We start from the raw sequence: 72,089 nt of genomic DNA, 5'->3' as shown, positions 1-72,089 counted from the left end.
GCTGACACCACAGCCCCCAGAGACAGCAGGCAGCCACAGGTGTCCGTTGTGGCAGCAGGGCTTCTCCCGGAGTAGTTGTCTGCAGCCACTCCCTGTCGGCCACCCCTGATGGGCGTGAAGTGAACCCCTCCTGGATGCTACCCTCCTCCCGGCTGACCTTAGGCCCGGGCCTCCCTCAGTCCCTCCCCCAGACCCCAATGATGATGAAGGGCTGATGACGTGCTGCTCATCTACTGGCCCTCTTCAGCCGCAGCCCAGAGAGCCCTGCCTCCCGTAGGGCTGATGCAGCTAGAGAGCTGCCCCACACACCGTCCCGGTCCTCTCAGACTAGTGGCCACTCCAAGGGCCACCCTTTCCTGTGCAGCTCCCCAGACGGTCTGCCTCCCACACCTGGCCGCCACCTGGAGCTCCCAACGTAGGCCCCTTCACCCGTGGGCCATGTTCTCCCCTCCGAATGAACTGTGAGTAGCAGGTCTCATGACTTTCCACTCCCCCAGTGTGGTGGTCCCGACCCCTAGTGAACCAACCAGTGTGACGTTGTCCCTCCCCCCTGGAGTGTCTCCCCAGTGCCTCTCCCCCCCCCATGAATCCCTCTATCCTCCCCTTGGTGTCCCCCCCTGGTGAACTGAGTACCTGTGACTTACAAGCAGAGTATCTCACCCCATTCATGGGCTGGTTTCCCCTGCACAGTGCAAAACCCCACCTGTGTCACTCGCAGAAAACAACAACACCCCAGTGCATCCTTGTTCAGTGTTGTTCCCCCCTCTTCTCTCCCCCTGGCCCCCGTCCCCATGAAAAACAGTCCCTCCCTATCCTCACTAATACCTCCCCCCTCTCCCCCCTAGGTGTGACATACCGTATACTCTCGTCCTGTGTGATGCGGTATAGTCTAAGTCTAGCTAGGGTTTCTGTCTATGTCATGCGGATATATTATATTAACTAGGACCTCGTCTATGTCCCGCGAACCCTTAGGCTTAAGGACCTGACTATATGAGCTGTCTCTGTGGATATACTGGATAGTGTTGTCTGTGAATATGCCGATGGTGATATGCTTGATATATTTGTGAGATATTACCTGTGACACTGTGTGTATGCCAGTTATACTCCAGGAAAGTGTAAACCCATATACGAAACATGTGTGCTGAACTAGGTGGACAGTGATTGTCATAAATATCGATGAAAGTTGTTGTGTAATCTCAAGCTTTGGCTATAGCACTGTATGTAATCGCTCTCTGATATTGTAACAGTGATTGTCATAAACATCGGTGCAAGTTATTGTGTATTCTCAGCTTTGGCTATAACATTGTGTGTGTAGCTGTTCTCTGATAATATAGTAGTGTATCTTTTGACCCGTGGTGTTTGTGTTTTTCCCTCCTTGTTGATACTGACCCGGTCAGGACCAAAGAACCCAGGGTTGCATCGTGTCTGGACCCGAGAAGTCGGGACACAGAATACGCTGCATAACACTTGCAATATGCATTTCAGGGTTTTTCTTACTTTGCTTTATTAACTTTTTAGCATTATGGCATAAGTTATGGTAAATATCTTTAGCCTCCTCATTATTAGTGGCTTTGTATTTCTGATAAGCAGGCTTTTCTGCTGAAAGACTTCTCTTAATACTGCTGTTCCACCATTTTGGCTTATTACTTTTCGCCGGTTGTCTGTCACACATTGGTACACAGTCTTAACTGCCTTATTTAGGATTTCTATGAACTCTGCCCATACTGTGTGTATACTTGTACTTTCAGTAATCGGTTTCCATTCATTGCTACATAAAGTTAGCTTTAATTCGTGAAAATTGGCATTCTTGTTGTCTGGGATTTTCTCTTAACTACAGTTTAAGTTGGTGTTTCAGAAACTGAGGTTGAATGTGACTAGGTGTTGATCACTAGTACTGAATTCTTCTACTTGAACATTGTGAACAAAGTTTTCTGACGTCGACAGTGTAAGATCTAGGATATTTTCTCCATGTGTGAGTTGTTCTGCAAAATGACATAATGAGCTTTCAAGTAAGTTAGTATACAAGTCTAACCCTGTGTGCGAAGATATGAATACAGTCCATCTTGTTACCAGTAAGTTGAAATCTCCAAAACTGCAGTATTCTGGGTGCAACAGACTTCCACCGTTTGTTCATACGGTATATCTTATTGTCAGTTTCGAAAGACTTGGCCGGTGGATGATAAATTAATACAAATGTCATCTTTCTGTGTGATTCATTTCTGAGCTGGACATAAGTTACATCTATATTGTCAAAGGATGGTTTAGGGATTACAATTGGATGAAGGTTACTTTAATATATAGCAGTACGCTGCCTCCCATTCTCCCATTCCTCTCGTTACTGAAAATACTGTAACCAGGAAGGTTTTATTCTGTTACAAAATCTATTTCTTGAGTATCTATCCATGATTCAGTAATGGCAACAATGTCGTAGTCATCAACAAATACTTGTGCCTCTAAATCTGAAAACATATTTCTCAAACTGCACACATTTACGAGATAAACTTTAACATTGTTTACTCCGATATAGTCTGGGACATTGGCCATTCTTTGATTATGGTTTATGTCAGCACTTCTGTTCGTCCTGAGTGCTGTCTTTTTTTTTTTTCTTTTTTTTTTTTTTCTTTTAAGTAGGACTGCATGTCTTCATCCAGGACACGGCCTAAGTGTGCAGAACCAAATGCATTCAAGTGCAGAACATCTCTTGGAAACAAACCCGGCTGTTGGTAGAAATCATTCCATGTGCTGAAAAGTCAATACCTTGCTGCTGACAAAGAGACTTTTTAAACGATTATTGAGACTGAATGCACTGCTAGCCGCAATCCAAGGTAGTACCCCTGAAATCAAAATGTTTTTAGTCTTAGCCTTGTATCACTGGATCGCATGTATGACAACAAGTGGGTTATAGGAGCAACTGCTAGTTACAGTACTACAGCTAGGGCCTCACTGACATCATTAATACCTGCACCTGGAATACAGAAACGATTCCTGTTAGTAGGTGCCCCGTTGCAAAACTCCATCGACTGTCCTCGGATTATTGAGTCCCATTGTAACCAAACTTCCTGGGGCTCCTCTTCTACCTCTGCAAGGATCTGAAATTTGTTATAGGTAGTTATTGGATGACGCTCCGCTTCTTCATTGTTCTCACTCCGTTTCGCACTGGTACAAAGTCCTGTGCAGAAAAGTCGTTAGTCATTAGAAGTGGAACATAGGGATGCTTGGTAGGATCCTTTAGGGTAATGGAATGGGAACCGGATCCCTTCGTTGACCCTCTCTGGGTGCTTCTGTGCTCGGAAAGATCCTGCAGGGTAACGCAACGGGAACTGGATCTCTTCGTTGACCCTCACTGGCTCCTTCTACACTGCGACCAATGTTTGCAGCAAACTCCTCCAGCATATCGATCCTGTAAAGGGAAGATAACTGAGAGAGAGAGAGAGAGAGAGAGAGAGAGAGAGAGAGAGAGAGAGAGATAGTGAGAGAGAGAGGAGAATAATGAAAAAAAAAAAAACATGAAAGCAAAAAGAACCAAGTTTCAGATTATTTTGGAGAGAGAGAGAGAGAGAGAGAGAGAGAGAGAGAGAGAGAGAGAGAGAGAGAATAATACACTAACTGTCAAATAATATAAATTAATAAATATTTTAACCCACCGCATGCCGGCTATTTTTATCCCTCTGGGTCACCCCAGTGCCGGCCATTTTTCGACCTTTTTCGGGGGCTAAAATTATAGATTTTGATGTGGAAACAACAAATTTCACCATTAAAATGCTCACCGATGCTCAAAAGGGAGTTTTATTGAGTGCTGCATACTCGCTCACCACGTTCGTGAGGGAAAACTGTTTTCTATGTAAGGTATACTCAGGTGTTTATGCTGGGAAGGTCTAGCAATGTTCAGTACACTTTTCTGATCACTTATTACTTCAGCATCTATCACAATTTGCGTGTCTTTCTCACTGCGAATGCATTATCTTACACTTACTTGAAGATAGGTACAACCTGACTTCATTACGTACAGTCCTGGCACTTACAAGAAGGTATTTATAACTTGACTTCACTATAAACTCCTTACACTTACAAGAAAACATTTACAACTTACACATACATGAAAATATTTACAAAATGCCTTCACTATGTACAGCACTGGGTGAGGCACACAGGCAGAGTGAGGCAGAGCGAGCGTGAGGTGGGGGGGGAGCAAGTGAGTGTATGGCCCTGACAGCCTGGGGGATGGTAGAGGAACAGTTACCTTACATGCCTGCCAATTCTTACCTGCGAATCTTGAAAAATGCGGTCACAGTGAAGTTTTTTTTATCTTAGACCATTTTAAAACGGCACTGGCACATGGCAGGTTAATGACAAAGATAAACAGGTCACCTCAAAATAAAGCAAAACCAAACAATAGTATCTGCCATAAAGGGAGAACATAATAAGGTAGAAAAAATAAAATATCCCTGAATATTGTTTAGGAAAAAATCATATTATTGGATAAATCCATGCATAGCTTCCAGGAAAACATGTTTAAAGTAATCGCTTCGAAATATGATTTTCTCAAATATATACTGTATTCATGATTAAAGTATCAGGCCATGGGGAGTGGCGGGTGATTTGTTTTTTTTTCTTCTTTTTTTTCGGAAATTTGGTCTTGGGGTGCATTATTTCATTATGCAGAATGTATTGGTCACGTTAATGGATAATGAATTTGAGGTTGAATCCAGGCTCATCTGTATTTATGTCTTTATTTTTTGTCTTGTTAATTGTTGTATGTCCTTGTGTGTATCGTTTCTTTATTGCTAAATGATTTTTCCCTATCGTTTTGAAGGAGTATTTGAGATACTGATTTGGACATCGTGCCAGCATATATACTGTATATATATATATATATATATATATATATATATATATATATATATATATATATATATATATATATAGACAGATAGATAGATAGATAGATATAGATAGATAGATAGATATATAGTTTTAGATTTAGATTTAGACATTGGCGGACCTAGACGGCTATTCTGAGGGGGGGCCAAGCAAGAAAGGGGCGCCCGCTAGTAGCCAACTTATTTAAATTTTCACTACTTATTATGTATATGTCTAATTTTTTCTGAGTAACTTTTGGAAGGTTACGGTAGACATACAGTGAACGTTCCACACACACACTATATGTCCGGGTGAGGGTGAGGTGCCCGACGCTTCTTGCCTATGGCCGTGGGAGTTGAAAGCAACAAGAGACGCAGCAACCAACTGAAATTACAGAGGGGCGCCAACATACCTCCTGGGGGGGGCATGGCCTCAATGTCCCCCCCCCCCAAATCCGCCAGTGGATTTAGATAGAGTCAGTATACACATTCTTCTAAAAAAAAAAAAAAAAAAAAAAAAAGGCAAACGTTGCTCTGATACAAAAATGTACTTATGTTTATGTGTGACATTTAAAAAAACTACCAATGATGCTGTAACCCAAGGGATAAAACTGACATTTAAATAAGCTTGTAATCGAAATTCAGGCTATCATGACCACAGAGAAGGGCAACGCGAAAGAGGTCAGTTACAGCTCTCAACACCTACTCTGTAAAACTGGGTCATATCACAGCCTTGGAGGAAAGGATGTAAATCAAATACTTTCAATGATAAGAGATATGTTAGTGTGTCAGGTTTGATAAGGTGCAATGAGGTTATTATTACATTCAGCATAAAAGAGAGCAGTTAAGAAAGACCTCAATAAACTACTTGAAATACCTTTGACCTTTCCTAAACTGAAGAGAAATATCTGCTTGCACCAAGGATGAACAAATAGGCCACCAGATATGAGATAAAAATCTTGATTGTACTTTATTTAGTATGCATGACTATAACAAGCATGAATATATATAGTCAAAATTTGGTGTCAGAAATATGCACAGTTCAATTGTGAAGGAGACCGAGTTTGCCAGAATCATGCTGCTGGACAACTAGGAAAGTGATATCTTACTAAAATAAAATTGTCTCTACCCTCATATACATGCTGTTTATTCCAAGTCGCTTTCAGACAAAATAATACTCATCATCATCATCATCATCCGGACCTCCTTTCCCACCCAAGGGCAGGGTGAGGAGTAGCAATGTCCAGACAGCACAAACTTGCCCAAATCAAATATGCCATCATGAGGCTTCGCTTCGCTTCAACTTTTATGTCTGTTAGTTATTCCGACATTTAAACCATTTATTCATTTTTCATCCTTCAATGCAACCATCACTTAATATTCCGAAACACAATTAGTAAAATTTTATCCTTGATTTCTTCATCACATTCACTCCTTTCCCTCAGTGCAGCTTACCTATTACACACACACACACACACACACACACACACAGAAAATTCTCTCTCTCTCTCTCTCTCTCTCTCTCTCTCTCTCTCTCTCTCTCTCTCTCTCTTACCATTTCCCTCATTTTCCTTCGGTTTAATTCCAGTAAGTACGATCAGACTCTCGTTTTTATCTCCTCTTATCCATTTCTTGTAATTTATCGCGCTCGCTCCCTAATTTTTCGTTCTCTGCCCGTCATATTTCTTCGTTTACTCTGGGCTAAAGATTTATATATTTCTTCCAGCCTTTCGTTCGCTCGCTCTGGGTTTCGTGGAGCTTGTGATGGTGTGGGTCACTGTGTTTCGTTTATGTGGTTTTCAGCTCGTTTCGTGTAATATTGTTTGCCTTCCTTAAGTTTTCAAGTCCCGACATCTCTTTTACTCCCCCATTTTCACGTTTCTAGCTATATATTTTTTTCTTTTTTTCTTTTCTTTTTTTTTTTTTGCTATGCTTCAACACCATTAATACAAGGTAGCCTTTCTTTCGTTAAATATAATAAGCTGACTGACAAGAATGAAATATAAAGATGCCATTTTATACACGAGTATTATTGCTATTGCATCTAACCCTCTCTCTCTCTCCCTCTCTCTCTCACACATACACAATCGTATGAACTGAGTAAAAGCGTCTGAAGGAAGCAGGAACAAAATAAACAGGCGCCATCGTTGAACTGAATATTGTTGTCCAACACGTTACCTTAAAGTCAATGTTTTTTTTTTTTTTTTAATCATCAATATTTTTTTTATTTCTCACCTGAACTCGTCACAGATATATACGTTCACTAATTAGCGATATATATATATATATATATATATATATATATATATATATATATATATATATATATATATATATATATATATATATATATATATATATATATATTTCTCACTCACCTGAACTCGTCACAGATATATACGTTCACTAATTAGCGATATATATATATATATATATATATATATATATATATATATATATATATATATATATATATATATATATATATATATATACATATATATATATATATATATATATATATATATATATATATATATATATATATATATATATATATATATATTGTTACATAGCCTATGATTTCATCATCCTTTGTATAATTCTAACATACAGTGTGCTGCATGTTTCATCACGATTCGCCTCGTGGCTTCCATAGTGACCGGACTTGCGTGTTCTGCCTCACTCCCCCTTCTCCCCCTTGTAGTAGAGTAAGTCGTTCTTTCTGTTGTTCAGAGCAGGAGTGTCAACTTTTTGTCCTCTGTGCCTTCATTTGCGCGTCCTTCTTGCAAGTTGTATCAAGCTCTGCCGGCCCTCTATATAATGAGCTCAGTCTCTGCATTAATTGCCACTTAGATCTACTCCTCATTTTGTTCACATCTCTGTCCTCCCCTGTACAGTTGTTATTATTTTTGTGAGTGCTCAGGAAGTCTCCAACCATCTAGCTGCTGTGTAATTTGAGTATAAGTGTTATTACATTCTTTTCTTGTACTGTATAGCATAAGGTGTTAATTCGTAGGCCTAGTGAGGTTTTTGTGAGTGATGTGGAGTTTTTGATGTCAGCCATTGTTAATGATATTTTGTATCTGTAATAATATATCTTGCATTAACTGAGCATTATCCGGTTTTCTCATTTTATCAGGGCTGACTTAGATAAATTTACTCTTGCTAATTTCGTGTTAATAGAGGCTATTGCAGTTAACCATATATTTAACATGTTTTTTGCTATTACATTATCTTTATGAGTCCTGAATGTTTAGTTGTTAGTTTGAGCATTAAACTTTAACTTGTAATTTTACCTAACTTTTGTTTTGAACCTGGAACGTTGCGGGACAGTAGTGATTTAGTATTCTCACTTGAAGTGTTCATTATCTCTCTTCCGTAACAATATATATATATATATATATATATATATATATATATATATATATATATATATATATATATATATATATATATATATATATATATATATATATCTGCTTCCCAAGATTTATATTTTGATATAAAACCTTCGTCTCATGTCAGGACGGGTTAAAGAATGTCAGGCCTAATGTTGAACACTGATATTATTTCCCCGCCACTACTGAAAGATTTTGTTCACATCCAATGCTTCAGTTTTATGGGCGGCATTTTTACCCAGCGTGATTGGAAGGATTAATTGAATGCCAAGTCTAATAATGCCTGAGGTATTCGACCGGTTGTATTTAATACTCTGCTTTTATTGTGGATATTCGTGGGCCTTGAACATTTTTTTTTTTTTTTTAATGGTTAGAATATTATTAGACTATTTTTAGTGATGAAACAGTACTAAATGCTGGAACTCTACAAGAAATTTTTCTTACTAAAGAAAATTGCGTAAATGAGAGCTAAATACAAAATCCGTTCCTTTCGAGGTGCCTGGATATCGTAAAATATGATTTTGATCATTATCTATCGCTTCTCTTGGAGATAAGGTTTAGTATGAAAGTTCTTTGCGGAAGTACTGCAATATGGATACGACCATCGAATACTGAAGAGTTTTTAGATTTACTAGTAGGAAGGAATATTTTCCTAAATGTCTGGTTTACAGACATTCGTCAGTAGGAAGACAGGCTAGCTACGAGGGAACAGCAACATGTAGAGGAAAAATAATATTATCTTACCCCAAAACAGTATCTTTTTCCTGTACTTTTTTTCTCACTGTGCTTATAATGCTTTTCTTTGTAAGGCTACGATTTTTGAGAGGAAACCCGTCGTGAATGTAAGAAAAAAGTCAATGATATAGCTACACACTTGGGCCCCTGTTCTCCTCGGTTAAAGAAACTCCCCTGTACCTTTTCTTAAGCGATTTATTTAGTTTATTACACCTTATTGTCCTCTTCTGTGTCACGTAAACCCTTCAGACATTGTCATACTGTGCATAAATAACGCACAAAAGAATATTAACCAGCTACATATCCCAAAATAAGTCACTAAGGAAGAGGTGATATTGATCTTGCTTAACCTGTGAGAGTACGCGGCCTGGGTATTGTCCGTACTGCATGTGGCCCATAAATCCGAAGCAGGACACATTGCACAAGGAGTACTTTGGGTACCAATGCAATGTACAGTCATAAGAATAAGTATCGTTACCCCCAGGACTGCTCGATGCTAAACGAACGTTAGCTGGTCTATGTCGGCGGGACCTTGCTGTTCGCTCCTCCCCTATTTAGTGTTGCCATATCACAATCCCATTACAAGAGTTGGAATAATGAGCAAGAATGAGCCACCTGGCGGGGAAATATATAGGACGTGTTTGCGTTACCCTGAGCGCCCTGCCGGGGAATGAAACTCGGCAGGTTTATTATTTCCCTACCGTTCAACACTTATTAGCTATAGAATACAACAAATAAATTACTTTGAATGGTATTAAATCTATAGGCATCGACTGTGTGTATGTGTGTGTGTGTGTGTGTGTGTGTGTGTGTGTTTAGTAATTGTCTAGCAGGGGTGCGCGAGTTCATTTGTTTGCTTTAGATGGGTGGTTAAATGCTTCAGATGGATGCTTCAGATGTCTAGAGGCTGTTTTCGAAGCAGGGGGTGGGTATACAAAATAATAAAGCAATGAGACTGAACATGTTTTATTATTTTCCTTCTACTCAACATTTATTATATGTAGAATGCAATACATATCATTATAATGCTGAAATTTTACTAAGTTGGCTTGTATTGGCTGAAGTACTATCATACGTCTGGCATGGGTGCACATGCTCATTGCCCGTCTCCATGTGTGTTGCCGACTTCAGACCATTCGGTTATATTTTTATTTAATGACTTCGGTGCCAGATAATAAAACGTATTGTCTCTATGCACAGAGGCCAAACGATCTAAGTAGCTTTTATTACCTCTAGCACAAATTCTAATATCTGTGTCTCACATATCCGACTTGGACGGGTTTGAGGTACAAACTTTCCTGTCCCGTCATTCCACAACACTTCGTCGTTGTGTCATAGTCCATAGCTCTTAAGGGTAACGATAGTTTTTCTTATGACTGTACATCACAAGCACAAATATCCATAACACCGCCAGAATTACGTGGTGAAAAAATAATTGCAGGGACCCGAACGTGGGATTAGGGTTAGATGGAATATATGTTGGGATAACGAATGGAGCGATAGAGAGAGAGAGAGAGAGAGAGAGAGAGAGAGAGAGAGAGTCACGGGGTTTTTAAAATAAATGCAAAATTAAACGATAATTCTCAATGATACTGAAGAGCAGGGACAATGAACTGCCTTGCTAAATCAAGCAATGATTATGCCGGTCTGCTTCGCCGACTCTCTCAGAACGAGAATTTATAAACTTTCTCAACAGTACACAGCAGAGACTAATTACTCACAATTGCTGTTTATCAGTACTGTTAGCCTCTGGAGAAAGTTACTTCACCCCTGACAATAAGTAACTAATACTATTAATAATATCAGGTTCTTGCGGATGCGTAACTCCTAGAAGGCACAACGGATTTTAAGCCTAATACAACAAGACTGGCCTAAGTACCAGTTATGAATAGCAAAACGTTTATGCAAGCTAGGAGCTATAAGGGAAATAAGCTTAATTGTGGAGAAATAAAACACGAGTTTACATTACATTAAGCTCAAGAAAAAGAACTGTTAAATTTATTGATTACAAAGAAATAAATTTAATGTTACATTTCAAATGAATTCAAAATATAAAGATCGCACTCACTCACTCACTCAAAAGCTAAATTCTTAAACCTAGGAAAAGCACCTTAACTAAACTCTTAAGTCTAGGAAAACGAAAAGAAAATACTGGTCAATGTAGCGTATCACCAAAGAAGGGTGGGAGCCTGGAGAACTGTAGTCTAGTGGAGTCTGGGTGCTAGATGACCTCTCACTACTGGAGCACAGAACCTCACTCCGTCACGACAGACAAAAGACTGAATTCAAATACGATGCATGTGGTAGGAATAAGCACAGGCCACCGGAAGAAGGCGTGGCCAACGGTCGAGGCAAGCAGGGGCGAACAATAAAGAAACAATAATATCGCTCAGTAGAGCACTTAATGACGTGCATTAGATCGGTCACTTTTGAAACTGTGACGAATGTTTTGAAAAGTATACCACCGAAATGGAGAGAGAAACGGTTAACTAAACGATACACAGTGAGTTTTCCACTAATAGTTCATGGTTTCTCACAAAAGGAAAATGTCGTGAATTTGATTCGTGACATTAGGCCCCTGCAAAATGAAATTTTTTCCTTATGGGAAAAAATTTGTGGATATATTTATATATGTACACATCCTAACTCAGTCACACAAGATTCACACTGTGGTGTGTGTGCCATCCTGCTACAGGAGAAAATCACTATCGCCAATGAGAGTAAAAACCTCGTATTTACGTTAACAGAGGCAAGCTTGAGGGAAAAAACTCCGTGACGACGGTGAAAATCCTGTACTCAGGTCAACCTGAGCGAAAGTTCGCTACATTTACACTGATAACTAACTGTTGTGTAGCGTGGTGTATGTGATACACGGTGTAGGTGTGACAGTTGTATTGCAACTGTACCTACGTGTAATATGACACAGTTAATATTAATAATATGGGGACGACGAAGGCAGAGGAGAAGAGGCGGCAGCGTGCGGCAGACGATCAGCTGGCCTGCACAGCAAAACTGCTACACCCATCACTGTACCTGCAAAATCAATTAAAGTGCAGCATCAAAAGTGTCAATGAGACAAAAATTCTTATTACATTACAATTACTCTCTCTGCCTAGCAATCAGTACATGCTACGAAAGGTATGCTTTAGCTGAAAAATACAAGTGACAGCCTAAGCTTCATACATTCGAGGTCGCCATTAATTTATTAGGTAGATTATTAACCAGGAAACGTAGTCCCTGGACGCCGTTGTCTCGAGGACTCGTGTAGTTTACCGGTTAAATTTAACTTTGCACTTACGATTAGTGTCGGCAAGTTGAGAATCCTTATGCAAACTCGGGCTTGTGTGTCCGAAGACACAGCCTCGAACTGCACACAGGTCCTCAACCTCTGCCTTAAGCTAGTGCCTATATTAATATCGGGGAGCTGAGAATCCTTGTGCAAACTCGGGCTCGTGTGTCTGCAGACACAGCCTCAAGTCGCCTCTGCGGGGTTCTCTCTCGAACTTCCCCCTTAACCTACAGTACTTATATTAATATCGGGGAGCTGAGAATCCTTGTGCAAACTCAGGCTCGTGTGTCCACAGACACAGCCTCGAGTCGCCTCTGCAGGGTTCTCTCTCGAACTTCCCCCTTAACCTACAGTACTTATATTAATATTGCGGAGCTGAGAATCCTTGTGCAAACTCGGGCTCGCGTGTCCGCAGACACAGCCTCAAGTCGCCTCTGCGGAGTTCTCAAACTTCCCTCCTTAAACTACGGAACACGTGTATGTACAGGCCCTGGACATACTGTGTCCTGTGGGGCCAACAAGTGAGACGTCAGGTCTACACTTTTAACTGGGAACCAGGCTGGTCCTTGGATTACTCATATCTCTGAGGATGCCTATCTTACGGAACCCAGCATGCAACAGTTGCCCGTGTTAGTCAGCAGTTAGCAGGCGAGACATCAGGTCTGCACCTACGTTATCACTTCCCTTGATGTATCTCACAACAAGGTTAAACTGCTGTAAATACAGTGTCCAGCATGTCAATCTTGCATTAGCCATCTTGGTTGTGCTAAGACTAGTGAGTGGCATATGATCAGTTTCCAGAGTGAATGGTGTCCCAAACAAATAGTAAAAATATTTTTTAACACCATCAACCACAGCCAAGAGTTCCTTCTCAACAGTACTGTAATTCCTCTAGGCGGGTTTTAACCTACGGCTGTGGTATGCCACTGGGAAGATTCCACCTTCTGATTCCTGCATCAATACGGCACCTACTCCATCTTGTGAAGCATCAGTGCGCAATATGAAAGGTTTATTGGAATCAGGCAACTGCAAGATAGGCTCCTTGCATAGCCTATTCTTGAGGGCGGCAAAAGATCTCTCTTGCACTTCTCCCCATCCGATGGTGTTTGGAGCATGTTTCCGTAGCGTCTCGTACAACAGCTGAGCAATGAGGGCAAAGTTGGGGACAAAACTTCTATAATACCCCACTAGGCCGAGGAATGCCCTAACCTGTTTCTTGGTCACGGGCCTTGGGGCATCCTTAACCTTTCTAATCTTATCACCCTGACACCTGCAGTGATTGTTGCCAACGATATGTTCGAGGACCTCCACCTCACTGTGTGCAATTTTACACTTGGTAGGCTTCACAGTCATGTTGAAACTCTGGAGTCTACTGAAAACGACTTCCAAGAGTCTGAGGTGCTCCTCCAACGTGGCAGAATGAATGAGAACATCGTCAACGAACATTTCTACTCCTGTGATACCATGGAGCACTTGTCTCATGGCACGATTAAATACTGCTGGGGAATTGGTAAGTCCAAACGGTAGGACTTTGTACTGGTACAACCCCCTAGGAGTAGCAAAGGCAGTGAACTGATGACTCTCAGGATGAAGGGGAATCTGGAAGAATCCCTTTGCTAGATCGAGCTTTGTGAAATATCGTGACCCTGCCAGCTTAGAGAAGATGACAATATGGTCACCCATTGGCTCAGCATCCACTTTGTTGATTCCATTTAGTCTCCTATAATCGCCACAAATCCTGACTCCACCATCTTTCTTGCGAACTGGACTACAGTAAGGAGATGAGGACTTTTCGATAATGCCTGCAGTCTCCATGTCGGCAATTTCCTTGTCTACTGCGTCCTGTAGTCGCATGGGAATCGGATATGGCTTAACCTTTATGGGAGCATTGCTGGTCAACTCAGTTTTATGACACACAACCTTTGCAAGTCTAGGTTGGTCTGAGAAGACATCAGCATACTGACAGAGCAGTGACCTTAAGGCATTTTGGTCTCCTACTGCTAAGTCAGGGTTAAGTAGGACATCTCCGACAGTCTCCTCTTGGTGAGACTGAACGGTTAAGGGCTCGTCATCATGGTCATCAACTGGGATCATCGCAGCTGCCCCAGTTCCTTCCAGTGGCTGGTCACTGTCATCAGCCACTCGTAGGCCAGCCTCCTTGGGGTTTGACTCATGATAAGCCTTCAACATGTTAATGTGGAACCTTTTGCAAGATTCCCCATCTGAATTATGTAGTTGAGGTCTGACGTGCGCTCTACTACATCAAATGGACCCTTCCACTGCACCAACAACTTGTTCTGGGCAGTGGGGAGTAACACCAGGCACTTATCGCCTGGACTAAACTTCCAAAGTTTTGCCTTCTTATCATAATAGGCTTTTTGAACTTCACGCGCCTTGATCAGTTCTTCCTTAGATAACTCGCATGTCGACTGGAGGCGGTCAGCTAGATCAAGGACGTAGGTGTAAGTGGTCTTGACTTCAGGGTCAGGTTCTTCATCGTCCCACAACTCGCGAAGGACTTCAAGTGGTCCACGGACCGACCTTCCATACACCAGTTCAAAGGGTGAGAATTTCAATGAATGCTGTGGGGCTTCTCGATAAGCAAATAGAAGAGGAGCAATGAACCGCGGCCATTCCTTTGGCTGTTCGGCGGTCATGTGCCTCAACATCTTCTTGAGAGTCCCATTGAACCTCTCACACAACCTGTTACACATGGGATGATACGGCGTAGTCCGTAAGCCTCGGATGGACAGCAACCTGAACGCTTCGTTCATCATTGCTGAAGTGAACTGCGAACCCCAGTCGCTTAAGACCTCCTTAGGGATACCTACACGACAGAACACTTCAATTAATGCCTCAGCAACAGTGACGGCCTCTATATTCTTCAGGGCCATGGCTTCAGGCCACCGTGTGCTGAAATCAACAATAGTGAGGATATACTTTGATCCATCACTAGCCCTAGGGGAGATTGGCCCAACAATGTCAACTGCCACTCTCTCGAACGGTTCAGAGATTACAGGCATTGGTTTCAATGGCACAGGACGGACACGTCCCCGGTCAGTGGTACGCTGACACACATCACAGAAACGTACGAGCCTCGTTATTTCCCGTCCCATTCCTGGCCAGACAAAGTCAGCATGGATGCGGTCAGAGGTCTTCTTTTGACCCATGTGACCTCCCATCGCTGAACAATGACCTAATTCAAACACTGCTCGGCGATACTTTGCAGGAACGACAAACTACAGTCGAACCTCACCCTGGGGTGTCTGTGACTCATGGTACAGCCGTCCTTGCTTATGAAGGAACCTGGCTTGTCCTCCCCGTGAATACTTAATCACTTTACCCTCCAGCTTCTTATGCACTGAGGCAAGTGTTGAGTAAGTCTGTTGCTCTTGGACAACATCTTGACTACGAATTAGATCTTGCGGCGTTGCGACGGTCAATGGAGTGACGCGATTTGGAGCCTTGGCCATGGCTCGTGTTACCGCAGCAGCCAAAGTCTGAGTAGCAATATCTACGGCGCAACTATTTTTGACGCCAGGTATGTTGCCTATAATGAGGTCAAATAAAGGTTCTGGCATGACAACTGCAGCTGTCAGGCCAGTGAAAAATGGAGACGCCACCTGGATACATGCCTCAGGGAACAATCTCACTGATCCATCAATAAGTCTAACTTGGATCTGTCGACCTGTATACTCATCAGGCCGAACTAAACTCTGCTTAACAGAGCAACCTGAGGAACCATTATCCCTCAGAACATTTACAGAAACACCTCCCACAAACCCTGGCTGAACAAGAAAGGCAGTGTTGCTGGTGGAAGGGTCTGAGGAGGTAGCAGCCAGTCATTCATGAGACTGCGGAACAACCGATGCAGCAAACGTAGCGCCCTGAGAACTAGGTGTCTGAGGAGTCATACTCACCATCTGAGGAGGTGGAGCATTGACCACCTGTGGAGGAGAGTTCATGGTCGGAGGGGGACTCGTGAACTGTTGGGAAGTACCTGTACCGGTAGAGATGGCACCACCGTGTGCTTGTCGAGGAATGAAGGCTGCGTTTGCCTCCTGCCTCTGATACACTGATTGACCTGACTGAGGGTTACGTGGCTTGTCCTTGTATTGCTGCTGCTGCTTGGGGAACTGCTGCTGGTTGGGGTGCTTGTTGTACCGCTTCCAAGCAGGCTGCTGTGTATTTTGCCCCTGGTCCTTCTGTTGTTTGCTTGGACCTTGGCCATTACTCTGAGAACGGCCTTGGTGCTGGGATTCAGTCTGAGACAGCTTCCCAGACTTGACAGTATCTTTTCTGCTGTTCCAGGTGTTTTGCTTACAAGTTTGATACCCGTATGCAGTGAAATATGCATCAGCCTTTTCCACCATTTGGCTGGCATCTTTCACCTGGCAGATCTTAAGCTGTGCTATGAGCTCAGCAGGCCACGACCTCTCTAGCTGTGTACGCAGCATAAGGTCAATTATCCCCTCACGCGTGGAAGGAGTTTCAACTTTCTCCATCCACTCACCTAAGTAAACAGTGAGACGGTCGAGGAATTGAACAGCTGTCTCCTTGTCTTGGAGACGAGCTCGCATGAACTGAACTTTGGCGTCGTCTACTGTGAGACCATACGCCTTAATGAGTGCAGCTTTCATCATCTCATACGTGAGTTTGTCTCCACGAATTCTGTGGAGAATATCGAGGGCAGGGCCCTCAAATAAACTAAGAAATTGGAGCCGAGCTGCCTCATCCAGTTGATACATGTCTGCCATGTCCTCAAAACAAGCTATGTACAGCTCGATTCGCTAGCCTTCCTTGTATGAAGGAAGCTTGATGCGTGGGGTCGCCAGGACATGTGCAGGGAGAACGCTCGTGGAGCTTGGACCAACTGCACCAGATGTGTCTGAAGCCAAGGAATCTCGCTTGAGCTTCAGCATTTCATATTCGTGTTTTTCGCGTGCTTCTCGCTCGGCACGTTGGTGTTCTCGTTCTCTCTTTCGTTCCTCACGCTGTTCTCGCTCGTGTTCTAAGTCGAGTTCGAGCTGTTTTCGTTCGTGTTCGCGCTGTTCTCGCTCGTATTCGCGCTGAATCTTACGCTCTTCACGGGCATCGTTCACGCGCTGCTGCTCCTGATTATGCCGTGAGAGTATGTACTCTTTAATTTCAGTTAGGTCTGTAAGACCCATATCTTTGGCTTCCTGTAAAAATATGGTGGTAGCCATGTCGCTAATTTACTAAGCAAGCCGAAACTGAGTACTGACTGCTGCTTCGCAAATGAATACTAATAAACACAAGTAAAGAATACAGACACAAGCTAGTGGTGACCAATCTTATCTACTTAACTGGGAAAGAATAAAGCAAAAATGGAAATGACTGGGAAGACTCAATAATTAACGCAATGTGTACGGCGACTTCCCAGGAGCGAACAAAATGGTCTGGCATTACCAAGAATAACGTACTAAATAGTTAAGTACTCTGTGGATTAATAAAACAAAAATTCACTTGCTAAACTAACGGTAAACACCAGTAAGCTTGTGCCTATAAACTTTAATGATAAATACCTAAATATGAACGAGTGAGTATTATCTCGTGAATAGCTTTAGAGCTAGGAGTTAATATTCTGGAATGAGGTCGCCAATTGTCACGGGGTTTTTAAAATAAATGCAAAAATTAAATGATAATTCTCAATGATACTGAAGAGCAGGGACAATGAATTGTCTTGCTAAATCAAGCAATGATTACTTCATGCCGGTCTGCTTCGCCGACTCTCTCAGAACGAGAATTTATACTCTCTCAACAGTACACAGCAGAGACTAATTACTCACAATTGCTGTTTATTAGTACTGTTAGCCTCTGGAGAAAGTTACTTCACCCCTGACAATAAATAACTAATACTATTAATAATATCAGGTTCTTGCGGATGCGTAACTCCTAGAAGGCACAACGGATTTTAAGCTTAATACAACAAGACTGGCCTAAGTACCAGTTATGAATAGCAAAACGTTTATGCAAGCTAGGAGCTATAAGGGAAGTTAGCTTAATTGTGGAGAAATAAAACACGAGTTTACATTACATTAAGCTCAAGAAAAAGGACTGTTAAATTTATTGATTACAAAGAAATAAATTTAATGTTACATTCCAAATGAATTCAAAATAAAAAGATCGCACTCACTCACTCAAAAGCTAAATTCTTAAACCTAGGAAAAGCACCTTAAACGAAAAGAAAATACTGGTCAATGTAGCGTATCACCAAAGAAGGGTGGGAGCCTGGAGAACTGTAGTCTAGTGGAGTCTGGGTGCTAGATGACCTCTCACTACTGGAGCACAGAACCTCACTCTGTCGCGACAGACAAAAGACTGAATTCAAATACGATGCGTGTGGTAGGAATATGCACAGGCCTCTGGAAGAAGGCGTGGCCAACGGTTGAGGCAAGCAGGGGCGAACAATAAAGAAACAATAATATCGCTCAATAGAGCACTTAATGACGTGCATTAGATCGGTCACTTGAAACAGTGACGAATATTTTGAAAAGTATACCACCGAAATGGAGAGAGAAACGGTTAACTGAACGATACACAGTGAGTTTTCCACTAATAGTTCATGGTTTCTCACAAAAGGAAAATGTCGCGAATTTGATTCGTGACAGAGAGAGAGCAAGGAGTAACAGCTGGGAAGAGATGAGAGGGAGGAGATAGAAGAAGGTGTGAAAGTGAAAGGGGAGGGTGCATGGACGCAAGAGAGAAAAGGGAATGTAATGAGTGGGAAGGAGGGAAGCGGAGAGGAGGAAAATTGGATCTTGGGAATGGAGAGCAGGAAGGTATAGAGCAGTGGTTCTTAACCTTTTTTGAGTCACGGACCCCTTCGAGAATCTGGTGAAAGCTATGAACCCCTTCTCTACAAAAATGCACATAATCATTTAAACACAGTATGTTGCATGCAATGAATATACTTTATTTTATTGAAAACTGCTTCGTGCAGTGTATGACATACACTAAGTATAAAACAGTTTTTACAAAGAATTTTGTTTCTCCCTCTTTTTCATGCAAAAACTAATGGCCACTCGATGAAAAAATGAAATGCATCCAACTTATGGAAATTAAACAAAACAAACCTTTAATTCTGCTCAAAAGTTAATTTCAATGAGAGGGTTGTTGTTTTGCTTGAATAACCTGATGAAATTGTGGAGTGGTCTTTGACAAGGCAACACGCATGTCATCATTGACAACAAATTAATTTCGATTTTTCGTTTTGATAGAAACAAGCTCTGAAAACCCTGACTCACAAAGGTATGTAGTAGCAAACGGAATCAGAGCACCCATAGCTCGCATTGCCAGACGAGAGTAGGCTTGTGTCAACGAACACCAGAATTCTTCAAGACTAATTTTTTTTTTTTTTTTTTTGCATCTAATGATGTCAAAAGGCATAACGCAATATAGCTAAATTGTTCTCAATTATTCTGACCTTCACGGACCCCCTGAAGCCCATCAATGGACCCCAGGTTAAGAACCCCTGGTATAGAGCTTAGTGGAAGGAAGAGTGGAATTCGTAAGGAGGCAAAGCTTCGGGAAGAGTGAGAAAAAGATGGATGTGAAAGATGAAGGAGAGGGGGAGGAAAAAGGGTTAGAGAAAGGGGGAAGAATAGTGTCAGAAAGAAAATATCAAGAAAGAAACATAAAATAGCTTGCCTCTGCCCACTCTCTCTCTCTCTCTCTCTCTCTCTCTCTCTCTCTCTCTCTCTCTCTCTCTCTCTCTCTCTATGTATATATTAGGGTTATAATTTTTTTTTCAAATAAAAGGTAGCCTGTATCATAAATTAATGAACTTTTGTTTAAAAACAAAGAAAAAAGCCCTCATACCTCTCAGTTAAAAATAAGTCACCTTCAAATCAAAAAATGGATTACCATATATTTAACATTACCACACGCAAGTTTTATCACTTTCTTAAACTTTATATACGGTAGATTTTTAAAACTTTATAGACTTACGCAGAAAATTTTAGAACTGTTTAGAACTTTGTAGAGCAGTTTGTAACGTTCTAGTGTGATTTAACATTGTTTAGAAAATTCTAGAATAATCTAAATATTATAAAATGGGACGCGGTTTTCAGCATCTAAAAGTTACCTTCGCAGCTTGCAGGTGAACGGTCAGCAGAATAATTGCTTAGTGTGTTACTGTTATACATTATTATTTTTTTCAGATAAGCATGATGTCGCACAAAAGAAATGATACTGTCCTACAGAAGAACAAGGATGTCTGGACCAAAAATTTGGTGCAGTTCCGGCAGCCACATAGAAGAAGGTGGAACTGGGCCTTTAGAAGAATCTTCATCAGAAGAAAAATGCAGAATGCCAAACCAAATGCAAGTTGTTGGGTGTTACCAGTTTCTTGGAGCAAAAATCAAATAAAGAAAAGAACAGATAGTCGAAATTTCCAAAGAAGTTACAAATTATGGGAGAAGAAACTGAACTTTCCACATGTGTCAGATCAAGCAATACAAGCAAAGCTTGACAAGGTGCAAATACCTTACGATGAATGTGTCAAGAGGGGAAAAATATGATGCCCTAAATAAACTTTTTCATACAACAAAAGTAAATGGTCAATGGTTATCCACTGAAGATAACTGTACCACCTACAAGTGCAAAGCAAAGGAGAAGTGGGGTACTCAACAGGTCAAGTTGCAAGTAAGGAAACCATTCACCCTTCAAAAAGACGAATACTGTCTAATGAACCCATATTACCATCAACATCTTACAATCTTTCATCTAGTGGTAGTTGCACTGAATCTGATGACAGCGAATATAAGGATGGAGAGTAGACTAATCATCCAACAACCAGAAAACACAACAGAAGTAAAGCTGCAACTAACTTGGTGACATCCGCTGGAGTACCGACAAATAAAACTGCTAAAATATGGAAACAATTGTCACATGATGGTATTGACATTCCACCTCCGATTCAAGCAGCAATTTACAAGTCAAGAGACAAAGACGCTGCTACACTGAAGGAGGAAATGCTTGAAAAGTTACAGTTGGAAACATGATCTTTACATTTCGATGGAAAACGAACTGATGAAAATGAGTACCAGGTAGTACTACTTAAAAATGAAAGAACCGAAATAAAATTGGATGCATTGCATTTGCAAAATGGCAAGGTTGAAACTAGTGCTGAAGGAATTGCAAAAGCTGTTGATGAATACAACTTATGGCAAGTAATAAAAAGGATCATTGCTGATATAACTAGCGTTCAAACTGGGAAAATGAGTGTTGGTGTCAGATTACAACAAATTTTCTCAGATAAGAGTTTCAACAAACCACAGTTTATTGGTTGTCAGCATCATATTCTGGACAGGATTCTCCATTTGCTGATGGACGAAGAACTTGGCGCTAACATCAGTTCTCCAGACATCGAATATCCATTTGTGTCCCAACTAATAAAGAATTATGGAAAATTAAAATCACAGTTTGTTAATGGAGCCGAAGAGATCCCCGATAAGTCAGGATGGAGAAATTACAAAGAAGTTTTTGTACCATTTAACACGAGCGTTTACATTCTTTGAAGAAAAAGGGCATTTTTCATTGATTAACTTTCACAGAATTTCAAACATCAGTAATCTATCTATCTATCTATCTATCTATCTATCTATAGCCCGACGCCCTAATCCCGCAAAGGGTGGCCACAGACAAAACTCCTCCAAGTCGCTCTGTCACCCACCAGTTGACTACCCTCCCCCCAGCTCACCCCCCCCTCCCTCATATACCTCTCAACTCCATCCCTCCACCTCATCCTCGGTCTACCCCTCCCTCTCCATCCCTCCACCTCATCTACATACACCTTCTTAGTCAGACTTTCGTTCTCCATTCTCTCCACATGTCCAAACCACCTCAGTGTATTTCTCCTAATCTTCTCAACCACATCCACATCCACCCCACAACGTTCCTTCACTTCTTCATTCGTCAACCTGTCCCTCCATGTCACTCCACACGCTCCTCTCAAGTAAATCATTTCAACTGCTCTCACTTTTGACTTGTTCCCCTCTTGCAAGGTCCACGCCTCGCTTCCATACGTCAGGGTAGGGATCACAATACTATCATGCAGTGACTTCTTAACTTCCATACTCACCTCCCTATTTCTCATCACTGTTTTCAGTGAACCATCAACCTTCCTTCCCTGCTGTACCCTTTCATGCACTTCATCCCCCAAAGTTCTATCCTTACTCATCACACTACCCAAGTACTTTAATGCACTCACACTCTCCATATCCTCACCATCCAACCTCACTCCACACTCTGTGACTTCACTCCTCTCAAACACCATAACTTTACTTTTGTTTACATTAGATTTCAGCTTCCTCCTCCTACACACTGTCCCAAATTCATTCACCAAACCTTGCAACTCCCATTCATCTTCACTCAACAATACTGTATCATCAGCAAACAGCAACACCGGAATCTTCCAAATCTCACCCTCATTCATTAGAGCCACCCCCACATACACTGCCCTACCCTGCACCTCCTTTACAATCCCATCCATGTATATATTAAACAGCCATGGAAACATCACACTTCAGTCCCACATTGAGATAAAAAAATTCACTCAGCTCACCATCCACTCGCACCGTAGCCCTAGCTCCTTCGTACATACTCTTCACAGCATTCAACAATTTCCCATCCACTCCATATATTCTTAATACCTTCCACATACCTTGCCTATCTATTCTGTCATAAGCTTTCCCCAAGTCCATGAAAGCAGCATACACTTTCTTTCCCTTCTCTAGATACTTCTCCACTAAATATCAGTAATGCGAGGTGGAATTCAAGAGCAATTCTCGCTATCCTAGCATTCATTCTTATACCTACAACAAGGAAGACTTTGGAGAAGATATGCCGATTCATTTCGTATCAATGGACAGAGTACTGGTTTGCTAATCAGATGTACAATGAAAATGACTTCAAGACCTTATCAGAAATACTGAAACCTTACAAAAAAGCACAAACACATTGCAGAATCACTGGAAGCAGGAGCCATCCTTATTCAAGGTACCAAGAAGTAATCAGTGTGCAGAACCTGCAAACAAAGTGATGCAGGAACTTGATGCTGCCTGCAGAAACACAGGCAAACTGCAACTTTAGATTAATTCTAGTTAATAAACAGTGATTTTATGTATTAATGCGTTTGTATCAGCTTTTTTTTTTTTTATTATACATGTAAATAATTATACACTTGCAAAAATCGATTTTTTTTATGTCTGGGTGATTTTTTTTTTTTATATATAACTGAGAGGAATGAGGGCTTTTTATTTAGTTTATAAACAAATGTTCATCGACATGAGGTACAGGAACATAAGGTTGTAAAAAAGTTATTACCCTAATATTTAATTACCTATCTATCTATTTATCTATACATAATTATCTCTCTCTCTCTCTCTCTCTCTCTTTATATATATATATATATATATATTATATATGTCACGAGTCGGCTAGTGACATTGGCTTTTGTGGGAAACCGCGAACTCTAGTGGAATCCCAGTTTATCATTCAGTTAACTGCTCACTCGGTCTGGAGTGTTTTTCAGACAATTTTCCAATGTGTCATAAATGATCGTCTTTGTGCAAGACATTAGCGCTTCCGCTGAGCGATTTGTTTTGGGCGTGTTTCGCTCATTCTAGCCATTAGTTAGGGGCCACAGCACTTGCCTCTTTCCCACGAGTTAGTCAGTCAAGGTTTGAGTGCCACAGAAGTAGGTAGTGTGTGGTAGTGTCCTTCCTACGACGCAGTTCCCACCGCCGCCGTATTCCCACCTACAGTAGTGTGATAGGCGAGAGACTTAAGTGAGTGCAGTGTCCTTCCAGTAGCGACGCCCAGTCATCTGCTTAGTCCACTCTTTGACCAGTATTTCTTTTCGTTTTTCCTAGGTTTAAGAATTTAGCTTTTGAGTGAGTGAGTAAGTGCGATCTCCTTAGTTTGAATTCATTTTGAAATGTAACAAATTTATTTCTTTGTAATCAATAAATTTAATAGTTCTCTTTCTCGAGCTTAATGTAATGTAAACTTGTTTCATTTCTCCATGCTAAGCTTATTTCTCTATTAGCTCCTAGCTTTCATAAACGCTTTGCTATTCATAACTGATACTTAGGCCATTCTTGTTGTATTAAGCTTAAAATCCGCTGTGCCATCTAGGAGTTAATGCATCAGCAAGAACCTGATATCATTAATAGTATTACTTATTGATTGTCAAGGGTGAAGTCACTTTCTCCAGAGGCTAACAGTACTAACAACAGCAATTGTGAGGAATTAGTCTCTGCTGTGTACTGTTGAGAAAGTTTATAAATTCTCGTTCTTAGAGAATCAGCAAAGCAAGCCAGAATAAAGTAATTATTGCTTGATTTTTATAAGACAATTCATTGTCCTGTTCTCAGTATTGTTGAGAATTATCATTTAATATTGTTAACTTATAAAAAACCCTGTGACAATTGGCGACCTTGCCAGGATATTAGCTACTAACTCTAAAGCTGTTCACGAGATAATACTCACTCGTTCATACTTGGGTATTTATCATTAAAGTCTATAGGCACTACCTTACTGGTGATTAGTGATTCATTTTTATTAATTTACATAATAGTTTTCACAGTCATTTGTTTGTTTAATTTTCTTTACCAGTTTAATTAGATAAAACTGGTCACCACTAACCTGTGCCTATATTCTTTATTCTCGATTATTGACATCTTTCTCTGAAAAAATCGCAGTCAGTACTGAGTCACTAGTACTTAGATTGATCGACCAGCTTAGATCATGTCGACCAGCGTCTATGTACAGGAAGCCAAAGATATGGGTCTTACGGACCCAACTGAAATCAAGGAGTTCGTCCTCCCTCAGTTTAATTGTGAACAACAGCGCGAGAGTGATGCTCGTGAAGAGCATCGAATTCAGCGTGAGGAACGCGAAAAGGAGCGCGAATATGAGCGAGAACAGCGTGAACACGAGTGAAAACAGCACGAACTCGACTTAGAACACGAGCAAAAACAGCGCGAACTCCACTTAAAACTCGAGCGAAAACAGCGCGAACTTGACTTAGAACATGAGCGAGAACAGCTTGAGGAACGAGAGAGAGAACGAGAACACGAATGCGCCGAACGAGAAGCACGCAAAAAACATGAATTTGAAATATTGAAGCTCAAGCGAGATTCCTTGGCTTCAGACACGTCTGGTGCAGTTGGTCCAAGCTCCACGAGCGTTCTCCCTGCACATGTTATGACGACCCCACACATCAAGCTTCCCCCATACAAAGATGGCGAGCGAAGCGAGCCATACATAGCTCGTTTTGAAGACATGGCTCAACTGTACCAGCTGGATGATGCAGCTAAGCGGCTTCGGTTTCTTAGCCTGTTTGAGGGTCCTGCCCTCGATATTCTCCACAGAATTCGTGGAGACAATCTCATGTATGAGATGATGAAGGCCCTACTTGTCAAAGCGTATGGTCTCACAGTTGACGATGCCAAGAGTCAGTTCACGAGGGTGTGTTTACAGGATAAAGAGACTGCTGTTCAGTTTCCTGACCGGCTTACTGCTTACTTAAATGAGTGTATGGAGAAAGATGAAACTCCTTCCACGCGTGAGGGGATAATTGACCTTATGCTGCGCACGCAGCTAGAAAAGTCGTGGCGTACTGAACTTAAGGCTCAACTTAAGATCTGCCAGGTAAGAGATGCCAGCCAAATGGTGAAGAAGGCTGACGCATTCTTTACTGCATACGGGTATCAAACTCGCAAGCAGCATACCTGGAACAGAAAACCTGATAAATCTGGGAAACCGTCTCAGACTGAACCCCAGCAACAAGGCCATTCTCAGAATAATGGCCAAGGTCCAAAACCGCAGAGGAAGGACCAGGGGCAAAACACTCAGAAACCTGAGTGGAAGAGGTACAACAAGTACCCTAACCAGCAGCAGTATCAGCCACGCAACCGACCGTCGGGACTGTCCTTTTCACCACCAGCTCAAGTGAATAGGAGGCAGGAGGCGAACGCAGCCTTCATTCCTCAGCAGCAGCATGGTGGTCACGTCCCTACCGGTATGGGTACTCCCCCACAGTTCACTAGTCCCACAGTGACAGTGAACCCCCCTCCACAGATGGCCAATGTTCCATCTCCACAGGCAGTGAGTACGACCCCTCAAGTATCTAGTTCACAAGGCACCATGTTTGCCGCATCATTTATTCAGCAGCCTCATGAGTGGCTAGCTGCTTCCTCCACAGGCCCTCCCACAGGTGACAGTGCCTTTCTTGTTCAGCCAGGGTTTGTGGGAGACATCCCTGTGAAGGTCCTGAGAGACAACGGGTCCTCAGGTTGCTCTGTCAAGCAGAGTCTAGTTCGGCCTGAGCAGTACACAGGTCAACAGATCCAAGCTAACCTTATTGTTGGATCAGTGAGATTGTTCCCTGAGGCATGTATCCAGGTGGCATCACCATTTTACACTGGTATGACAGTCGCAGTTGTCATGCCAGAACCCTTATTTGACCTAATCATAGGTAATATTCCCGGTGCCAAGGATAGTTTCGCTGAAGATGATGCTACTCAGACTTCGGCTGCAGAAACATGAGCCATGACTGAGGCTCCAGATTGTGTCATCCCAGTGACCATTGAATTGCCGCAAGATCTGATGTGTAGCCAAATTGTTGTTCAAGAACAACATTCTGACCCGACACTTGCTGCTGTGCGAAAGAAACAAAATGATAGAGTGATAAAGTATTCACAGAGATGGTCGAGCCAAGTTCCTTTGCAAACAAGGACGGCTCTACCGTGAGTCACGAACACCCGAGGGTGAGGTTTGACTGCAGTTTGTCATTCCCGCCAAGTACCGCCTAGCAGTGTTAGAATGGGGTCATTGTTCAGCCTCAGGAGGTCACCTGGGCAAAAGGAAGACCCAGGGCCGTATCTGAGCTGAATTTTTCTGGCCAGGGATGGGACGAGACATACCGGTAGATAGTTTTGTGTGTTCCTGCAATGTGTGTCCACGTAACACCAGTCAGGGACACATCCTTCCTGCGCCGTTTGAACTCACACCCATAATCTCTGAAGCAGTTGAGAGACAGGGTAGTGGTGAAGTGGGTGCAGACCTGACGTCTCGCCCATTGGCCCCACAGGACACATCATGTCCAGGGCCTATACATACATATGTACCGTAAGTTAAGGGGGAAGTTCGAGAACCCTGCAGAGACAGTCCGAGACTGTGTATGAATTACCTTGTGGAACGTCTCGAGCTGTGGGCCTCTCTGAGGATTCCCGGAGAATGCACATTATCCACATGAGTGTTCATACCCATGGTGGGTGTTAAAACATGACTGCCCAAGACTGTGAAGGTTCAGCTTCCTGTCATTAATCGTAAACGTAGAGTTAGTTAACCAGTAAACTGGGTTCCATTAGCGAATCGCAGCATTTGATGTCCTGCACAGATGCCCAGTCTTTTCATTCATGACCACGTTCCCTGGTTAATTTAGCAAATCGCAGTGTTTGATGTCCTGCATAAACGCCCAGTCTTTTCACTAATTAAGTTTAGGGTTTAACCATTAAACTGGGTGAAGGGATGTTGTTAAGGTGCTGTTCCCTCACATGCCGGCCGGGTGTGCCGCATGTTGAACCCTCACGCCAGCTTCTGGGGACTGGGTGATGGGATGTTGTTAAGGTGCTGTTCCCTCACATGCCGGCCGGGTGTGCCGCATGTTGAACCCTCACGCCAGCTTCTGGGGACTGGGTGATGGGATGTTGTTAAGGTGCTGTTCCCTCACATGCCAGCCAGGTGCGCCGCATGTTGAGCTAGGTGTATGCCAGGTTAGAGCTCCCCCGCTAAGAACCCTCACGCCTACGTTTCCTGGTTAATAATGTAAATAGTGTACTTTTTGTAACATAAGTACTGATTGCTAGGCAGAGAGAGAGAAATGATACTTTTGATGCTCCACCTTGATTGTTTTCGCAGGTGCAGCTGGTGGGTGCAGCATTGCCGTGCAGATTAGCTGGTCGTCCCTGTCGCATGCTGCCGCCTCTTCTCTTCTGCCTCGTTGTCATTATTTACTATAAATTTGTATTACATGATTTTACACGTAGGTACAGTTACACCACAACTGTCACACCTACATCGTGTATTACATACATTACGCTACATAACAATTAGTTGTTAACATAAATGTAGCAAATTTTTTGCTCAGTTTGACCTGAGTACAGGATTTTTCACTGTCGTCACGGAGTTTTTCCCTCAAGCTTGCTTCTATTAACGTAAATACGAGATTTTTTCGCTCACTGGCGACTGCGACTTTCTCCTGTAGCAAGATAGCACACACACCACAGTGTGAATCTTGTGTGACTGAGTTAGGATTTATATGTATGTATATTGAAATTTTTTCCCTGGGAAAAATTTCAACTTTTGATGGGGTGTAATGTCACGAGTCGACTAGTGACATTGGCTTTTGTGGGAAACTGCGAACTCTAGTGGAATCCCAGTTTATCGTTCAGTTAACCGCTCACTCGGTCGAGAGTGTTTTTCAGACAATTTTCCAATGTGTCATAAATGATCGTCTTTGTGCAAGACATTAGCGCTTCCGCTGAGCGATTTGTTTTGGGCGTGTTTCGCTCATTCTAGCCGTTAGTAAGGCGGCCACAGCACTTGCCTCTCTCCCACGAGTTAGTCAGTCAAGGTTTGAGCACCATGGAAGTAGGTAGTGTGTGGTAGTGTCCTTCCTACGACGCAGTTCCCACCGCCGCCGTATTCCCACCTACAGTAGTGTGATAGGCGAGAGACTTAAGCAAGTGCAGTGTCCTGCCAGTAGCGACGCCCAGTCATCTGCTTAGTCCACTCTTTGACCAGTATTTCTTTTCGTTTTCCCTAGGTTTCAGAATTTAGCTTTTGAGTAAGTGCGATCTCCTTAGTTTGAATTCATTTTGAAATGTAACGTAAATTTATTCCTTTGTAATCAATAAATTTAACAGTTCTCTTTCTCGAGCTTAATGTAATGTAAACTTGTGTTTCATTTCTCCATACTAAGCTTATTTCTCTATTAGCTCCTAGCTTGCATAAACGCTTTGCTATTCATAACTGGTACTTAGGCCATTCTTCTTGTATTAAGCTTAAAATCCGCTGTGCCATCTAGGAGTTAATGCATCAGCAAGAACCTGATATCATTAATAGTATTACTTATTGACTGTCAAGGGTGAAGTCACTTTCTCCAGAGGCTAACGGTACTAACAACAGCAATTGTGAGGAATTAGTCTCTGCTGTGTACTGTTGAGAAAGTTTATAAATTCTCGTCCTTAGAGAATCGGCGAAGCAAGCCAGAATAAAGTAATTATTGCTTGATTTTCATAAGACAGTTCATTGTCCTGTTCTCAGTATTATTGAGAATTATCATTTAATATTGTTTACTCATAAAAAACACCGTGACAATATATATATATATATATATATATATATATATATATATATATATATATATATATATATGTCGAACACCACATCTCTTTCTCTAAACCCCACCTTCTCTTTCTTACTGAGACTCAGCTGTCTGAGGCAACTGACATCAAACTCTGTTCTTTATCCTCCTAATTTCTCTATACTCATTTCAGTGCCAAAGGTGGACGTTGTGTATATGTACGCAACAACCTATCTTGCTTTTGTGTTCCTGAACTTGATTCTTCTTAATTCTCTACTCTCTGGCGTCGGCTATTCTGTCATCCTCTGACTAAATATATCTGCTCTGTTTACTTATCTCTTAATTCTACTGTCAAAAATTCTTCTACTGTCTTACTTCTACCATGGAACACATTCTATCCATTTCTCCTTTCTATGAAATCTCCATTCTAGGAGATATCAATGTTCACCACTAGCTTTGGCTCTCCTCTCCTTTCACTGATCCACCTGGTGAACAAGCCTAGAGCAGCTTGCACAGCACCCTGCCCGCATCCCTGACCGCCTTGGAGAGAGTTCCAACATAGTTAACCTCTTCCTTACAACTAATCCTTCTATTTACACTGTTAAACTTTTCTCTCCATTGGGCTCCTCCAGTAATAACCTTATTACCTTAATGTGTCCTATTGCTCCAGTACGGCCTGTGGACCCTCCAAAGAAACGTCATCTGTGGCACTTTGGACCTGCGGAATGGGAGGCCCTCAGGCGTACTTCTTTGATTTTCCATGGAATTATTATTGCTTCCATGGTCGGGAGTCATCTGAGTGTTCCTTGCGCATTACGGAGGTTATTCTCTCGGGCATGGAAGCATACATTCCTTTCTCATATCCTTTGGCTAATGCAAGAAAGCCTTCCTTCAATCACGCTTCTTCTAATACTGTCCGTGACAAGGAGAAGGCCTATAAAAGCTACCAGGGCCAACCCACCCCTGAATCACATCTTTTTTATATTTCTGCCCGGAATCGTGCTACGTCTGTTCTTTGCTCTGCTAAAAATAATTTCATCCGTATTAAATGCTTTCAACTCTCCAACTCGAATTCTTCCCGCTCCTTCTGTCACCTTGCCAAAAACCTCTCTAAGAACTTTACCTCATCATCCTTCCCTCTTCTTTTCTACTCTGATGGCTCTGCAGCTATTTCTTCTACTGATAAAGCAGATCTCTTCACTCAGACTATCTCCTCCAATTCCACCTTAGACAATTCCGGTGCTCTTCCTCCATCACTTCCCCCCACTGACTTCCTCATGGCTGACATTAAAATTTCTTCAGCTGATGTATTTTCTGCCATCACTGGCCTCAATACTAACAAGGCATATGGGCTTGATGGAGTCCCTCCTGTTGTCCTCAAGAACTGTGCCTCTGTCCTTACACCCTGCATAGGTAAACTCTTTTGCCTTTGTCTTTCAACTTGTACCTTTCCTTCTTGCTGGAAGTTTTCTCTCATTCAGCCAGTCCTAGAGAAGAGTGAACATTCCAAGCCCTCTAACTATCGCCCAGTTGCTTTAACATTCTGTGTCCCAAAAGTTTTCAAGTCTATTCTTAACAGAAAAAATTTAAAGCATCTTTCCTATCACAACCTTCTTTCTGATCGTCAGTATGGGTTCCGTCAGGGATGCTCCACTGGTGATCTTCTCACCTACCTTTCAGACTCCTGGTCATCCTATTTTAGGGACTTTGGCAAAAGCTTTGCCATTGCACTTGACTTCTCAAAGGCTTCGATCGAGTCTGGCATAGGTCTTTGATTTCCAATCTGCCCTCTTACGGTTTCTATCCTACTTTCTGGGCCTTCTCCTATAGATTCTTTTCTGGTCGTTCTATAGCTGCCGTTGTAGACGGCCATCGTTCGCCTCCTAGATTTATCATCAGTGGTGTTCCTCAGGGCTCTGTCCTATCACCAACTCTCTTCCTTTTATTCATCAATGATCTTCTAAGCTGTACATCTAATCCCATCCTCTCATGCACTGATGATTCCACCCTTCACCTTTCCATTCGGTTTCTGCAACGTCCCTCTCAGCAGTTATTTCAACAAACAAGGGATGAGGCTATGGCACACCTAATGTCTGACTTGGCTCGTGTCCCTGACAGGGGTAAAAATAATCTTGTTTTTAATGTATCAACGACTCAGGTTTTACACCTATCAACCCGTCAAAATCTTCCACAGGAGTACCCACTAATGTTTAATAATATCCAGCTCAATCCTGGATCATTCATGAACATTCTTGGGGTTTCATTCACACGAGACTAATCTTGGAAAGATCATATTGCACCTCTGGCAAAATCTGCTTCCAAGAGGTTAGGTGTGCTAAGCCGACTCCGTGCCTTCTTTGCCCCTGCACAGTTGTTGACTTTATACACGGGTTTTATTCGCCCCTGTTTAGAGCACAACTGATGTGTTGGGAGGCTTCCCACATACAGCTCTTCTCAATAGGGTGGCGTCAAAGGCTATTCGTCTCATCAACTCTCCTCCTTTTACTGGCTCCCTTTGACCTCTGTCTCTTTCCTGCACTGTTGCCTATTTATCTCCTTTCTATCGCTACTTCAATGGTCACTGCTTCTCTGAACTGTCTGCTTGCAATCGTTCACCTCTACGATGGTTGCGTAGCACCCGTCTAGCAACAAACATTCATCCCTCTTCTGTACAACTCTCAAATGCAAGAGTTAACCGTTACTCCCAGTCCTTCATTTATGCAACATTTCAACTCTGGAGCTGACTCCCTCTGTCTGTATTTCCTACTTCCTATGATCTTTCAAACGCAGTGTATCCAGGCATCTCGAAATGAATGGATCTTGAATTTGGCTCTCTTTTGTATTGTTTTTGTTTTTTTTCTTGGAAGGAACGTTTTGCTGGCTCAGCCTTTGGTTCCTTCTTCCTCGCATAAAATACACAATTATATATATATATATATATATATATATATATATATATATATATATATATATATATATATATATATATATATATATATATTGTTACGGAACAGAGAAAGATAATGTACACTTTAAGTGAGAATACTAAAAACCACTACTGTCCCGTAAAGTTCCAGGGTCAAAACAAAAGAGTTAGGTAAAATTACAAGTTAAAGTTTAATGCTCAAACTAACAACAAAACATTCAGGACTCATAAGGATAATGTAATGGCAAAAAACAGGTTAAATATATGGTTAACTGCAATAGCCTCTATTAACACGAAATTAGCAAGAGTAAATTTATCTAAGTCAGCCCTGATAAAATGAAAATACACTGGGTAATGCTCAGTTAATGCAAGATAAATTATTACAGGTACAAAATTTTATTAATGATGGCTGACAGTAAAACTTTACATTAAGCACAAAAACCTCACTAGGCCTACGAATTAACACCCTATGCTATACAGTACAAGAAAAAATGTAATAACACTTATACAGTACTCAAATTACACAGCTGCAAGATGGTTGGAGACTTCCTGAGCACTCACAATAATAACAACTGTACAGGGGAGGACAGAGATGTGAACAAAATGAGGAGTAGATCTAAGTGGCAATTAATACAGAGACTGAGCTCATTATATAGGGGCCAGCAAAGCTTGATACAACTTGTAAGAAGGACGCACAAATGAAGCCATGGGGACAAAGAATTGACAATCCTGCTCTGAACAACAGAAAGAACGACTTACTCTACTATAAGGGAGGACGGGGGGAGCGAGGTAGAACACGCTCGTGATCAAACATGCAGCATACTGTGCGTTAGAATTACACAAAGGATGATGAAATCATAGGCTATGTAACACCTCCCCACAAAGAAAAAGAAATTTACAAAGGAAATTTCTTATTACTCTAAAACAATCTGTCTAAAGTCTAGATAAGCAATCTGCAAGAACATTTTCTTTCCCCTTGACATGTTCTATGTCTAATGAATACTCCTGAAGTAGTAGACTCCATCTTGTCAATCTCTGATTTTTATCTTTAAACTTACTAAGGAATTTCAGTGGGTTATGATCGGTATAAATGACTATGGGGTCAAAACCAGAACACAAATAAAATGAAAAATGCTGTAAACCCAAAATCAAGGCCAAAAGCTCTTTCTCAATAGTTGAGTAGTTCTTTTGAGGTGGAGTGAACTTCTTACTGTAATAAGATACAGGGTGTTCAATACCCTGATCATCCTCTTGCAGCAAAACAGCCCCAGCTCCTGTATCACTTCCATCAACAGCCATCTTAAAAGGCTTAGCAAAATTTGGAGTAGCGAGCACTGGCTGACTTCATAGGATAGCTTTATGTTTGTTGAAAGAGGATTCACAGTTATCGGTCCAGACAAATTTAACTCCCTTTTTCAGTAGGTCTGTAAGTGGTGATACAAGAATTGAAAAGTTAAGAACAAAACTCCTGTAATAACCTACTATTCCCAAAAATCTTTGTTGCTCTTTCCTACTTTTAGGTCTGGGAAGATCACTTATAACCTGAACCTTAGCTGCTGGTGGCGCAACATGTCCATCACCAATTACGTACCCAAGGTACTGAACTTTAGCTTGACCAAACTCACACTTTGACAAATTAGCTACAAGATTAGCCTGAACCAAACGCTCAAGAAATTTACTGACATGGCATTGGTGATCTTTCCAGTTGTCACTGAAGATTAATACATCATCAGTATAAACAACACACCCTGCCAAACCCTCTGTTACAACATTCATGAGCTTCTGAAATGTGGCTGGTGCATTCTTCATACCATATGGCATTACAGAACATGCAAAAGTCTTTCCTATTGTTACAAAACATGAGATCTCCCTAGCACGTTCAGTCATAGGTACTTGCCAGTATCCCTTTAACAAATCAAACTTACTTATGTACCTAGCCTTTCCGATCTTGTCTATGCAATCTTCCACACGAGGGAGAGGGTAAGTGTCTGTTTTGGTTATCTGATTAACACGTCTGTAGTCAATGCAAAGCCGCTGTGACCCACCTGGCTTAGGGACTAAAGTGACAGGAGAACTCCACTCGCTCTGACAGGGCTTAATCATCTTGTGGTCCAACAGGTAGCCAAGCTCCTTCTGGATGAGAGGAACTTTCACTGGGTTCACACGGTAAGGAGGCAGTTTAATTGGCTTTATATCTCCAACATCGACATCATGCATCAACACAGTGGTTCTTCCAGGAGTGGCACGGAACACTTGCGGGTACTCCTGCAGTAATGCCGAAAACTCCTGCCTTTCCTCGGGAACTAGATGAGAAAGCTTAGTCTGGAGATCATTCATGATATCAGGATTCTTCCCCAAACTATCACTCAGGCTCATGCTGCATGGGAGAACTTCACTTGCAGACTCGGGTGGAACAGCTACAGTGCAGACTGGGTTATTTTCGTCCCGCCTGTGATATAACTTTAGCATGTTGATGTGACAAAGTTGCTTGTTCTTTCTACGATCTGGTGTGGCGATGACATAGTTGACATCACTGAGTTTCTTCTCCACGAAATAAGGACCACTAAACTTGGCTTGAAGAGGTTGCCCATGCACTGGTAGCAGAATCAAAACCTGATCTCCTGGCTGAAAGTGGCGTAACCTGGACTTCTTATCATACCAAGTCTTCATCTTCTCCTGAGCAGCTCCTAAATTCTCTCTCGCCAGTTGTAAAGCAGTGGACAGCCGTTCTTTGAACTTCATCACATACTCCAGCAGGTTGACGTCATCTTCCTCCGACAGCCAGCATTCCTTGAGTAACTTAAGGGGTCCTCTTACTTCATGGCCAAACAGTAGTTCAAAGGGTGAGAAGCCCAGTGATTCATTTGGAGATTCTCTTGCGGCAAACACAACGAATGGAAGACCTTTATCCCAGTCTTTCTGATGTTCCAAACAGTATTTCTTGAGCATCGATTTGAGTGTTTGATGATATCTCTCCAACGCTCCTTGGGTCTGGGGATGGTAAGCTGAAGACGTGATCTGGGTGATGCCCAACTCTTTCAGAGACTGCTTGAAAACATTTGACATGAAATTACTTCCCGGTCTGACTGTACCTCCTTGGGCAGACCAAACTTTGTGAAGAACCCTAGCATTTCCTTAACCACGTTCTTTGCTGAGATATTTCTAAGTGGAATGGCTTCAGGATAACGAGTAGCCATATCAATCAGGGTCAACACATAAGAAAATCCTGAAGAAGTCTTAGGAAGAGGGCCCACAATATCAACCAACACACGGGTGAAAGGCACCTCAAAAGGAGGAATGGGAACTAGAGGTGCAACCTTTTCGGTCTGATTACACTTCCCCACAACTTGACAGGTGTGACAAGACTTACAATACCAGGAAACATCCCTGAAGATACCTGGCCAGTAGAAGTGTTTCAAAATGCGTGCCACAGTCTTCCTCACTCCAAGGTGTCCTGCCAAACTGGAATCATGAGCCACTCTAATGATATCCTGCCTACAAACACGAGGGATGACAACTTGATGTACAACCTCCCATTCACGTCGGCTGATACTGATGGGGGTCTCCACTTCCTCATAAGTACTCCTGACTTTATATAATAACAAATAGAAGCACCAGCTGACTCTTCCTCACTGCAAGCAGAGTTAGCTAGACCTTTCAACTCAGGGTCAGCAACCTGCAACTCAACCAACTCTTGACGAGACAAATTATCAACACTACGGGGTACTGCCTCATCTGGTGAGTGGTCCAAATTAGCAAGAAAAGTGTCAGCTAGGATAACATCATCATCATCATTATCCTCGAAGTCACCAGTAACTTTAGACTTAGCCCTAGTGACAGCACATGCAGGGAACACATCAGGGACATCAAAATCCTGGGTCACAGCCACTGGCTCACTAGAAAACTGAGGAGCTGGACACACTTGACTTCCACCAATATCATTTCCAAGTAAGAAAGTTACACCTGACATTGGGAGTGTCTCAACCAACCCAACCATAACGGAACCATTACCAAAACCAGACTCTAAATTCACTCTGCACAGAGGGACAGAGAAGTAATTATTCCCTACACCTTGTAAGATTACAGTTTCATCAGAGGAATTAACATTAGAGCCTAGAACACTGGTCAGCATAAGGGATTGGCAAGCACCTGTATCACGATATATTTTAATTGATTTCCTGTCATTACTGTCCAGAGGACTGACAAACCCATCAGACAGGAAATTAGCACATGAACTCTTGAGAGTGTCTCCCACGTTACTGCTCAAAAGAGGAGCTTCATCATGAGGATTTAATTTACCCCTCAAAGCAGGTTCAGTTAACTTAGTTAAAGAAATGTGGGAACTCTCAAGGGTGGACACTAGACCAATTGACTGAATATTTAAAGACTCCTTTTTGTTCACATCATGCTCTCTCCTGAAACATTTCTCCGTAGTATGACCAAGCTTACTACAATAAGTACATTTACTTTTCTGAAATCTAGAGGTGGAGCTGGTATTTACTTCCTGAGAAACATCATCTTTATTCTCTTTCCTGTTACTTGTACTCTGAGTAGAGGGAACGTACTTACTCTCAGCTTTCCTTTTTTCTTTAGAATATCTCTTGTGAGTGAGAACATATTCATCAGCTAAAACTGCAGCATCAGACAAATTATCTATTCTTTTCTCATCAAGATATAGGCTTACATCTTTATAAATACACCTCTTGAAGTCCTCCAGCAAAATCATCTGCTTAAATTTACCAAAATCAGAATCCACATTCTTAGAATTTAACCACTGCTCTAACAGATCTTCTTTGATTCTTGCATACTCAATATAGGATTGCTTATCTTGCTTATAAGTTGTCCTAAATTTTACTCTATAGGCTTCAGGAACAAGTTCATAGGCCTTAAGAATCAAGCTCTTAACTACATCATAATTATCAGATTGATCCTGAGGCAAAGATGCATAAGTTACTTGAGCTTTACCGGTGAGAACAGTTTGAAGGAGTACTGGCCAATACTTTTTGGGCCAATTAAAACCTCTAGCTACCCTCTCAAACAACTGAAAATACTTGGTTAAATCAGATTAATTAAAAGGAGGGACAAGTTTAACATTTTTAGCCACATCAAAATCATCAGAGCTAGATGAACCAGTTCCACCTTGTTTCATGCGATTCTCATGGTCTGCCTGAATCCTAGCAATTTCAACTTGTGCCTCAGCCTCCTTAGCATGAGCCTGAAACTCAGCCTCCTTAGCATGAGACTCCGCCTCCTTAGCCTGAGACTCAGCCTCCTTAGCACGTGCTTGAAATTCAGCTTCCTTCACACGAGCCTCCTGCAGGGCTAGCTGTAACTCTGCTATTTCAATCTGCATTTGCTCATTTGGAGGAGTTACATTAAACAAGCTTTCATTAATCATGTCAACAATCTGATCTTTAGAATGATGAGAGCGAACAACAATTCCCAATTGTTGAGCAACAAGCTTAAGTTCATTCTTTGTTCTGTTTTCTACATCACACACTGTTTGCACATTTGACAAAAAATCTTTGGCTTCATCAAGCGTAGTAATAGTAGACATCATGAATAAATCACAGTCACAAAATATCAAGCAATATCCTTATGATAATATCCTGAATATCCTGATAAGAGGTCGCCAAATTTATGTTACGGAACAGAGAAAGATAATGTACACTTTAAGTGAGAATACTAAAAATCACTACTGTCCCGTAAAGTTCCAGGTTCAAAACAAAAGAGTTAGGTAAAATTACAAGTTAAAGTTTAATGCTCAAACTAACAACAAAACATTCAGGACTCATAAGGATAGTGTAATGGCAAAAAACTGGTTAAATATATAGTTAACTGGAATAGCCTCTATCAACACGAAATCAGCAGAGTAAATTTATCTAAGTCAGCCCTGTTAAAAAGAGAAACCAGATAATACTCAGTGAATGCAAGATATATTATTACAGATACAAAATATTATTATCACTGGCTCACAATATGAATTACAAAAACTTTATTAGGCCTACGAATTAACACCCTATGCTATACAGTACAAGAAAAAATGTAATAACACTTATACTCAAATTACACAACTGCTAGATGGTTGGAGACTTCCTGAGCTCTCACAATAATAACAACTGTACAAGGGAGGACAGGGATGTGAACAAAATGAGGAGTAGATCTAAGTGGCAATTAATACAGAGACTGAGCTCATTATATAGGGGCCGGCAGAGCTTGATACAACTTGTAAGAAGGACGCGCAAATGAAGCCATGGGGACAAAGAATTGACAATCCTGCTCTGAACAACAGAAAGAACGACTTACTCTACTATAAGGGAGGACGGGGGGAGCGAGGTAGAACACGCTCGTGATCAAACATGCAGCATACTGTGCGTTAGAATTACACAAAGGATGATGAAATCATAGGCTATTTAACAATATATATATATATATATATATATATATATATATATATATATATATATATATATATATTGCCCCATGATGAGCGTAGGAGCCCGGGGTGAGGCAAGTTGGTCCTGACATTTAAGATGAGAATGACCAGCCTCACTCATCCCTGAGTGGCATTACGTGAGCAATAAACCCCAAGCATCCCCAGGATATAAGCCTTCACTGGCTTAATCTGATTGACGTGCCGTAATTACCCACTACAACCACCAGGCTCCAAAAATTGGTTATATGGTTTCCACCCAGCGTAATTAAAGTTTCCTGGTGTACAGGAAACCATTTGGCTTGTCACGCACTGTAGAGTCACCCACAGGCAGAAGTAAGAGGAAAGAGTGAAGGAAAGAAAGAGAGGAGAAGTGTAATGTTACCCGTAGGCAGAATATATATATATATATATATATATATATATATATATATATATATATATATATATATATATATATATATATATTATGTGTCCGACTCTGGGCATAGGCTTCACAGCCTGCTATCAAGGCCCAGCAGTCCTCCTACCTACCATACACCTCTGCATGTCACCACTTCGGCGCTAACACCCACCGTCCATATTGAATACATGCTAGGGTTGTCTCATACAGGACTGGTGTGTTGGTATTAGCGGGGGTATTTTTTCGACGTGTCGGCGGGTCACCTGGTAGATCAGTAAAATCAGCCATTACTAGTCCACTGCTGAACAAAGGACTCTCCCAACCTTCTCCACGAATTCCTAGACTGGGCCAATCTTTGCCACGTTTTCCCTGCAAATTTCTCTATCTCATCTCTCCACCTCCTGTCTAGCCTTTGTCTACTACGCTTACAATCTCTTGGTGTCCATTCAGTCAGCCTCTTGCTCCATCGGATATCCCTTATTCTTGCTTCATGGCCTGCCCACTTCCATTTCTGTTCTTTTATAATTTCTATAATATCTTTGTCTTTAGTCTGTTCTCTGACTCAAGTTGACCTTTTCCTGTCTCTTAAAGTTATTCCAAACATTGACCTTTCCATTGCTCTCTGAGAACGGATTAATTTATTTTCCATTGATTTTGTCAGTTTCCAGGTCTCACAACCATACGTCATAGCTGGAATTATACATTCGTTATATACTTTTTGTTTCATACAAACTGGCAAGCTACTTTTCAGAATGTCTCTGTGTTTACCGAAATCTTTTCATCCAATTGTAATGCGTCTTTTTATTTTGCTCTCATGATCTTTCATTAATTTTAGTATTTGCCCCAAGTAATTGTGTGTGTTTATATATATATATATATATATATATATATATATATATATATATATATATATATATATATATATATATATATATATATATATATATATATATATATATATATATATATATATATATATATATATATATATATATATATATATATATATATACACATGAGGAATTTGGAAGGAACTTGAGTGTAAAGTGGAAGGACTGTAAGAAAATGTTCTGGAAAGAGGTGAAAATAGTAAGACAGGGTGGAAGTGAAGATAGCAGGGGAGTGAAATATAAAAATGGTAGATTACTAGTGGAGAAGGAGAATAAGTGAGCAGATGGAGAGAACACTTTAAGAAATTGTTGAACATACAGGATGGAAGTAATGCAAGTATAAGTGGCTGAGGAATGGCTGGAAGAAGGAGGGAGATGTGAAGACAGGAAGAAATCAGTAGGATAGAAGTTGTGGAAGCAATGATGAAAGTTAAATTGGGGAAAGCCCCAGGAATTGATGGAGTGTGTGGTGAAATGCTGAAGCATGGGGGAGAGATAGTAGTAGAATCGATGTGGAAAATGTGCAGATTGGCCTGGGAGGTAGGTAGTCAGGTATAATCATTCCCTTGTACAAAGAAAAAGGGGAAAAAGAAGTGTGTGGTACTAATAGGGGCATTTGTCTTCTTAGTATAATAGGAAAAGTGTATGGTAGGATACTTACTGACAGAGTTAGAGAAAGAACAGAGGAATTAGTTGGAGAAGAACAGGGAGGCTTTACGAAGGGAAGAGGTTGTGTAGATCAGATATTCATCCTTAGATCTTTAGCGGAAAATTTTCTAGAGAAGAGAAAGAAGTTGTATGCGGCTTTCATGTATTTGGAGAAAGCATATGACACGGTGGATAGACAAGGATTATGGAAAGTATTAAGAATTTATGTAGTGGATAGGAAGTTGTTGAATGTTGTGAAGTGTATGTATGATGGTGCTAAGGCTGCAGTGCGTGTGGATGGTGAACTGAGTGAATTTTTCTCTTTGAAGGTTGGGTTGAAACAGGGATGTATCATGTCTCTGTTCAATCTGTACATGGATGGGGTAATAAAAGAGGTACAAGGTAGGGTAGTGGATGTTGGAGTGGCCCTGGTGAGAGAGGGTAGTGTTTGGAAACTCCCTATACTGTTGTTTGCAGATGATACTGTGTTGTTGAGTGAAGACGAAGGAGAGCTGCAAGGCTTGGTGGATGAGTTTGGGAGAGTGTGTAAGAAACGGAATCTAAAGGTGAATGTAGGGAAGAGGAAAGTGATGGTCTTTGAGAAAGATGAAGTCAGTGAATGTACAGCAATGTTGGATGGTGAGGAATTGGAAAATGTGAGTACGTTCAAGTACTTGGGTAGTGTGATGTGTAAGGATGGAGGTTTGGAGGGTGAAGTGCTTGAAAGGGTTCGGCAGGGAAGAAAGGTTGCTGGTTCCTTGAAAGCAGTGATAAGAAGCATGGAAGTGAGCATGGAAGTGAAAAAGTTACTACATGACAGTATTGTGATACCAACTCTAACTTATGGAAGTGATGCTTGGACGTTGCTGGAAGGACACAAGTCAAGAGTGAGAGCAGTGGAAATGAGTTATTTAAGAGGAGCCTGTGGAGTCACCTGGAGAGACAGGCTGATAAATGAGGATATAAAGAAGCGTTGTGGTGTGGATGTGGATATGATAGGAAGCGTTAGGAGGAATACACTGAGGTGGTTTGGCCATGTGGAGAGGATGGAGGGTGAAAGACTGAAGAAGAAAGTGTGAGTGAGGTGGAGGGGGGGAAGAGGGAGGGGGAGGCCGAGGATGAGATGAAGGGATGGGATGGAGAGGTATATATATGAGAGAGGGGGATGTGAGTTGGGAGCGAGGCAGTGAAATGGCGGGGGACAGGGCGACGTGGAGGCGATTTGTTTGTGGCCACCCCGAACGGGATTTAGGCGTCTGACAATATATATATATATATATATATATATATTGTTACATAGCCTATGATTTCATCATCCTTTGCGTAAGTTTAACGCACAGTATGCTGCATGTTTGATCACGAGCGTGTTCTGCCTCAGTTCCCCCCTTCTACCGTTATAGTAGAGTAAGTCGTCCTTTCTGTTCTTCAGAGTAGGATTGTCAGCTCTTTGTCCCCTATGGCTTCATTTGCGCGTCCTTCTTACAAGTTGTATCAAGCTCTGCTGGCCCCTATATAATGAGCTCAGTCTCTACATTAATTGCCACTTAGATCTGCTCCTCATTTTGTTCACATCTCTGTCCTCCCCTGCACGGTTATTATTGTGAGTGCTCAGGAAGTCTCCAACCATCTAGCAGCTGTGTGTAATTTGAGTATAACTGTTGTTGCATTTTTCTTGTACTGTGTAGCATAAGATTAATTCTTGGGCCTAGTGAGGTTTTTGTAGTTTTTTTTTTTTTTTTGTTGTTGTTATCCATCATTAATAATACTTTGTATCTGTAATAATATATCTGGCATTCACTGAGTATTATCTGGTATCTCATTTTAACAGGGCTGACTTAGATAAATTTACTCTTACTAATTTCATATTAATAGAGGCTATTCCAGTTAACCATATATTTAACCTGTTTTTTGCCATTACATTATCCTTATGAGTCCTGAATGTTTTGTTGTTAGTTTGAGCATTAAACTTTAACTTATAATTTTACCTAACTCTTTTGTTTTGAATCTGGAACTTTACGGGACAGTAGTGATTATTAGTATTCTCACTTAAAGTGTACATTATCTTTCTCTGTTCCGTAACATAAATTTGGCGACCTTTTATCAGGATATTCAGGATATTATCATAAGGATATTGCTTGATATTTTGTGACTGTTACTTATTCATGATGTCTACTATTACTACACTTGATGAAGCCAAAGAATTTTTGTCAAATGTGCAAACAGTGTTGGATGTAGAAAACAGAACAAAGAATGAACTTAAGCTTGTTGCTCAACAATTGGGAATTGCTGTTCACTATCATCATTCTAAAGATCAAATTGTGGACATGATTAATGAAAGTTTGTTTAATGTAACTCCTCCAAATGAGCAAACGCAGATTGAATTAGCTAAGTTACAGCTAGCCCTGCAGGAGGCTCAGGCTAAGGAGGCGGAGTCTCGTGCTAAGAAGGCTCAGGCACAAGTTGAACTTGCTAGGATTCAGGTAGACCATGAGTATCGCATGAACCAATGTGGAACTGGATCATCTAGCTCTGATGATTTTGATGTGGCTAAAAATATTAAACTTGTCCCTCCTTTTAATTAATCTGATTTAACCAAGTATTTTCAGTTGTTTGGGAGGGTAGCTAGAGGTTTTAATTGGCCCAAAAAGTATTGGCCAGTACTCCTTCAACCTGTTCTCACCGGTAAAACTCAAGTAACTTATGCATCTTTGCCTCAGGATCAATCTGATAATTATGATGTAGTTAAGAGCTTGATTCTTAAGGCCTATGAGCTTGTTCCTGAAGCCTATAGAGTAAAATTTAGGACAACTTATAAGCAAGATAAGCAATCCCATGTTGAGTATCCAAAAATCAAAGAATATCTGTTAGAGCAGTGGTTAAATTCCAAGAATGTGGATTCTGATTTTGGTAAATTTAAGCAGATGATTTTGCTGAAGGACTTCAAGAGGTGTATTTATAAAGATGTAAGCCTATATCTTGATGAGAAAAGAATAGATAATTTGTCTGATGCTGCAGTTTTAGCTGATGAATATGTTCTCACTCACAAGAGATATTCTAGAGAAAAAAGGAAAGCTGAGAGTAAGTACATTGCTTCTACTCAGAGTACAGGTAACGGGAAAGAGAATAAAGATGATTTTTCTCAGGAAGTAAATACCATCTTCACCTCTAGATTTCAGAAAAGTAAATGTACATATTGTAGTAAGCTTGGTCATACTACGGAGAAATGTTTCAGGAGACAGCGTGATGTGAAGAAAACGGAGTCTTTAAATATTCAGTCAATTGGTCTAGTGTCCACTCTTGAGAGTTCCCAGAATTCTTTAACTGAGTTAACTGAACCTGCTTTGAGGGGTAAATTAAATTCTCATGATGAAGCTCCTCTTTTGAGCAGTAACGTGGGTGACACTCTCAAGAGTTCATGTGCTAATTTCCTGTCTGATGGTTTTGTCAGTCCTCTGACAGTAATGACAGGAAATCAGTTAAAATATATCGTGATACAGGTGCTTGCCAATCCCTTATGCTGACCAGTGTTCTAGGCTCTAATGCTAATTCTTCTGATGAAACTGTAATCTTACAAGGTGTAGGGAATAATTACTTCTCTGTCCCTCTGTGCAGAGTGAATTTAGAGTCTGGTTTTGTTAATGGTTCCGTTATGGTTGGGTTGGTTGAAACACTCCCAATGTCAGGTGTAACTTTGTTACTTGGAAATGATATTGGTGGAAGTCAAGTGTGTCCAGCTCCTCAGTTGTCTAGTGAGCCAGTGGCTGCGACCCATGATTGTGATGTCCCTGATGTGTTCCATGTATGTGCTGTCACTAGGGCTAAGTCTAAAGTTACTGGTGATTTAGAGGATAATGATGATGATGATGTTATCCTAGCTGACACTTTTCTTGCTAATTTGGACCACTCACCAGATGAGGCAGTACCCCGTAGTGTTGATAATTTGTCTCGTCAAGAGTTGGTTGAGTTGCAGGTTGCTAACCCTGAGTTGAAAGGTCTAGCTAACTCTGGTTGCAGTGAGGAAGAGTCAGCTGGTGCTTCTACTTGTTATTATATAAAGTCAGGAGTACTTATGAGGAAGTGGAGACCCCCAACAGTATCAGCCGACGTGAATGGGAGGTTGTACATCAAGTTGTCATCCCTCGTGTTTGTAGGCAGGATATCATTAGAGTGGCTCATGATTCCAGTTTGGCAGGACACCTTGGAGTGAGGAAGACTGTGGCACGCTTTTTGAAACACTTCGACTGGCCAGGTATCTTCAGGGATGTTTCCTGGTATTGTAAGTCTTGTCACACCTGTCAGGTTGTGGGGAAGTGTAATCAGACCGAAAAGGTTGCACCTCTAGTTCCCATTCCTCCTTTTGAGGCGCCTTTCACCCGTGTGTTGGTGGATATTGTGGGCCCTCTTCCTAAGACTTCTTCAGGATTTTCTTATGTGTTGACCCTGATTGATACGGCTACTCGTTATCCTGAAGCCATTCCACTTAGAAATATCTCAGCAAAGAACGTGGTTAAGGAAATGCTAGGGTTCTTCAGAAAGTTTGGTCTGCCCAAGGAGGTACAGTCAGACCGGGGAAGTAATTTCATGTCAAATGTTTTCAAGCAGTCTCTGAAAGAGTTGGGCATCACCAGATCACGTCTTCAGCTTACCATCCCCAGACCCAAGGAGCGTTGGAGAGATATCATCACTCAAATCGATGCTCAAGAAATACTGTTTGGAACATCAGAAAGACTGGGATAAAGGTCTTCCATTTGTTGTATTTGCTGCAAGAGAATCTCCAAATGAATCACTGGGCTTCTCACCTTCTGAACTACTGTTTGGCCATGAAGTAAGAGGACCCCTTAAGTTACTCAAGGAATGCTGGCTGTCAGAGGGAGATGACGTCAACCTGCTGGAGTATGTGAAGAAGTTCAAAGAACGGCTGTCCACTGCTTTACAGCTGGCGAGAGAGAATTTAGGAGCTGCTCAGGAGAAGATGAAGACTTGGTATGATAAGAAGTCCAGGTTACGCCACTTTCAGCCAGGAGATCAGGTTTTGATTCTGCTACCGGTTCATGGGCAACCTCTTCAAGCCAAGTTTAGTGGTCCTTATTTCGTGGAGAAGAAACTCAGTGATGTCAACTATGTCATCGCCACACCAGATCGTAGAAAGAACAAGCAACTTTGTCACATCAACATGCTAAAGTTATATCACAGGCGGGACGAAAATAATCCAGTCTGCACTGTAGCTGTTCCACCCGAGTCTGCAAGTGAAGCTCTCCCATGCAGTATGAGCCTGAGTGATAGTTTGGGGAAGAATCCTGATATCATGAATGATCTCCAGACTAAGCTTTCTCATCTAGTTCCCGAGGAAAGGCAGGAGTTTTCGGCATTACTGCAGGAGTACCCGCAAGTGTTCTGTGCCACTCCAGGAAGAACCACTGTGTTGATGCATGATGTCGATGTTGGAGACGCAAAGCCAATTAAACTGCCTCCTTACCGTGTGAACCCAGTGAAAGTTCCTCTCATCCAGAAGGAGCTTGGCTACCTGTTGGACCACAAGATGATTAAGCCCTGTCAGAGCGAGTGGAGTTCTCCTGTCACTCTAGTCCCTAAGCCAGGTGGGTCACAGCGGCTTTGCATCGACTACAGACGTGTTAATCAGATAACCAAAACAGACACTTACCCTCTCCCTCGTGTGGAAGATTGCATAGACAAGATCAGAAAGGCTAGGTACATAAGTAAGTTTGATTTGTTAAAGGGATACTGGCAAGTATCTATGACTGAACGTGCTAGGGAGATCTCATGTTTTGTAACACTAGGAAAGACTTTTGCATGTTCTGTAATGCCATATGGTATGAAGAATGCACCAGCCACATTTCAGAAGCTCATGAATGTTGTAACAGAGGGTTTGGCAGGGTGTGTTGTTTATATTGATGATGTATTAATCTTCAGTGACAACTGGAAAGATCACCTATGCCATGTCAGTAAATTTCTTGAGCGTTTAGTTCATGCTAATCTTGTAGCTAATTTATCAAAGTGTGAGTCTGGTCAAGCTAAAGTTCAGTACCTTGGGTACGTAATTGGTGATGGACATGTTGCACCACCAGCAGCTAAGGTTCAGGTTATAAGTGATCTTCCCAGACCTAAAAATAGGAAAGAGCTACAAAGATTTTTGGGAATGGTAGGTTATTACAGGAGATTTGTTCTTAACTTTTCAATTCTTGTATCACCACTTACAGACCTACTGAAAAAGGGAGTTAAATTTGTCTGGACCGATAACTGTGAATCCTCTTTCAACAAACTTAAAGCTATTCTATTAAGTCAGCCAGTGCTCGCTACTCCAAATTTTGCTAAGCCTTTTAAGATGGCTGTTGATGCAAGTGATATAGGAGCTGGGGCTGTTTTGCTGCAAGAGGATGATCAGGGTATTGAACACCCTGTATCTTATTACAGTAAGAAGTTCACTCCACCTCAAAAGAACTACTCAACTATTGAGAAAGAGCTCTTGGCCTTGATTTTGGGTTTAAAGCATTTTTCATTTTATTTGTGTTCTGGTTTTGACCCCATAGTCATTTATACCGACCATAACCCACTGAAATTCCTTAGTAAGGTTGAAGATAAAAATCAGAGATTGACAAGATGGAGTCTACTTCTTCAGGAGTATTCATTAGACATAGAACATGTCAAGGGGAAAGAAAATGTTATTGCAGATTGCTTATCTAGACTTTAGACAGATTGTTTTAGAGTAATAAGAAATTTCCTTTGTAAATTTCTTTTTTTTTTGTGGGGAGGTGTTACATAGCCTATGATTTCATCATCCTTTGTGTAATTTTAACGCACAGTATGCTGCATGTTTGATCACGAGCTTGTTCTTCCTCAGTTCCCCCCTTCTACCGTTATAGTAGAGTAAGTCGTCCTTTCTGTTGTTCAGAGTAGGATTGTCAGCTCTTTGTCCCCTATGGCTTTATTTGCGCGTCCTTCTTACAAGTTGTATCAAGCTCTGCTGGCCCCTATATAATGAGCTCAGTCTCTACATTAATTGCCACTTAGATCTGCTCCTCATTTTGTTCACATCTCTGTCCTCCCCTGTACGGTTATTATTGTGAGTGCTCAGGAAGTCTCCAACCATCTAGCAGCTGTGTGTAATTTGAGTATAACTGTTGTTGCATTTTTTCTTGTACTGTGTAGCATAAGGTTAATTCTTGGGCCTAGTGAGGTATTTGTAGTTTGTGTTTTTGTTGTTGTTGTTGTTAGCCATCATTAATTATATTTTGTATCTGTAATAATATATCTGGCATTCACTGAGTATTATCTGGTACCTCATTTTATCAGGGCTGACTTAGATAAATTTACTCTTGCTTATTTCATGTTAATAGAGGCTATTGCAGTTAACCATATATTTAACCTGTTTTTTGCCATTACATTATCCTTATGAGTCCTGAATGTTTTGTTGTTAGTTTGAGCATTAAACTTTAACTTGTAATTTTACCTAACTCTTTTGTTTTGAACCTGGAACTTTACGGGACAGTAGTGATTATTAGTATTCTCACTTAAAGTGTACATTATCTTTCTCTGTTCCGTAACAATATATATATATATATATATATATATATATATATATATATATATATATATATATATATATATATATATATATATATATATATATATATCAATATATATATATATATATATATATATATATATATATATATATATATATATATATATATATATATATATATTGCATCTAGTATTCCTAGATTAGCCCATAGAAGTCCTCCTTTCTTTTTTTCACAAGGAACGACAGGACACTTTTCACTATGAATAAAGGAAGGAAATTCACTCTTATCCTGATTAAAATTCTGTAGCTTCTATGTAATATACACATCGATCTGATATTTCTTGAAAGAGGCATAGGAAGCTATTTTAAATCCTTAGAGAAAGAAAGCCAAATCTAAGCAGAATAAAATCGTCTGCTGCAATCTTAGGGTGGGATATACGAACATATTTACCATCAAATCCCTGTTGCATCTTTGATCTGTTTTTACGGGAAGAACTAGAGACACAGGGATATTATACACTCTTTTCCTTGTTGTTGCTACATATTACACATATTACCTACGAGCATTTTTCTCTCGTAGTTGGGGTTTGCTTTTTGTAGGAGGAACAGGAGACATGGGAAGACTAATTTGGCCTCTCCTTTCTTGTTCCTCCTGCAGAAAAAAATTGTCCAAAGTACGACAGTAACACGAACGTAACGATGTTGGAGCGTCCCACCCCTGAATTACAAACATAAATTTGAAGATTTAAAAGTAGATATAACAAGTAGATATAAATAGCTAAATACAGTTGACAGACAATAGAAAGATAAATAAAACAGCATCATTTTCCTAAGGGGTTAACCCCAGAGAGGCATACTAATCAATGATAATATTAAGGTAACCTGGGTTACGATATACCCCACAGAAAGAAGAAAAGTTGTTATGCATTTAATGAGCTTTAAAAATGAAGGAATTTTTTTAGAACCACTGTGCGTTCTTTTTAACCTAAAACTGAATAATATATATATATATATATATATATATATATATATATATATATATATATTGTTACGGAACACTTCAAGTGAGAATACTAAAATCACTACTGTCCCGCAAAGTTCCAGGTTCAAAACAAAAGAGATAGGTAAAATTACAAGTTAAAGTTTAATGCTCAAACTAACAACTAAACATTCAGGACTCATAAAGATAATGTAATGGCAAAAACAGGATAAATATATGGTTAACTGCAATAGCCTCTATTAACACGAATTTAGCAAGAACAAATTTATCTAAGTCAGCCCTGATAAATGAGAGAACCGAATAATGCTCAGTTAAAGTAAGATATAATATTACAGATACAAAATATTATTAATATTGGCTGACACCAAAAACTCTACATGAATCACAAAAACCTTACCAGTCCTTCGAATTAACCCACTAGGCCATACAGTACAAGAAAAATGGTAACAACACTTATATTCAAATTATACAGCAGCTAGATGGCTGGAGACTTCCTGAGCACTCACAAAAATAATAATACACTATACAGGGGAGGACAGAGATGTGAACAAAATGAGGGTTACATCTAAGTGGCAACTAACGCAGAGACTGAGCTCATTATATAGGGGGCCGGCAGAGCTTGATTCAACTTGCAAGAAGGACGCGCAAATGAGGGCACAGAGAACGAAGAGTTGACACTCCTGCTCTTAACAACAGAAAGAACGACTTACTCTACTATAAGGGGGAGAAGGGGGGAGTGAGGTAGAACACGCAAGCCTGGTCACTATGGAAGCCACGAGGCGAATCGTGATCAAACATACAGCATACTGTACGTTAGAATTATACAAAGGATGATGAAATCATAGGCTATGTAACACCTCCCCACAAAAGAAAAAGAAATTTACAAGGGAAATTTATTACTCTAAAACAATCTGTCTAAAGTCTAGATAAGCAATCTGCAATAACATTTTCTTTCCCCTTGACATGTTGTATTTCTAATGAATACTCCTGAAGAAGTAGACTCCATCTTGTCAATCTCTGATTTTCATCTTTAAACTTACTAAGGAATTTCAGTGGGTTATGATCGGTATAAATGACTATGGAGTCAAAACCAGAACACAAATAAAATGAAAAATGCTGTAAACCCAAAATCAAGGCCAAAAGCTCTTTCTCAATAGTTGAGTAGTTCTTTTAAGGTGGAGTAAACTTCTTACTGTAATAAGATACAGGGTGTTCAATACCCTGATCATCCTCTTGCAGCAAAACAGCCCCAGCTCCTGTATCACTTGCGTCAACAGCCATCTTAAAATGCTTATCAAAATTTGGAGTAGCAAGCACTGGCTGACTTAATAGGATAGCTTTAAGTTTACTGAAAGAGGATTCACAGTTATCGGTCCAGACAAATTTAACTCCCTTTTTCAGTAGGTCTGTAAGTGGTGATACAAGAGTTGAAAAGTTAAGAACAAATCTCCTGTAATAACCTACCATTCCCAAAAATCTTTGTACCTCTTTCCTACTTTTAGGTCTGGGAAGATCACTTATAACCTGAACCTTAGCTCCTGGTGGTGCAACGTGTCCATTACCAATTACGTACCCAAGGTACTGAACTTTAGCTTGACCAAACTCACACTTTGATAAATTAGCTACAAGATTAGCCTGAACCAAACGCTCAAGAAATTTACTGACATGGCATAGGTGATCATTCCAGTTGTCACTGAAGATTAATACATCATCAATATAAACAACACACCCTGCCAAACCGTCTGTTACAACATTCATGAGCTTCTGAAAAGTGGCTGGTGCATTCTTCATACCATATGGCATTACAGAATATGCAAAAGTCTTTCCTAGTGTTACAAAACATGAGATCTCCCTAGCACGTTCAGTCATAGGTACTTGCCAGTATCCCTTTAACAAATCAAACTTACTTATGTACCTGGCCTTTCCGATCTTGTCTATGCAATCTTCTACGCGAGGGAGAGGGTAAGTGTCTGTTTTGGTTATCTGATTAACACGTCTGTAGTCGATGCAAAGCCGCTGTGACCCACCTGGCTTAGGGACTAGAGTGACAGGAGAACTCCATTCGCTCTGAGAGGGCTCAATCATCTTGTGGTCCAACAGGTAGCCAAGCTCCTTCTGGATGAGAGGAACTTTCACTGGGTTCACACGGTAAGGAGGCAGTTTAATTGGTTTTGCGTCTCCAACATCAACATCATGCATCAACACAGTGGTTCTTCCTGGAGTGGCACAGAACACTTGCGGGTACTCCTGCAGTAATGCCGAAAACTCCTGCCTTTCCTCGGGAACTAGATGAGAAAGCTTAGTCTGGAGATCATTCATGATATCAGGATTCTTCCCCAAACTATCACTCAGGCTCATGCTGCATGGGAGAGCTTCACTTGCAGACTCGGATGGAACAGCTACAGTGCAGACTGGGTTATTTTCGTCCCGCCTGTGTTATAACTTTAGCATGTTGATGTGACAAAGTTGCTTGTTCTTTCTACGATCTGGTGTGGTGATGACATAGTTGACATCACTGAGTTTCTTCTCCACGAAATAAGGACCACTAAACTTGGCTTGAAGAGGTTGTCCATGCACCGGTAGCAGAATCAAAACCTGATCTCCTGGCTGAAAGTGGCGTAACCTGTACTTCTTATCATACCAAGTCTTCATCTTCTCCTGAGCAGCTCCTAAATTCTCTCTCGCCAGCTGAAAAGCAGTGGACAGCCGTTCTTTGAACTTCATCACATACTCCAGCAGGTTGACGTCATCTTCCTCCGACAGCCAGCATTCCTTGAGTAGCTTAAGGGGTCCTCTTACTTCATGGCCAAACAGTAGTTCAAAGGGTGAGAAGCCCAGTGATTCATTTGGAGATTCTCTTTCAGCAAATACAACGAATGGAAGACCTTTATCCCAGTCTTTCTGATGTTCCAAACAGTATTTCTTGAGCATCGATTTGAGTGTTTGATGATATCTCTCCAACGCTCCTTGGGTCTGGGGATGGTAAGCTGAAGACGTGATCTGGTGATGCCCAACTCTTTCAGAGACTGCTTGAAAATATTTGACATGAAATTACTTCCCCGGTCTGACTGTATCTCCTTGGGCAGACCAAACTTGGTAAAGAACCCCAGCATTTCCTTAACCACGTTCTTTGCTGAGATATTTCTAAGTGGAATGGCTTCAGGATAACGAGTAGCCATATCAATCAGGGTCAACACATCAGAAAATCCTGAGGAAATCTTAGGAAGAGGACCCACAATATCCACAACACACGGGTGAAAGGCGCCTCAAAAGGAGGAATGGGAACTAGAGGTGCAACCTTTTCGGTCTGATTACACTTCCCCACAACTTGACAGGTGTGACAAGACTTACAATACCAGGAAACATCTCTGAAGATACCTGGCCAGTAGAAGTGTTTCAGAATGCGTGCCACAGTCTTCCTCACTCCAAGGTGTCCTGCCAAACTGGAATCATGAGCCACTCTAATGATATCCTGCCTGCAAACACGAGGGATGACAACTTGATGTACAACCTCCCATTCACAGTCGGCTGATGCTGTTGGGGGTCTCCACTTTCTCATAAGTACTCCTGACTTTATATAATAACAAGTAGAAGCACCAGCTGACTCTTCCTCACTGCAAGCAGAGTTAGCTAGACCTTTCAACTCAGGGTCAGCAACCTGCAACTCAACCAACTCTTGACGAGACAAATTATCAACACTACGGGGTACTGCCTCATCTGGTGAGTGGTCCAAATTAGCAAGAAAAGTGTCAGCTAGGATAACATCATCATCATCATTATCCTCTAAGTCACCAGTAACTTTAGACTTAGCCCTAGTGACAGCACATACAGGGAACACATCATTGATATCACAATCCTGGGTCGCAGTCACTGGTTCACTAGACAATTGAGGAGCTGGACACACTTGACTTCCACCAATATCATTTCCAAGTAAGAAAGTTACACCTGACATTGGGAGTGTCTCAACCAACCCAACCATAACGGAACCATTACCAAAACCAGACTCTAAATTCACTCTGCACAGAGGGACAGAGAAGTAATTATTTCCTACACCTTGTAAGAATACAGTTTCATCAGAGGAATTAACATTAGAGCCTAGAACATTGGTCAGCATAAGGAACTGGCAAGCACCTGTATCACGATATATTTTAACTGATTTCCTCTTATTACTGTCCAGAGGACTGACAAAACCACCAGACAGGAAATTAGCACATGAACTCTTGAGAGTGTCACCCACGTTACTGCTCAAAAGAGGAGCTTCATCATGAGAATTTAATTTACCCCTCAAAGCAGGTTCAGTTAACTCGGTTAAAGAATTCTGGGAACTCTCAAGGGTGGACACAAGACCAATTGACTGAATATTTAAAGACTCCTTTTTGTTCACATCACGCTGTCTCCTGAAACATTTCTCCGTAGTATGACCAAGCTTACTACAATAAGTACATTTACTTTTCTGAAATCTAGAGGTGAAGCTGGTATTTACTTCCTGAGAAACATCATCTTTATTCTCTTTCCTGTTACCTCTACTCTGAGTAGGCTAGAGGCAACGTACTTACACTCAGCTTTCCTTTTTTCTTTAGAATATCTCTTGTGAGTGAGAACATATTCATCAGCTAAAACTGCAGCATCAGACAAATTATCTATTCTTTTCTCATCAAGATATAGGCTTACGTCTTTATTAATACACCTTTTGAAGTCCTCCAGCAAAATCATCTGCTTAAATTTATCAAAATCAGAATTTACATTCTTAGAATTTAACCACTGCTCTAACAGATCTTCTTTGATTTTTGCATACTCAACATGGGATTGCTTATCTTGCTTATAAGTTGTCCTAAATTTTACTCTATAGGCTTCAAGAACAAGCTCATAGGCCTTAAGAATCAAGCTCTTAACTACATCATAATTATCAGATTGATCCTGAGGCAAAGATGCATAAGTTACTTGAGCTTTACCGGTGAGAACACTCTGTAGGAGTACTGGCCAATACTTTTTGGGCCAATTAAAACCTCTAGCTACCCTCTCAAACAACTGAAAATACTTTGTTAAATCAGATTCATTAAAAGTAGGGACAAGTTTAACATTTTTAGCCACATTAATATCATCAGAGGTAGATGATCCAGTTCCACTTTGTTTCATGCAATACTCATGGTCTGCCTGAATCCTAGCAATTTCAATTTGTGCCTGTGCCTCCTGAATACGAGCCTGAGACTCAGCCTCCTTAGCACAAGCCTCCTGCAGGGCTAGCTGTAACTTAGCTATTTCAATCTGCGTTTGCTCATCTGGAGGAGCTTTTATTAATCATGTCAACAATTTGATCTTTAGACTGATGAGAGCAAACAGCAATTCCCAATTGTTGAGCAAGAAGCTTAAGTTCATTCTTTGTTCTGTTTTCTACATCACACACTGTTTGCACATTTGAAAAAAAATCTTTGGCTTCATCAAGAGAAGTAATAGCAGACATCATGAATAAATCACAGTCACAAAATATCAAGCAATATCCTTATGATAATATCCTGAATATACTGATAAGAGGTCGCCAAATTTATGTTACGAAACAGAGAAAGATAATGAACACTTCAAGTGAGAATACTAAATTCACTACTGTCCCGTAAAGTTCCAGGTTCAAAACAAAAGAGTTAGGTTAAATTACAAGTTAAAGTTTAATGATCAAACTAACAACTAAACATTCAGGACTCATAAGGATAATGTAATGGCAAAAACAGGTTAAATATATGGTTAACTGCAATAGCCTCTATTAACACGAATTTAGCAAGAACAAATTTATCTAAGTCAGCCCTGATAAATGAGAGAAACGAATAATGCTTAGTTAAAGTAAGATATAATATTACAGATACAAAATATTATTAATATTGGCTGAGACCATAAACTCTACATGAATCACAAGAACCTTACCAGGCCTACGAATTAACGCCCTAGGCCATACAGTACAAGAAAAATGGTAACAACACATACTCAAATTATACAGCAGCTAGATGGCTGGAGACTTCCTGAGCACTCACAAAAATAATAATACACTATACAGGGGAGAACAGAGATGTGAACAAAATGAGGGGTAGATCTAAGTGGCAACTAATCATAGGCTATGTAACAATATATATATATATATATATATATATATATATATATATATATATATATATATATATATGTATATATATATATATATATATATATATATATATATATATATATATATATATATGTATATATATATATATATATATATATATATATATATATATATATATATATATATATATATCATCATCCTTTGTATAATTCTAACGTACAGTATGCTGCATGTTTGATCACGATTCGCCTCGTGGCTTCCATAGTGACCAAGCTTCCGTGTTCTACCTCACTCCCCCCTTCTCCTCCCTTATAGTAGAGTAAGTCGTTCTTTCTGTCGTTCAGAGCAGGAATGTCAACTCTTTGTCCCCTATGGCTTCATTTGCGCGTCCTTCTTACAAGTTGTATCAAGCTCTGCCGGCCCCTATATAATGAGCTCAGTTTCTGCATTAATTGCCACTTAGATCTACTCCTCATTTTGTTCACATCTCAGTCCTCCCCTGTACAGTTGTTATTTTTGTGAGTGCTCAGGAAGTCTCCAACCATCTAGCTGCAGTGTAATTTGAGTATAGGTGTTATTACATTTTTTTTCTTGTACTGTTTAGCATAAGGTGTTAATTCGTAGGCCTGGTAAGGTTTTTGTGATTCATGTGGAGTTTTTGGTGTCAGCCATTATTAATAATATTTTGTATCTGTAATAATATATCTTGCATTAACTGAACATTATCCGGTTGTCTCATTTTATCAGCGCTGACTTAGATAAATTTACTCTTGCTAATTTCGTGTTAATAGAGGCTATTGCAGTTAACCATATATTTAACCCGTTTTTTGCCATTACATTATCCTTATGAGTCCTGAATGTTTAGCTGTTAGTTTGAGCATTAAACTTTAACTTGTAATTTTACCTAACTCTTTTGTTTTGAACCTGGAACTTTGCGGGACAGTAGTGAATTTAGTATTCTCACTTAAAGTGTACATTATCTTTCTCTGTTTCGTAACATAAATTTGGCGACCTCTCATCAGGATATTCAGGATATTATCATAAGGATATTGCTCGATATTTTGTGACTGTGATTTATTCATGATGTTTACTATTACTACGCGTGATGAAGCCAAAGATTTTTTGTCAAATGTGCAAACAGTGTGTGATGTAGAAAACAGAACAAAGAATGAACTTAAGCTTCTTGCTCAACAGTTGGGAATTTCTGTTCGCTCTCATCATTCTAAAGATCAAATTGTTGACATGATTAATGAAAGCTTGTTTAATGTAACTACTCCAGATGAGCAAACGCAGATTGAAATAGCTAAGTTACAGCTAGTCCTGCATGAGGCTCTGGCTAAGGAGACTGAGTTTCAGGCCCGTGCTAAGGAGGCTGAGTTTCAGGCCCTTGCTAAGGAGGCTGAGTTTCAGGCAAATGCTAAGGAAACTGAGTCTCAGGCTCGTATTCAGGAGGCACAGGCACAGGCTCAGGCACAAATTGAACTTGCTAGGATTCAGGCAGACCATGAGTATCTCATGAAACAAGGTGGAACTGGATCATCTAGCTCTGATGATTTTGATGTGGCTAAAAATGTTAAACTTGTCCCTACTTTTAATGAATCTGATTTAACAAAGTATTTTCAGTTGTTTGAGAGGGTAGCTACAGGTTTTAATTGGCCTAAAAAGTATTGGCCAGTACTCCTTCAAACTGTTCTCACCGGTAAAACTCAAGTAACTTATGCATCTTTGCCTCAGGATCAATCTGATAATTAGGATGTAGTTAAGAGCTTGATTCTTAAGGCCTATGAGCTTGTTCCTGAAGCCTATGGAGTAAAATTTAGGACAACTTATAAGCAAGATAAGCAATCCCATGTTAAGTATGCAAAAATCAAAGAAGATCTGTTGTAGCAGTGGTTAAATTCTAAGAATGTAAATTCTGATTTTGATAAATTTAAGCAGATGATTTTGCTGGAGGACTTCAAAAGGTGTATTAATAAAGATGTAAGCCTATATCTTGATGAGAGAAGAATAGATAATTTGTCTGATGCTGCAGTTTTAGCTGATGAATATGTTCTCACTCACAAGAGATATTCTAAAGAAAAAAGGAAAGCTGAGAGTAAGTACGTTGCCTTTACTCAGAGTACAGGTAACAGGAAAGAGAATAAAGATGATGTTTCTCAGGAAGTAAATACCAGCTCCACCTCTAGATTTCAGAAAAGTAAATGTACTTATTGTAGTAAGGTTGGTCATACTACGGAGAAATGTTTCAGGAGACAGCGTGATGTGAACAAAAAGGAGTCTTTAAATATTCAGTCAATTGGTCTAGTGTCCACCCTTGAGAGTTCCCAGAATTCTTTAACCGAGTTAACTGAACCTGCATTGAAGGGTAAATTAAACTCTCATGATGGAGCTCCTCTTTTGAGCAGTAACGTGGGTGACACTCTCAAGAGTTCATGTGCTAATTTCCTGTCTGAAAGTTTTGTCAGTCCTCTGACAGTAATGACAGGAAATCAGTTAAAATATATCGTGATACAGGTGCGTGCCAATCCCTTATGCTGACCAGTGTTCTAGGCTGTAATGCTAATTCCTCTGATGAAACTGTAATCTTACAAGGTGTAGGGAATAATTACTTCTCTGTCCCTCTGTGCAGAGTGAATTTAGAGTCTGGTTTTGTTAATGGTTCCGTTATAGTTGGGTTGGTTGAGACACTCCCAATGTCAGGTGTAACTTTCTTACTTGGAAATGATATTGGTGGAAGTCAAGTGTGTCCAGCTCCTCAGTTGTCTAGTGAACCAGTGACTGCGACCCAGGATTGTGATATCCCTGATGTGTTCTCTGCATGTGCGGTCACTAGGGCTAAGTCTAAAGTTACTGGTGACTTAGAGGATAATGATGATGATGATGTTATCCTAGCTGACACTTTTCTTTCTAATTTGGACCACTCACCAGATGAGGCAGTACCCCGTAGTGTTGATAATTTGTCTCGTCAAGAGTTGGTTGAGTTGCAGGTTGCTGACCCTGAGTTGAAAGGTCTAGCTAACTCTGCTTGCAGTGAGGAAGAGTCAGCTGGTGCTTCTACTTGTTATTATATAAAGTCAGGAGTACTTATGAGGAAGTGGAGACCCCCAACAGCATCAGCAGACTGTGAATGGGAGGTTGTACATCAAGTTGTCATCCCTCGTGTTTGTAGACAGGATATCATTAGAGTGGCTCATGATTCCAGTTTGGCAGGACACCTTGGAGTGAGGAAGACTGTGGCACGCATTTTGAAACACTTCTACTGGCCAGGTATCTTCAGAGATGTTTCCTGGTATTGTAAGTCTTGTCACACCTGTCAAGTTGTGGGGAAGTGTAATCAGACCGAAAAGGTTGCACCTCTAGTTCCCATTCCTCCTTTTGAGGCGCCTTTCACCCGTGTGTTGGTTGATATTGTGAGCCCTCCTCCTAAGATTTCTTCAGGATTTTCTTGTGTGTTGACCCTGATTGATATCGCTACTCGTTATCCTGAAGCCATTCCACTTAGAAATATCTCAGCAAAGAACGTGGTTAAGGAAATGCTAGGGTTCTTCACAAAGTTTGGTCTGCCCAAGGAGGTACAGTCAGACCGGGGAAGTAATTTCATGTCAAATGTTTTCAAGCAGTCTCTGAAAGAGTTAGACATCACCCAGATCACGTCTTCAGCTTACCATCCCCAGACCCAAGGAGCGTTGGAGAGATATCATGAAACACTCAAATCGATGCTCAGAAAATACTGTTTGGAACATCAGAAAGACTGGGATAAAGGTCTTCCATTCGTTGTATTTGCTGCAAGAGAATCTCCAAATGAATCACTGGGCTTCTCACCCTTTGAACTACTGTTTGGCCATGAAGCAAGAGGACCCCTTAAGCTACTCAAGGAATGCTGGCTGTCAGAGGAAGATGACGTCAACCTGCTGGAGTATGTGATGAAGTTCAAAGAACGGCTGTCCACTGCTTTACAGCTGGCGAGAGAGAATTTAGGAGCTGCTCAGGAGGAGATGAAGACTTGGTATGATAAGAAGTCCAGGTTGCGCCACTTTCAGCCAGGAGATCAGGTTTTGATTCTGCTACCGGTGCATGGGCAACCTCTTCAAGCCAAGTTTAGTGGTCCTCATTTCGTGGAGAAGAAACTCAGTGATGTCAACTATGTCATCGCCACACCAGATCGTAGAAAGAACAAGCAACTTTGCCACATCAACATGCTAAAGTTATATCACAGGCGGGACGAAAATAATCCAGTCTGCACTGTAGCTGTTCCACCCGAGTCTGCAAGTGAAGTTCTCCCATGCAGTATGAGCCTGAGTTTTTTTTTTTTTTTTTTTATGCGAGGAAGAAGGAACCAAAGGCCATGAGCCCGAAGTAACAGTTCCCTCCAAGAGAAAAGCAAAATACAATAGAGAGCCAAATTCAAGATCCGATCATTTTGAGATGCCTGGACACACTGCGTTTGAAAGACTGGAGATCATAGGCAGGAGGAAATACAGACAGAGGGAGACAGTTCCAGAGCTGACCTGTTGCATGAATGAAAGACTGGGAGTAACGGTTAACTCTTGCATTAGAGAGTTGGACAGAAAAGGGATGAGAGTTTGCTGCCAGGGACGGGTGCTACGCTGCCCGTCAGTAGAGGTGGAGGAATGCAAGCAGACAGTTCAGAGGAGCAGTGACCATTAAAGTAGCGATAGAAAAGAGATAAAGATGCAACAGTGCGGCTAAGAGACAGAGGTTGAAGGGAGTCAGTAAGAGGAGGAGAGTTAATGAGACGAAAAGCCTTTGACTCCACCCTATTGAGAAGAGCTGTATGTGGGGAGCCTCCCCACACATGAGAGTTGTACTCCACACAGGGGCGGATAAAACCCCTGTATAGAGTCAACAATTGTGCAGGGGTAAAGAAAGAGCGGAGTCGGCTTAGCACACCCAATCTCTTGGAAGCAGATTTTACAAGAGATGTAATATGATCTTTCCAAGATAAGTCCCGAGTAAATGAAACCCCAAGCATGTTTAAGGATGATGCAGGATTAATCTGAATATTATTAAACATTAGTGGGTATACCTGTGGAAGATTTTGTCGGGTTGATAGGTGTAAGATCTGAGTCTTAGAAGCATTAAAGACAACCATATTATTTTTACCCCAGTCAGAGATATGAGCCAAGTCAGACATTAGGTGTGCCATAGCCTCATCCCTTGTTTCTTGAAGTAACTGTTGAGATGGGCGTTGCGGGAACCGAATGGAAAGGTGAAGGGTGGAGTCATCAGCGTATGAGTGGATAGGGTTAGATGTACAGCTTAGAAGATCATTGATGAATAAAAGGAAGAGAGTTGGTGATAGGACAGAGCCCTGAGGAACACCACTGTTGATAGATCTAGGAGAAGAACGATGGCCGTCTACGACAGCAGCTATAGAACGACCAGAAAGGAAGCTAGCGATGAAGGTACAGATAGAAGGATAGAAACCGTAGGAGGGCAGTTTGGAAATTAAAGATTTGTGCCAGACTCGATCGAAAGCCTTTGAGATGTCAAGTGCAATGGCAAAGCTTTTGCCAAAGTCCCGAAAGGAGGATGACCAGGAGTCTGAAAGGTAGGTGAGAAGATCGCCAGTGGAGCGTCCCTGACGGAACCCATACTGACGATCGGAAAGAAGGTTGTGATAGGAAAGATGCCTTAAAATTTTTTTATTAAGAATTGACTCGAAAACTTTTGAAATACAGGACGTTAAAGCAATTGGACGATAGTTGGAGGGTTGGGAGTGGTCACCCTTCTTTGGGACTGGCTGAATGAGAGCAAACTTCCAGCAAGAAGGAAAGGTACAAGTTGACAGACAAAGGCGAAATAGTTTGCCTAGGCAGGGTGTAAGCACAGAAGCACAGTTTTTGAGAACAACAGGAGGGACCCCATCAAGCCCATATGCCTTGTTAGTACTGAGGCCAGTAATGGCAGAAAATACATCAACTGAAGAAATTTTAATGTCAGCCATGAGGAAGTCAGAGGAGGGAAGTGATGGAGGAACAGCACCGGAATCGTCTAAGGCGGAATTGGAGGAGAAAGTCTGTGCGAAGAGATCTGCTTTATCAGTAGAAGAAATAGCTACAGAACCATCAGAGTAGAAAAGAGGAGGGAAGGATGATGAGGTAAAGTTGTTAGAAAGATTTTTGGCAAGGTGCCAGAAGGAGCGGGAAGAATTCGAGTTGGAGAGTTGAGAGCATTTAGTATGGATGAAATTATTTTTAGTAGAGCGAAGAACAGACTTAGCACGATTCCGGGCAGAAACGTAAAGATTATGTGATTCAGGGGTGGGTTGGCTCCGGTTACTTTTGTAGGCCTTCTCCTTGTTGCGGACAGCATTAGAACAAGCGTGATTAAACCAAGGCTTTCTTGCGTTAGTCAAAGGATATGAGAAAGGAATGTATGCTTCCATGCCCGAGAGAATAACCTCCGTAATGCGCAAGGCACACTCAGATGGCTCACGGCCATGGAAGCAATAATCATTCCAGGGAAAATCAAAGCAGTACTGCCTGAGGGCCTCCCAGTCCGCAGCTCCAAAATGCCAGAGACGACGTTTCCCTGGAGGGTCCGCAGGCCGTACTGGAGCGATAGGACAGGTTAAGGTAATAAGGTTGTGATCGGAGAAGCCCAACGGAGAGAAAAGATTAACAGAGTAAGCAGAAGGATTAGTTGTGAGGAAGAGGTCAAGTATGTTGGAGCTCTCTCCAAGGCGGTCCGGGATACGGGTAGGGTGCTGTACAAGCTGCTCTAGGTCATTAAGGATAGAAAAGATGTAGGCTTGTTCACCAGGTGGATCCGTGAAAGGAGAGGAGAGCCAAAGGTGGTGGTGAACATTGAAATCTCCAAGAATGGAGATTTCAGAGAAAGGAGAAATGGACAGAATGTGTTCCATCGTAGAAGTAAGATAGTCGAAGAATTTTTGATAGTCAGTAGAATTAGGGGATAAGTAAACAGCACAGATATATTTAGTCAGAGAATGACAGGAAAGCCGAAGCCAGAGAGTGGAGAATTCAGAAGAATCAAGTTCAGGAACACGAGCAAGATAAGTCGTTGCGTATGTATACACAACAGCCACCTTTGGCTTTGAAATGAGTATAGAGAAAGTAGGAGGATACAGAAAAGGGTTTGCTGTCAGTTGCCTCAGACAGCTGAGTCTCCGTTAGAAAAAGAAGGTGAGGTTTAGAGGAGGAGAGGTGGTGCTCAACAGAGCGAAAGTTAGATGAAAGGCCGCGAATGTTGCAGAAATGAAGAAGAAGAGAGTCAGACAGTGGTTCCAGGCACCTCGAGTCGTCACCGGGAGAGGGGCAGATGGCGGGGGCATTTATGGTCCCCCCCCCCCCTGGGGACTCCGAGGCTGGGTGAATTGACGCCATTTTGGTAAATTTTGAATAGGAAGTGTAGTGTGTACTGTGCATGTAGTTTGGTGAAGACAGATAGAGAAATTTGTACTGGAGAGCATGCTGGCCTACTCTCTGTGTAACTGAGACACTGAAAAAGTTCAGCAAAGGGGGATGGTCAGGAACTAGTCCTGGGGGCTGATGAAACGGGAGCTCCAGCACTCCTTGTCATCAGCTTTCCATCCACCTCGGGAGTACTGCCCTGCTCGACTGGTGCTACAGTCTACTCCTCCCAAATAGTGATAGTTTGGGGTAGAATCCTGATATCATGAATGATCTCCAGACTAAGCTTTCTCATCTACCTCCCGAGGAAAGGCAGGAGTTTTCGGCATTACTGCAGGAGTACCCGCAAGTGTTCCGTGCCACTCCAGGAAGAACCACTGTGTTGATGCATGATGTCGATGTTGGAGATGCAAAGCCAATTAAACTGCCTCCTTACCGTGTGAACCCAGTGAAAGTTCCTCTCATCCAGAAGGAGCTTGGCTACCTGTTGGACCACAAGATGATTGAGCCCTGTCAGAGCGAGTGGAGTTCTCCTGTCATTCTAGTCCCTAAGCCAGGTGGGTCACAGCAGCTTTGCATCGACTACAGACGTGTTAATCAGATAACCAAAACAGACACTTACCCTCTCCCTCGCGTAGAAGATTGCATAGACAAGATCGGAAAGGCTAGGTACATAAGTAAGTTTGATTTGTTAAAGGGATACTGGCAAGTATCTATGACTGAACGTGCTAGGGAGATCTCATGTTTTGTAACACTAGGAAAGACTTTTGCATGTTCTGTAATGCCATATGGTATGAAGAATGCACCAGCCACTTTTCAGAAGCTCATGAATGTTGTAACAGACGGTTTGGCAGGGTGTGTTGTTTATATTGATGATGTATTAATCTTCAGTGACAACTGGAATGATCACCTATGCCATGTCAGTAAATTTCTTGAGCGTTTGGTTCAGGCTAATCTTGTAGCTAATTTATCAAAGTGTGAGTTTGGTCAAGCTAAAGTTCAGTACCTTGGGTACGTAATTGGTGATGGACATGTTGCACCACCAGCAGCTAAGGTTCAGGTTGTAAGTGATCTTCGCAGACCTAAAAGTAGGAAAGAGCTACAAAGATTTTTGGGAATGGTAGGTTATTACAAGAGATTTGTTCTTAGCTTTTCAATTCTTGTATCACCACTTACAGACCTACTGAAAAAGGGAGTTAAATTTGTCTGGACCGATAACTGTGAATCCTCTTTCAGTAAACTTAAAGCTATCCTATTAAGTCAGCCAGTGCTCTCTACTCCAAATTTTGCTAAGCCTTTTAAGATGGCTGTTGACGCAAGTGATACAGGAGCTGGGGCTGTTTTGCTGCAAGAGGATGATCAGGGTATTGAACACCCTGTATCTTATTACAGTAAGAAGTTTACTGCACCTCAAAAGAACTACTCAACTATTGAGAAAGAGCTTTTGGCCTTGATTTTGGGTTTACAGCATTTTTCATTTTATTTGTGTTCTGGTTTTGACCCCATAGTCATTTATACCGACCATAACCCACTGAAATTCCTTAGTAAGTATAAAGATAAAAATCAGAGATTGACAAGATGGAGTCTACTTCTTCAGGAGTATTCATTAGACATAGAACATGTCAAGGGGAAAGAAAATGTTATTGCAGATTGCTTATCTAGACTTTAGACAGATTGTTTTAGAGTAATAAGAAATTTCCTTTGTAAATTTCTTTTTTTTTTTTTTGTGGGGAGGTGTTACATAGCCTATGATTTCATCATCCTTTGTATAATTCTAACGTACAGTATGTTGCATGTTTGATCACGATTCGCCTCATGGCTTCCATAGTGACCAAGCTTCCGTGTTCTACCTCACTCCCCCCTTCTCCTCCCTTATAGTAGAGTAAGTCGTTCTTTCTGTTGTTCAGAGCAGGAATGTCAACTCTTTGTCCCCTATGGCTTCATTTGCGCGTCCTTCTTACAAATTGTGTCAAGCTCTGCCGGCCCCTATATAATGAGCTCAGTCTCTGCATTAATTGCCACTTAGATCTACTCCTCATTTTGTTCACATCTCTGTCCTCCCCTGTACAGTTGTTATTTTTGTGAGTGCTCAGGAAGTCTCCAACCATCTAGATGCGGTGTAATTTGAGTATAGGTGTTATTACATTTTTTTTCTTGTACTGTTTAGCATAAGGTGTTAATTCGTAGGGCTGGTAAGGTTTTTGTGATTCATGTGGAGTTTTTGGTGTCAACCATTATTAATAATATTTTGTATCCGTAATAATATATCTTGCATTAACTGAACATTATCCGGTTTTCTCATTTTATCAGGGCTGACTTAGATAAATTTACTCTTGCTAATTTCGTGTTAATAGAGGCTATTGCAGTTAACCATATATTTAACCTGTTTTTTGCCATTACATTATCCTTATGAGTCCTGAATGTTTAGTTGTTAGTTTGAGCATTAAACTTTAACTTGTAATTTTACCTAACTCTTTTGTTTTGAACCTGGAACTTTGCGGGACAGTAGTGATTTTAGTATTCTCACTTGAAGTGTTCATTATCTCTCTCTGTTCCGTAACAATATATATATATATATATATATATATATATATATATATATATATATATATATATATATATATATATATGATTTTTATACCAAATATTAAGAACATATTTTGTAGAAATTGCTGCTGTAAGGAGCTGAACCACGTCGTTGCTGAGCGTGTCCTTGAGAGTCAGAAAGGGAGTCTTGCAGCAGCCAGGAGCTAAGCTTGAAAAAAATGCCACAAACTCATGAAACACAAACACAAACACATAAAAAATATAAACTTGAAAGAGAAAAAGTCTTCACCACGCCTGAGCCATAATGTCCTCGGGTCACTGTAAGAAGATCCACATGACCACACACTATCGTCGATTACTCAAATGTCATATAAAGTTCATATCAAACACATGAAACACAAAAACAAGGAGAACAAAAACATGACAAACAATAGGGTTCACATGGTCCTGGGGCTTCACTAGGCGGATCCACATGACCATACACTGTCATGAAGTACTCAAATGTCTTAAAAGTATTCACATAATGTTCACACAACATGTAAATGCAATTATCACTTTCTGTCATTGCTTGTAAAATTTGTTCCGTGGATGGTAACCTGGGGTAAATAATTCCCACAATCACAAAAAAGGAACCTAGTAACAGGGAACTCCCCCACTTGCAAAGGGGGTCTAAGGGCGGGTGAAGGTAGAGGTAAGCAGAGATTCGCAGCCCACGTAATTAACACGTGACAACCAGTGACGCAGTTAGTGGGAAATTATTACCTCAGGTGGCCTCTCCCGGGTTAAGAAAGATTGGAAAGGAGACTGACCTATATAAGAAAGGATCTGAGGGCAGAACTTGGCACTTCCTGAATGACTTCGGCAGACTGCAAATTCCGTAATTGCGGAAGTGTGATTTTGTTTGTGTATTTACGTTTGCGACAAATTCTATGGAAATTCGCGGTTTTTCACGTGCGAAAGCACTTCAGGAAACGCATATCTGCACGTCAACATCTACGTGGCCCAGCCCTGCAGGCGGCGTCTGGGTGAGTAGCTGGCCCATTGCAGCCGCCCGCCACTCCCGCACAGTTGCCATATATACAATAAATATTTTATTTATGCGATAAATTCTCCTTTGGTGTACAATAGCTTTTTTCATTATCGTACATATCATGCGATCATTTTGCGATTCCTTCAAAAGGAAATATGAGAGAGAGAGAGAGAGAGAGAGAGAGAGAGATCAGCTGAAGATCAGATTAATGTCTTCTTGATATTCACTAGCCTTATACCAAGCTCTCAGGAAAGGAATGAAAATGAGTTTAAGCCAGAAGGGGGCAATTTTCTTGCTCGTGATTAAATAATAAAGCATAACATCTTCATTGCAAGTAGTATTCTACTTTACACTGGAGGGTTCCTCACTACATAAACTTAATGATATACTGTATGTGCCTCCTGGGGAGAGGGTAAGAAATAAGAATCTAAGGATAAAAGCCAACAAAGATGTTTTTCCCCTAATAAATAAAGAAAAATATATAGCCAAGTTCAAGATCAATTTATTTTCCAGATTCTTAGATGTTATGGTATAAACTACATTTGTACTAGAAAGACTTGTTTAACATACAAGCCAATAACAAGATGAAAAGTGCAAAGATGTGCTACGAAGCCTCCCAGTCCACCTAGAATTTTTTTTAAATAACAGAACAGAGGAAAAGCAAATGAATAAAAAAATAAATAATCCATACACCAGATTACTGGCGTCCTCCATTTATAAAGTATCTGTAACAGTTGGACTTGAACAGCTGTAGGCTGAAGTTTGGAGGGAAACAACTCTGGGGAAGCGAGTTCCAGAGAGTTGCAGTTCGGGGAATAAAAGAATTCTTATAGGCAAAATTTCTGCAATATGGCTGAGTGACATTCCAGTCATGAGCGCTACCAGATGCCCGTGTAGCACGAGGGAAGGCATGGAGAGGTGGCACCATGGACTCAACTTCGTCTGAGCATTTGCCATAAAAATATCTGTCAATTAATGCAAGGGAGACAACATTCCTTCTTACTTGTAGAGGAGGTAGTTTATTTATAATAGCAGGGTTATTAATAATTCCAACAGCTTTGTTCTAAATTTTGTCTAGTTGTCCTATTGCAACCTCTCCATATCAGTTCCACAAGGGTGAGCAATATTCAAGCTGAGAGCACACATGACTCTTATAAACTATAGCTAGCTGCTTGTCGGTGAAGAAGTTACAAACTCTGTACAATAATCCAAGTTTCTTTGAGGCGGTTTTAGCAAGTGATCTGACATGAGAGGTCCAGCCGAGGGCATTGTTGAGTGAGACACCAAGAATTTCAATATTTTTTGAGATGGGAATATTAGTAGCAGTGAAGGTAATATACGAATCTGGCAATATCTGTCTATTAGTAAACTGTATACATTTGGTTTTACTAGCATTAAATGAGACAAGGTTGTTTTGTCCCCATACATTACTGGTAGATAAGTCTTGATTTATGGAGATGGCTGTACTGAGTTGAGAGTTAGAGATATTAGACTTTGTAAATGGGTGTTTGAGGGTGAATGAACTGTGAAGTGTTGAGTTTTCTCCTATGAATGGTTGGGATTGTGGGTGACAGATATGAAATCATTAATATGAACCAGGAACAGATTGACACCAGAACTGATCCCTGTGGCATGCCGGCATTGAGTGGAAACTGGAATATACATCATCTACTTATACTCTTATTTTTCTGTCACTGAGATATGAGGAATGCAGAGGAACAAAAGACGTTAGTCCATAGCAAGGGGGTTCAGACAGCAGAGAATGGTGCCATACTCCGTCGAAAGCTTTAGAAAAATCAAGAGCTACTGCTTCAGTTTCTCCATGTAGATCAGTTTATTGATGGATGGTATGAGTCAGGAGATTCAGTATATCAATGGTGGATCTTTCGTGGCGAAAACAATAGTGTCTCTCACATATTAAGTTGTTGGATTCAATATGTTTAATTATGTGTTTATTAATTAAAATTTCAAATACTTTACCAAGAGAAGATGTGACGGCCATTGGTCTGTAATCAGATGGGTCAGAGGAACATCCTTTCTGTGGAACTGGGTGGATAATGGCTTCTTTCCATGAATTAGGGAATGACGAAGTATGTATGCATAGTCTGAGTAATTTTGCTAAAACAGAGGCAAGTTTTGGGGAACTCTTTTTCAAAACAATTGGTGGAATTCCGTCTGGGCCTGGAGCTTTGTTGGTTGGTAAATTGTGTAGGATGGATTTTACGTATCTTGTCTGTATTTTAAGTGGAACAATTTCGGAGGAGTCAAATTCTAGTACTGGGACGTTCTGGCTGACTTCCTCTATTGTAGAATTTCTGGCAAATGTACTGGCAAGGATATTCACTTTAACAAGCTGGTCATTTATGTTACCATCTGCAGATTTTTGTGGGGGAATGAATGATGACTTGTTATTATTGAAAGAATTGAGAGTTGACCAGCATATTCTATTCTCATTAGGGTTTTTTAGTAGTTTTGATGCTTGATTTTGAAGAAAGTTTGATTTAGCGAGATTTATTACAGCTTTTGCATGGATTCTAGCAATTTTAAATTGACAGAGTGATTCAGATTATTTGTATTTTAATAAGAGTTATATGCTAATGGCTTTTGGGTTGTTGCTCTGGCACAGTTGTTATCAAACCAATTTGGAGAGTTCGATCTTTTGATGAACTGTTGACTTGGTATGAATAAGTCCATACCAACAAGAACAGAGTCATTAATGTGGGACCAGGTAGAACTGACATCACTAGATAAGAAAGACTGCCATGGAAGGTCAGCAAGATAATTTCTAAATTCATCCCAGTTTGCCCTATCAAAGTGCCATCGGGTCACCCTGACAGGTTCGGAACGGGGGGGGGGGTTAGGGGTGGCTAACTAACGAGGCTTTGATGAGTTTGTGGTCAGGGGATCCAAGTGGTGACAGCAGTTCTATCTTGTATTGATATGGATTATTAGGCAGGAATAAATCCAAGAGATGGGCATCATGATCAGGATTATCTGGTATTCTGGTTGGTTGCTTGACCGACTGCGTGAGACTAAACGTTTCTGCAAACAGCTTGCACTCTAGACCAGCATCGTCAGTCCTAGCAGAATGGAATAACCATTCAACATTATGTATGTTAAATTCGCGCAAAATGATAATTCTGGTGCTAAGGGCAAGGTTAAAATTACTGAACTGTGTGGATATGGAGTAAAATACACTGGGTTCTGAAGACGCATTGGGGGAGTGATAGACTACACAGATATATTTGGTAATATTCAGATAATTTAGTTTATACAGTGAGCGATCAAAAATAACTGAATTGAGATTTAAAACAGTGTCAACTGCATATTGGGATTTGATATAACAACAGGTGCCGCCCTTGTTACGGTGGTTTGCGTGGAGATGGTAACCAGGAAAACAAAATGGGGATATTTCAGTAGAGGGAGAGATTTGTGGTTCTGTGAGGAATAGGGCCAGAGGGGATATGGACTGTAGGAAAAAATGAACCGAATTTAGATTGGTGCTGAGACCACGGATATTGGTGAAGAATAAGGCCGCACCTGCACTCCTTCGCTGACGAGTATGACTGGAAATTGCAACAGTCGCTGCCGGCATTTTCGTTTGATGACGACCGGGTGGACCTGCCGCCAGCCCTTCCCTGCTGGTGGTGGTAATACGAGAATATAACCTTTAGTCTGAATTTCAAATCTGTCAAATTTATAAGCATTGCCAGTGCCAATATTTCAATCTCAACAAAAATCATTAGGTAGATAAATATCAGATTAAACAAGAAACATGCGAAATGAAACGGAACACATCTTTCATTATACTGTGTCAATAAAGATAAATAGACTGATAAATACACTGTATGTTGGAGCTGTCTCAGTTGTTGTAGTAATCTGACTGTGACTAAGGAGTGAGGACTGAGGAGGTTAGAGCTGAGGAACAGAGGCTGATTGGTGTGTCAGCTTTCAAGTGTGAGCTGTGAAGTGTAATAATTTAATTCAACTATATACAATAGTGAAGGGTTTACCCTTGTTCTGTAGTAAAAACAGTCTAATATACTGCTAAGTATAAATTAAATAGATATTTTAGTTTTACTAAATAATTTTATATATCCCATTCATTAGACAATTTTCAAACTTCATAAAGTCACCTATTGTTAGTCAGAATACTGTACAGTAAATAAAGATATAATTGAAGTGGATGAGTAACTGGCGATGATTTTCAACCCTTGATTATGAAAACTATCATCCTAACCTTAATATAATCCTCAGATGGTATCTAGAATAAAATGAATCTATTCCCATGACGATGCACGAGCCAGTAAAATGAGCAGAGAGAGAGAGAGAGAGAGAGAGAGGGGGAGGGAGGGAGGGATGGAGGGAGGGAGGGAGAGAGAGAAAGACAGAGAGTTAAAACAAACTCTATTCCCATGACGCAGCACGAGCCAGTAAAATGAGCAGAGAGAGAGAGAGAGAGAGAGAGAGTCAAAACAACCTGTTTCCATGACGATTCACAAGCCAGTGAATATAAGTAGAGAGAGAGAGAGAGAGAGAGAGACCTATATGTGGGTGGGTGGGAGTTACGTCTCAATCTAGGACTGAGGAAGGGCACTCAATAGTCGTAAGTCAGTGGTTAATTGCTGGCCTGGTAATTGGGCTTAGCTGGGCCAGACCAATAATCCTAGGCTGGGCTGAGAGAAGCATGAGGTCAACGAGGGGAATGAAAGGTAGGAAGGAGAGAATAGGATGGAGGGACGGGAAAGAATGACAGGAAGAGAAGTGTGTGAAGAGGAGATTGATTTAAAGAATGGCGAGAAAAAAGATGGAGATAGAAAAGGAAAAAGTGGAGCTGGAAGGTGAGACGATAAGGAAACGAGGAGGGTGAAAAGAGGCAGTGGAAGCTTTAAAATGAGGGGAGAGGATGATATTGGGCACTAGAGCAGCAAGAAAAGGAAAGTAGAAAAAAAAAAGATAAGCAAGACGACGATGCCCCACCTCCTTTCAGTTGATATTAGTTGATATTACCACAGGAAGGACAATGTTGCGGTTCTTTGCCATTTCTTTTCACTTTATTTGGCATTTATTTTCACTGTCAAAATTATATCACCCGTTCGCGGTTCATCTTTCAAGTTTGGGTCGTGGCTCAGGTTTGTGAAGTTAGGATAAATGGATTATACTTTGTTTACTTAATTCAGCCTAAAACCAAAATCTATTTACCCAGAATGCTTAGCTGTAGAAAGAAAGTAACATTAGAATATTGTTCTAGTCAAGAGCAAAAGTTATGGAGGGAATTTGGAGCAGTATAGTATTAGTATATTCTACAGTACAATTGAAATAAAGGAAATAAGCTGCAACAGGACGGAAACCTCCATAAAGTTAAGGTGGACGAACAGTAGTCATTTCTGGAGTCCGTCCCTCTCCCATTTTCTCCCTTCTTATCAACCTCCAACTTTTCAGACGCAGCCTAACGTGACCAATCATCTGCAAGTATGTGATCTTGGAAATGGCTCTTCT

Source organism: Coenobita brevimanus, chromosome 20 (genome assembly GCF_032717465.1).
Source record: "Coenobita brevimanus isolate Jiangsu-jjx chromosome 20, ASM3271746v2, whole genome shotgun sequence".
Lineage (NCBI taxonomy): Eukaryota > Metazoa > Arthropoda > Malacostraca > Decapoda > Coenobitidae > Coenobita > Coenobita brevimanus.
This window is presented reverse-complemented; position numbering follows the sequence as displayed.